This window comes from Terrapene carolina, unplaced genomic scaffold, assembly GCF_002925995.2.
Source record: "Terrapene carolina triunguis isolate 2854851 unplaced genomic scaffold, T_m_triunguis-2.0 Scaffold33911, whole genome shotgun sequence".
In the NCBI taxonomy this organism is placed as follows: Eukaryota; Metazoa; Chordata; order Testudines; family Emydidae; genus Terrapene; species Terrapene triunguis.
Genome location: NW_020698262.1, coordinates 6424316 through 6496404, shown reverse-complemented (window position 1 = coordinate 6496404; position 72089 = coordinate 6424316). Strand labels below are relative to the sequence as shown.

Sequence of the window (72089 nt, the reverse complement as noted above, 5' to 3'; positions counted from 1 at the left end):
GGGGGGAGGGGTACGGCCCGAGGCCTCCATTGGTGCTGGGGGGTGGGGAAAAGAGGGGGACGGCAGTAGTTGCTGTGGGGGCAGAGCCTGCAGCTGGAGGCAGCGCGTGGAGCTGCCTGGATGTGCCTCCACCTAGGGGCTGCAGGGACATGCTGGACGCTTCCTGGAAGCCCCCCACTGAGGTAAGCACCGCCCAGAGCCTTCACTTCCTCCCGCACCCCAACCCCCTGCCTCAGCCCTGAGTCATCTCCCACACCCAAACTCCTGCTGCTGCTGGGGGGGGAGGGGCACAGTGGCCCGAGACTGCCCCAGCAGTGGCCAGTGTGGCTGGCCCAGGGGCTGCCCAAGCTGCTCAGGCGGCCCCCAGACCAGCCGCACCAGCCGCTGCAGACATCACGTGGAATCTGTGACTTCCGTGACAGACTCGCAGCCTTAATCATGATCTTAGCATCATAACACACCCTAGTTAGATCACTTCATTGTATGGACTTCACACAGAAACCCTCCTATTAATGAGAGAGTGCTGTTTAGAGGTATCAGATCTAACCAAATGTACAACTGTCTTAAACAGTGTCCTATTTCAGGCCATAATAATGGTTAACCTGAAATCACTTACTTCAGCCCAAATCCAAAAAACAAGAACAGAAAAAAAAAAAAAAAATCTTGAGAACATTGTACTTTTAGGGTATGGGGGATTATGTTTTTGAGAAAAAGTACAAATATAAGAAACCCAGAAATATATATACACCTCTATTCCGATATAACACTGTCCTCGGGAGCCAAAATAAATCTTACCGCGTTATCGGTGAAACCGTATTATATCGAACTTGCTTTGATCCGTCGGAGTGCGCAGCCCCACCCCCCCGGAGCGCTGCTTTACCGCGTTATATTCGAATTCGTGTTGTATCGGGTCGCATTATATCGGGGTAAAGGTGTATATTCAGAACCATGAAAATGCACACTGAAAATACCCCTTTCAATCTTAACTCTACCCCCATATTCTATCCTGAGGACAACTGGAAACAATAAGACCACATTATCTATCCATTAGACAGGTTCACTTCATCAGTGAGCACAAAAATGTTAATACATTAAGATTAAAAGTAAGCTATGTGATAGAGAGATAAAGTGGTCTTGAAATTTCTATTTGTTTTCAGTGTGTGGGAAAAAAAGTAGGTATAGGTATGGAGGTTGGGCTGTGCAGAACTGTGAATTTCTATAATTTAATTTTAAAAGTAAGATTTTGAAATTATTTAAATAGAGATGTTTCAGCCAGTAAGTATACACAGATGGTAGAATAGCAGATACTTAATTACAATTCCCAGGACACTGATTTATTCCGAGTTGCATACCTGCTGCATAGTCACACATATCTAAGGGCTGGTCCACACTAAGCCCCCAGTTCGAACTAAGATACTTTGACTTCAGCTACGTTATTCACGTAGCTGAAGTTGCGTATCTTAGTTCGAACTTAAAGGTACTTACCGCGGGTCCACACGCGACAGGCACGCTCCCCCGTCGACTCCGCCTACTCCTCTCGCGGAGCAGGATTACCGGCGTCGGCAAGCACTTCCAGGATCGATTTATCGCGTCTAGACAAGACGCGATAAATCGATCCCAGAAGATTGACTGCTTGCCGCCGAACCAGCGGCTAAGTATAGACGTACCCTTGGTGACTGGGGAGGCTCACAGTTATTAGCAGCAACCCAGCATGCAGAGATTTACATAATTGCAGTTTGGTTGTTTCATTCTCTAATTTGGGAATAGGCAAAGGTCTTTTCTCTGATTGGCTCCTATACAATACTCCGAATTTTGGAGCTGTTTGGCATCAACAGAGAAGGCTGCTTCAGCTTTTCTTATTTCAGCTTAAGGAAATAGAACACTAAGATTTACATGCAAGGCAACCCCCTTCCCCCCCCCCCCCCCCCCCCCCCCCACCCCACCCCAACATATCAAAACAGCAAAGAAAACATTGTATCAACCAGTAAAAAGGGAATTAGGGTAGGGAAGTCGGGGTGAAGTGGAGTTTTTGTTTGTCCACTTCTCAACTTTGCCCTCCCCTTCCAGGCCATCAAGTTTTTTCCCCCACCAGAATAGCTGCCATATTTGTTATTACATTGTATGTCCTGGGAATAAGTACAGCCTCTTGCTCCAAATTCACCTTTGAAAACAATGTATGCAAAAGTATATTGCTGTTATCCTGGGGAGAAGAGCCCTGCTGACTGGAGTGGAGAGAGAGATTTCTATAAGAGGAAGAGTAGAAGAAAAATAAGGGAGAAAGGTTAAGAGGATTTTTTTAAAACTATTTTCTTAAACCATTTAATTTGCAACAGGTTGACCTCATATTTTATTAGGGTATTTTGAGAATTTGTTTTCCCTACTTTCACTTAAAATTTGAATACAGTGTTTAATTTCTAATATCAGTATAATACCATGAAGTTGCTTCCTATTCATTCAGTAATAATAAATACAAAATGTTGTGTGTGCAATTATATAGAGATACCCATAAATAAATAAAATGATGAAATCCCATCTTCCTGTTAGGAAGCCACAGAGCATGTAGGGTATCTGAAAAAGTGAGCAAAAAAAGGGTGTGATATCAGATGTGCAAATCCAGACTCTGCTCTTCTACATCATTCAAGGAAATGCAATCTTTATTAGTCAGCTTAAAATCCATTGTGTAAGACAATATGAAAAACAGAATGACAGCTGTTTACTAAATATATATAATTCACATACATATAGGAATACTTCAGATGAAAAGAAAAGGCCCATGCTTAAGGACAAAGTCTGAAGTTGACCAGAACCACACATTCACATCCAAGGGCATAAAATGACTTCAGCAGATTCATACCATTTGAAACCAGTAAAACTCAAAGTGACCTTACTCTTGGTCAATGTAAGTTTGAGCCTTCTAGGCACATGTAGAAATAAACATTTTACTTAATGACATATCCACCTTCCATTGTGCTGTGACACTGGGAATACTTTTCCCACACCTAAAGAAGAGTGCTGTGTGGCTCGAAAGCTTTGTCTCGCTCACCAACAGAAGTTGGTCCAATAAAAGATATTACATCAACCACCTTGTGTCCCTAATATCCAACCAAGTCAGACATATTTGTGAAAGGAAAAAAATAATAATAATAATAATATCTATCTATCTATATATATATATATATATATATACACATATATGAATAAAATGCATAGCTTACTTATTGTGAATGAACAATAACAAGATAACAGTATATATTTCTATAGTAGTAACACCAGTTATAATACAGTTTTAACGTTTAGAATGCTGGCATGTTCCTCAATGACAAAAAAACAATGCCTAAGTGGAAGACATATATATTATGTCTGCAAAGCCTCCGCACTCTCAAAAAAGAGATGCAATTTCAGCCTTTTTGAAGAGTACTGCCCTATTCTTGTGTACCTCAATTGGCTACAATAAGGAAGTCTGGGGCTCAGTCTTCATGGCCAGTTATTTTACCTTTGATAGGTTACAATAAGAAATGAATCTTTCGTCTTTGAAACTGAACAGTAACAAATTCTCAACTACTTTATCTCACATTGAAAACCACCCAGCTTCATAAAAATGCCTACAAAGCTGTTGTAGGATGGCAAAAAAACAAAAACAAAAAATAAACACCTACAATTTCTCACTTAAAAAAAAAGAACCTTCCTTCCCGGATTAACACTTTGCACCAGAAAGACTAAGCCATAACTAAACAATAGCTAGACCAGCAAACCCTCCTAGCATAGACACATCTTAGATCAACAAAAGAGATTTTTTTGCTGGTATAGCTTATATCAGTTCCCTGAACAAAATAAACTATACAAGCAAAAGCACATTTTTGTTGGTACACCTCTACCTCGATATAACGCTGTCCTCGGGAACCAAAAAATCTTACCGCGTTATAGGTGAAACTGCGTTATATTGAACTTGCTTTGATCCGCCGGAGTGCGCAGCCCTGCCCCCCCGGAGCACTGCTTTACTGCGTTATATCCGAATTCGTGTTATATCGGGTCGCATTATATAGAGGTAGAGGTGTATAACTGAATCTACATTTGGACTTTGGGCAGTTCAGAAGTGTCAAAAAAAGTAATATCCCTTACCAACACTGCTATCCTGACAAGTTTCTAGTGTAGACCTGGTCTAAGGCTAAAACATGTTTGTGGTAGTGACTCAATCCCAAATTAGAAAGTGAGCTCTACTCAATACTAGTTAGAGTGATTTGAACATGTCAAGGCAATACTCCAGCCTCCCCATCAATAATAAGCATTGAAACCTCCTCTGCAGATTTAGGTACAAACCTACTCACGCCAAGACACAATTAAGGCTAACTTGGGCTAGGTCTACACTACGGGGGGGGGGGGGGGGGGGGGGGACGACCTAAGATACGCAACTTCAGCTACGTGAATAGCATAGCTGAAGTTGCGTATTTTAGGTCAACTTACCTGGCTGTGAGGACGGCGGCGAGTCGACCGTTGCCGCGCCGCCGTCGACTCCGCTTCCGCCTCTTGCCGCGGTGGATTTCCGGAGTCGACGGCAGAGCCATCGGGGATCGATTTTATCGCGTCTTCACTAGACGTGATAAGTCGATCCCCAATAGATCGATTGCTACCCGCCGATCCGGTGGGTAGTGAAGATGTGCCCTTGGTCTCCTCCCAATTCAGGTCCCACATATGGGTTTATGAGCCATCAGAGCACCACCTCCCCACATTAACACTAATTAAGTCTTGTTTCATTTTACCATTAAAAAAGCTAGACATTTGATAATGTGTCTGGATTTATAGCTGTAACACTTTCCTCTCATCAAGCTTGAATTTTGCACATGCAAAATTTTTTAGATCACATTATAAAATAGATCAGACATAGCAACATGATGAAGCAGTTTAATGCCACCCACCCCCTCCTCCAAAATACATGTTACAATGAAACAAGTAGGATTTATTTTTCAGGTCACACCCCGGCCCTTTGGCAGCACACATGAAAGATATCTGTCTTCACCACACCCTGTAGAGTGTGCCAGCTTTCCAAATATTTTGCCTACGTACTTGGTTTTTAGGTACTCTGAAAAGAATGAGCAATGTCAGATCCCAAGGCAAAATGATCCAGACAACAGCTCAGTGTAAAAAATAAAAAAAAGGGGGGAGAGGGAAGGAGAATTGTTTTGGTTTTGTTTTGTAAGGAGGAGGAGAAAAAAAGGATTGCATTTAGTTTAAAGCTTTTCAGAGTATAGAAAAAATAAGTTTGGCTAAAAATTAGATAATTACGTTTTTGCATATTATAGGAGGAACAAGACAATTCCGTCAAACAGCAGCCACAGAGACAGTTAAAACATAGCACTCAGCATGTTTTTCTAGCACCATCAGCATTTCCAAGTTAGGGCCCCACTTGTATATGTCACTGGAATTTTTTGCTTCATTTTACTGTGTTTTAAAGGCATTGTGCTGGATCATGATTTCATTTGCCCCACTATAAATCTGATATTATTCTGCTGCAGTCAATGGAGTTAGGATTTACAGCCAGTGTGGAGTAGAATCTCCAGTCAATCCTGAGGCCGTGTCTATAGTTGGGTTTTAGCCATCAGTGGCAAGGTGGATTTATTTAAATCCCCATGTGGAAAGCCTTGATTTAAATAATCATTTTAGTTAACTTTCCATTTGTTCTTCAGTTATTTTCTAAAAAAAGATGCATTCTCATTGGTTGATATAACTACTAAAACATGTTGATTTACAACTAAACAGAGCCTTTATATTAGACTTAGTACATCTTTTTTGCTACCTCGGAGGGTATGTTATAACTATATACATTTATTTAAGCCATTATATATCTTACTATTTTCAAATTCTTATTAGCTGTACATTTTTAGTATGTTAGAAAATGGTGAATGATGGGTGGAATCATAAATATTCATAACTTGAGAACTGAGCTAACCAAAGCTTAGGGAGAGAGAGACTATAAAATAGGCACATGAGATGACTGGGGCGAGCTCAATGGATGATCCCGATGGTGTAGTATCTTGGAGTCTGAGGCTGGCTCCCAATGCCTGTGATGGGTTTTACGGTCTCTTACGCCCAGTAGGACAGCCTCTAGATCCCCCACAGGATCAAGCCCTTAATACAGTACATGACCTATTGTGACATATTTATAAAGCTTGATCTCAAAAGTTAGATGTTTTCCCCTGATTTTTCTTTATAGACTAGAGAAGTAGCCTTTAACTAAAGTTTTTGATAAAGGTTTATGGGGATTCAGCATATTTATTTAAATGTTTTAAGACACAATAAATCAAAGCCTTAACATATTTTGTAATTCAGATTTTAAAAACATTTTTTAAAAAGAAAAATTATAATTTAAATAAAATGAAAAAAATATCCAATGTAAATAAAAAATTTAATTTTGATTTTCCCCCCAAGAAAATCACTTCTTTTTTATCCACCCTTATCAGTGGGCAAAAACTACTGTAGCTATTCCAATGCAAAACCCAAGCATAGACAAAGAAGCTACAATTTGCAACAGTTGAGTTCATCTTGGTTCTAAAGTTAGATAATCTCAACTGGTACAAATTGCAATTTTCCTGGTCTACGTTTGCGGTTTGTACTCATTTAGCTGCACAGGTTGCTGATGGGAGAATCATAACTAATCCCAACTAGAAAACCTTGTCCACCCTACAAAAAAACACAAACATGCTCATTAGTGACAACAGGTGTATCTGAAAGTGTTGATCACAGCTTGTCTTAAACTGTGATCAGAACCAATTCAACTACAGGTATATTCTGCAGCATAGACAAGGCTTAAGGCACATCCTCTTATATAAGAAGCACATTTTAAAAATCCTTAATCTTTTTGTGACAACACATTTGGAAAGTGAACTGAACTATTCTAAAGTAATTAAAAAAAAAATACAAAAACCCATACAATTTTATTCAACAGGTAACAGCTTAACTAGTATAAAAAATACTAGTTGTCATTATCTCTCTCTGGTTAACTTTAACTTAGCATCTCAATTATAAAGCTTCAAGCCACCATTCTGCTGCAGGTGCCACCTAAATTTGGTTGTTATATAACTCATGTTTCCTAACTTCCACTTCATAACAACTTGAAATTGAAAATAGCTGCAGACTCTTACTAAAACATTTCCATATGCATTAGGCATCATTTTGAAACTATGACTTGCCTACTTTGTCATCTCCACTTCCGTTCAAAGGATGCCATTCCTGGAGTTTGGCTCTTAACCAAGAGCTGGGCCTTTGCCTTGCTTAGAAATACAAATTGTCTGCCAATTTGTTAACTCTGCTCTCAAACATATTACCAACAGCTACTAGAAAGGAACAAGACCAACTACAGATTAGGGTTGCTAAATCTACACATTATAAAAAAAAATATTAAAAATATGAGGTGGCAGGTCCCTGCTAATAATTTAGAACTTGTGACTTGATGAGATCATCATAATTGGAAAACCATTAGCCTTAATGAGTTACCAGAGAGAACTATTTTTTCAGGTCTTTATACATTCCCATCACCATGGCACCTGAAAGAAGAAAGCAGCAAAGTTTAGCCAACCTTTATAGTAATTGTAGGATGAAGCAGTGTAAATGAAAATCAATTATTAAAAATACAACAACAGTAAAACAGTGTGAAGATGGCAGCATGATCATGTCACTCCTTTGTAGATGTGAGAAGGCAGCCAGCTGGACCACTGAGATCTTGGGAGGCTATGAGGAAGGAAGATGAGACAATCAAGGAGAAAAGGAGCTCAGATGAGGATTTCAGCAAAGGCAATGATACAGCCAGCATTGCACAGTGCAAACTCACTGGCACGAGATATTGGGTATGTCTGCGAAGCAAAGAAAAACCCGTGCCAGCTGACTTGGGCTCCAGCCCAAGCCCGGAAGTCCACACAGCAATGAAACAGCCCCACAGTCAGTCAGAGTCAGCTGGCACCGGGTTTTTCTTTGTTGTATAGACAGACCCACTGAGGCCACGACTTAGAAGGATTCAAAAAAGGGGTATATATTTGCAAAGATAGCTACAGTCACACTAGATAGGATAAAATTGTAAAAGGTACAAACCCACATGCCTCAGGATTTAAACCTATCAATAACTATTTGGGATTAGGAACAGATTTCCCTCTTATTATTCCATAACTGTACACTACAGAATTTCTTGCATTTTCCTCTACCGCATCTGGTACTTCCGAAGAAAGGATATCAGACACTATAAACCAGTGATCTGATCCAGGATGACAATTCCTGGGTAGTGACAGGCTGATTTACATAAATAGAAGTGTGGTAGAAAGAGAGTTTGAGATCAAGGAGAACGTACAGTGGAGGAAACAATTGGTCTGAACTGAGAAGGGAGCTAGAAGAGAGTTCTATTTGACTCTCAATTGGTTTCTCAAATTTGAATTATCTTGTCCAAATAAAGAAAATAGTCTCTTTGTATGTGTAGAACAGGCCACTGAAAACAAAATCAAGTTTATCAATTCAACCAACTCTGCATCTAGGGCAGGAGTCAGCAACGTTTGGCAAGCGGCTCGCCAGGGTAAGCACCCTAGCGAGCCAGGCCAGTTTATTTGCCTGCTGACGCAGCAGGTTCGGCCGATCGCGGCCCCCACTGGGCGCGGTTCGCCGTCCCAGGCCAATGGGGGCGGCGGGAAGCTGTGGCCAGCACATCCCTCCCCTGCGCTGCTTCTCGCCGCCCCCATTGGCCCGGGACGGCGAACCGCGGCGAGTGGGGGCTGCGATCGGCCGAACCTGCCGCGTCAGCAGGTAAATAAACTGGCCCAGCCCGTCAGGGTGCTTACCCTGGCGAGCCGCGTGCCAAACGTTGCCGACCCCTGATCTAGGGTATTGCACAGACCTTTACCAGTTCCATGGCTCTACATTCTTAAGGACTTGAGCAGTAAATATATATTTTTGGAATTGATTGTGTTTAGTATGAAAGATGACGGATTAGTAGACACTCATATTGTAGCGACCTCTGTCTCTTTAGAATTACAACTTTTTGTGTAAAATCAAAATGAGTTAGAGCCACAAAGGGATTTAGGCACTTAAGTCTAAAATTTAGATTCTTAAAACCCTGCTTAGCTGATGTCCAATAGCCTAGGCACTTAAAGGCCTTTAGGCACCTAAATTTCTGCCAATAAGGCCTTCTTTGTACAGTCCTGCTTTAACAAGCCCCTAATTAACATCTTCCTTATCAACCTTAGCATGAGCACTGTATACTCCATTACAACCTCATTTTATATACATCATTATGCTCCACCATGCTCCCATCCAAATAAACACGCTCTTAAAAAGCACTTCTCAGGAAGACCAGACACATTGAGTTTCTAGGCCAAGCTATTTTTTAGGATATGGTAAACCAAACGAAAGTTTGAAAGGTTTTCAGAAAGTCAACAACTCAGATACTTCTTAAACACCACGCTTGAAAATTTAACTCCATTTAAGTCAATAGGAATTTTTTCACTGACTTCAGTGGGGCCAGGATTTCTCCAAATTACTTTTAAAACTACTTTTGTGATTTATTCCAAACTTCCTAGAAAAATTCTACCCTAAAATGCAGTATGTGCCATTTCAGGGAGATTGGTAAAGAAGATTGAAGCTAAGGTGAAAACTAGCTTCCCACCCCTGGACTACAGAATGGCTTCAATCCCTGCACATTGAAGCATGTGTTACCATTGTACATCATGGTTTGTGGATATTGTGACAGACCCAGACCAGTGGGGTATAGGAGTCTGGTAGAGGGCAAATATACTGGTCACTGGATGAGTAGTTTTCTGTTCCCTGAGTGACCAGAGAAGGGGCTGCACTAGAGTAATCAGGAACCTGCTAGAACCAGTTAAGGCAGGCAGGCTAATTAGGACACCTGGAGCCAATTAAGAAGAAGCTGCTAGAATCAATTAAGGCAGGCTAATCAGGGCACCTGGGTTTTAAAAGGAGCTCACTTCAGTTTGTAGTGTGAGTGTGAGAGGAGCTGGGAGCAAGAGGTGCAAGGAGCTGAGAGTGAGAGGGTGTGCTGCTGGAAGACTGAGGAGCACAAGCGTTATCAGACACCAGGAGGAAGGTCCTGTGGTGAGAATATGGAAGGTGTTTGGAGGAGGCCATGGGGAAGTAGCCCAGGGAGTTGTAGCTGTCATGCAGCTGTTACAGGAGAAACTATAGACAGCTGCAGTCCACAGGGCCCTGGGCTGGAACCCGGAGTAGAGGGCGGGCCCGGGTTCCCCCCAAACCTCCCAATTGACCTGGACTGTGGCTCCTTCCAGAGGGGAAGGACTCTGGGCTGTTCCCCAACCCACATGGTGAATCTCTGAGGCAAGAAAATCCACCAATAAGCGCAGGACCCACCAAGATAGAGGAGGAACTTTGTCACAGTATATAATTAAAAAGTAGCTGAGCTGAAAGGAAGGGTGGGAGTTCAACTTTGGACTGAGAGTAAGCACAGGAAATTTCAATCCCTAAAGTTAGTTTTATCAGTACATGTCAGAAAAAACAAGGCCTTGTATCAAGAGTGCTTCCGCAACTTTAACTACAGCAGCATTTTGCATTAAATTACTTCATTGTTAATGTCACAGTCTCATTCAGTTAAAGTGGTGGTTCTCAAACTTTTGTACTGGTGACCCCTTTCACATAGCAGGCCTCTGAGTGCGACCCCCCCCCTTATAAATTAAAAACATGTTTTTATATATTTAACACCATTATAAATGCTGGAGGCAAAGCAGGGTTTGGGGTGAAGACTGACCGCTCGTGACCCCCCATGTAATAACTCATGACCCCCTGAGGGGTCCCTATCCCTGGTTTGAGAACCCCTGAGTTAAGGAGACTGTTTTCAAATAGAAATGTTTATGAAACATCTATAGAAACTTTTTGTAATTGCAGAGAGAAACTGAACAAATGGAAATGTAAACAAATAAAAGCAGAGAGAAGATTCCAGCACTCATAAGGAAAAAAGACAACACTTCTATTAGCCAATAAATGCTGTAAGACAAATAATGCTGTGGCTGCTATATTATTTTCCTAATTAAAATCTTACATAAATTCTAGGACTGATTTTGAAGAGCACTTGATTATTAAGTCCAGTGTTAAGCAATGCTTAGAACTAAATGTATACAGTGAGTAAGACATTTTAGTCATCTGTCTTCTCACAGACTCCACAACAACAAATCAAAACGCTGTAAATCAATAGTACTTAGGATAGAAGGAAACATGGGATTAATAATGTGACACAAAGCCTTTCACAGTTGGTCTCCAATTCAAATCCAGTCCAGTTAAATGTTGACAGAGAGAGGTTAACATCCTAAGGTTGTTTATTGTTAATAATGTGTATTACAGTAGTGCCTATGGGCCCCATTGTACTAGGCACTGCACACACAGAATAGTAATCAGTCCCTGCCCCTCAGAGTTTACAGTCTAAATAGACAAGACTGACACAGGAGAAGGGAAGGAGTACAACACAGGCAGCAAACATCTTGTAAGTTTCAAGGCTTGTTTTATTTAAGAGCCTCCATGAGATGAGCTGGTCTCAAGTTTTGAATGGAGAAGTTTGCACATGACCAAAAATATATAAATAAACTACAGTATTTGTTTGCCTGAAAGCTATTTCCATGAGTATGGGGTTAGAGTTAATTTCAAATACGTTGAAAAATACTGTGTGCTTATTTTTACATATACCAGATTATAGTACTGGAGACAAACCAAATTAGATTACTAGAGAAAAAGTAAGATGTGGTAATAGATACATTACTAAATTAGGAGATTACTTAGTAATAGCACCATGTGCATACGTCTGCTGCAGCTAAGCACAGCAACAGTTTTTGTCCTTCGTTTTCAAACACATCCATATAGCTGAAAGTCTAAATTTAATTTCAAATACAATACTTAACCCTTCAAAGCACTGACTGTATAATAAAGCTTATTTTATCTATAAATATGACCTCAGAAAAATTTTCTTCGTTAACAATAATCCGCACAGGCATAAACACAGCAAGGTCTACCATAAAATAAATGAACTATTTGATCCTAAGAGAGGATCATTTTAAGTCTCCTAGGCTATGTCTTCACTGCAGTCAATTCAGGTGCTTGGCACCCAGGTCAGCCTAGATCAGTTGTTAGCAGCCATAAGGCACATCCCAAATCAAGTTACTGCATCCTCAGTGCTGCAATCACATGTGTGTTGCTAGGTTTCTGGGTCACATCCCATGTGCTGCATGCAGTAAGCTGAGCTGCTGTATAATTTCCCCAATGAATTGTGGAAGAACTTGTCTGTCCTTCTGGGTACATGGGAGCAATTGTGGGAAGGCACTGGAGGACTATCAGCACTTGAGTGATTTATTCTTTGTCCTCAGTGCAAAGTGGGCCAGTTACTAACCTGAGTGAAAGTGGCACCTGAGCACTAACCTACATCCCCAGTCAGACCAGCTAACCCAGAATTTAAAGCATCACTAAACTCAGATGAGAGGGTTGTGTGTGTGGACAAGTGGGGGCCAAGGGGCAGCACCCAAGTAACAGCCTGAGTTAACTGCAGTGAAGATGTATCCAACTGTCTAGCCCAGTGCAAATAGTGTTCTCTTTAATACGCTATTACACAGGTTAGGACAGCTAATCTTTGCATGTTACCTACTGAATGTCACTTTTTTAAAAAAAGGCAAAAGCGTTCACACCACTCAAGGACAGAAATAACTTTGTAAAGTGCTTTAAGATCCTATGAGGAAAGATACAATATAAGTGCAAATATTAATTTAAACAGCCCCAACAGTATTGTGAAATAGAAAAGCATTATTATTGCAATTATACAGATGGAGAAAATGAGGCCCAGAGGGGGTAAGGGTTACGTTTTCAATGAGTCTCATGCAAGCACACAGCACTGTTTGTAGGCCTTTGCAGGCCCTTGTTGTTCTGCACATGTAAGACAGTTACAATTTTCAAAGATTTAGGTATGCACATTGAAAATTATGGTAAAACTACCAGCCAAGAATCTTAGTACAGATGCAGCTTATTCCAGTAAAAGAATGCTCTTGCTGGTATAGCTTATACCAGTTCCCTGACGGGAGGCAGGGGATCCTAGTGGTTAGAGCAGGAGTCTCAAACTCCCAGCCCGCGGGCCATCTGCAGCCCGCGAGCCTCCCCAATGTGGCCCGCAGGGCTCCAGCAGTTTTGGGGCCGGGTCTCTCCCTTGGCCCCACCTGCTGCCCCTGAGCGCTCCCCCCTCAGGGGCCCCGGCAGCGCAGTGGAGCTGAGCGGCGTCTGCCTGCTCGCTCCAGTGGCTGCCGGCCTCTCCCTGCGGCCCAGGGGCGGGGCAGGGTTGTGCCTCCAAGCGCTGCCCCCGGCCCGAGCGCCCCTGCGGCCAATGGGACGCTGCGGGGGCAGTGCATGGGGGCAGAAGCACGCGGAAGCCCCCCGGCCCGCCCTGCCTTGGAGCCCCAGGTAAGCGCCGCACCCCTGACCCCCTCCCAGAGCCTGCACCCCCTTCCCCTTCACCCCCTCCCGCCCCCAAACTCCCTCCCAGAGACTGCACCCGGTCCCCACATCCCCTCCTGCCCCCAAACTCGCTCCCTGAGCCTATACCCGGTCCCACACACCCCCTCCCGCCCCCGAACTCCCTCCCAGAGCCTGCACCCTAGACCCCCTCCTCCACTCAAACTCCCTCCCAGAGCCCAACCTCTCACCCCTTCTGCACCCAAACTCCCTCCCAGAGCCTGCACCCCAATCCCCTACCCCAGACCTCCTCCCCCACCCAAACTCCGTCCCAGAGCCTTAGGCAGGTGGGGGGTGGAGTTTTTTGGGGGGCAGGTTCTGGGCGGCATGAGTGACATTGGTCCACTGGGAGGATTTGAGGACTGGCACTGGCCCTAAGGTAAATTGAGTTTGACACCCTGGGTTAGAGTATTGATTGGGACTCAGGAGACCTGGAGTCTATTTCTGGCTCTGCCACTGGCCTACTGGGTGACCTTGGGCAAGTCACTTCACCTCCTTGTGCTTCAGTTTCCCCCATATGTAAAATGGAGATAATGATACTGATTCATTTGGTACAGCACTTTGAGAACTAATGACGAAAAACTCTATGAAAGGGGTAGGTATTATTATTACACTAGAGCTTTTGCCAGTATAAAAATGTTATAAGAAGCCATCACATCCCTAACCAGCAGTATAGACCTAGGTCTATTCACTTTCCCTGGGTTGTGTAACAGAGTCCCTTTCGACAAGTCAAGATATCAAAAGGACCACTTCTAGAGGGTGCAAAATGGTATGCTGTAATTCTCCTCTGCTCAAGCCTAGTGATGTGGCACCAGATAAATATGTGCATGTATAAAGTGCCTTTGGAAGCACTCACCCAGCCTCCCTGGATCTCACTGCCCTCATAGTATTACAAACGTGATTTGACGAAAGAGTCATGACAGGCCACCAGGACAGCTCAGCAGTGAAGACCTTACTGCCACTTCAGCCAACAAACATTTATGGATTAAGCAGATTTCTTTTACTTGCATCCCAGCTAATGCAATATGGGTGTCCACAGGGAAGCAAAGGCAGATAGGAACTAACATATGTAGACCTTCTGTATGGTAAGCCTGTGCAGTTTCAGAATTGCTTTGTATTTGCCAGACCCTTCTTTCCTTTCCTTCAGCAGCTGCCATTTTTAACTGCAATGAGTAACCCGTCTGTCAGAGGACCAGTGGGAAACCAACTCATCTGTGTCTCCTGACATACATGTGCCTGAGTCACAACTATCAGTCTAAGCAATCCCCATGCAAATCTAAAAACAGGCCATGCACCTCTCTCTGTAGCCATGTCAGTGCATCAGCATATATACACATGCATGGGATTTTCTGAGGGGGTGGCTGGGCGTGAGCCGAGCCTCTCTCTCTCTCACACACCCTAACCTAAGTATTTACATGCTGATTTGGGCAGATAGTACACAGCTTTGGAAAATCTGACCACCAATGACTTGCCCAAGGTTTCAGTGCATGTGACACAGCAAGAAATAGAAACAAAAACTCCTGTCTGACTCCTGTGCTCTAATGATTATCTCTACTTCCTCCCAATTTGGTTACATTTAAAGTACCACCTCACATACTGGATAAGTACAAATCTGATTTCCCAAGAGTAACCACCCACCCACTTCTTCCTGGCTAAGGTAAGGTTCTAGAATAGTTTCATTAATTCTAAACCTTAAACTGGGACCTATACATGGAAGTGAAGTGAACCCATATTGTTGAGACCTAGGAGATGGTGTCTGGTACTGAGTTCTCAAGACAGACAAACAAGGCCTCATTTAGAATCCTTAGTCTAGGCTTAAGTTGGATGACTTCAAGCTCCAGAATATCTTGCAGTGACACCAAATTTAGCAAACAACAAGTAGATCTCAGAAATGCAGTACCATTTAAAAATTAATATGGTTTGCACAACAATAAATGGGACTAATGTTCACAGCACCTAGATAAAAGTTAAAGATGACCTACAGAGTAAAGTAATAAAATCGCTTTAACTTTACCACTCCTTTTATGATGCATAAAGATGACCTCACATTATTTTTAAGCTGTTTTTTGCCTTGCTTTTAAACATTCTACATTTCACACATACACACAGTCCCATAACATCTCAGTCACAGGCTACTTCCTAAATTTTACCTTTAGATTCAAAGAGGTAATTCCCTTAGTTGCCATGACCTATTTCATCTGAAAGGAAAAACTACTGAACTGTCAAGTTCTGCTGGACACTTCTGTTCTCCAATGCCAGTTCCCTGCCTTACCAGTTTTGCTCAACTAAAGACCCTGAGAAGTCAGGGAGTCAGGCTAGACAGCTGGGATAAGAAAAGGAGAAGAGTATAGGAGGCAGGGAGAAGGGTGGAAATAGGGAGATGAGCAGCATGGGTAAAAAGTGGATGGGGGGGGGTAGGGGCAAAATTACAGTGGTGTCTCAGAGTTTGGTTTGGAGGAACCTGGTAACTGTATTATGGTTGGTTATATGTTGGAAGCCCAAGGGAATTCACTGAAGAGAACAGGAAGCTGAGAGAAACAGGATATTGGAGTGTTAAGATATGTCAATGAAAGTTACTTTTAATTAGCAAGTTCCTTGTGAAGGTGGGATTTGTGCTTGAGTAACCTTAACTCTTCTAGCACATATCCATGGGTGCAGTTCATGTGCTCTCAAAATGCAGAATATTAAATTTTTTCTTCCATAGAGAGCATCTCAAATTGATCTTAAGGTATCAATCAATAACTCTAATCTTTTAGTTAAAAAGAAGTATGGGCTTTTCAATTGCAAAAGTAGCCTACTTAATGTAAATAGATACACTGTTACCCTAGTTAAACCAGCCCTGCAAGAATATGATCTCTCTAAACCCCTCTTGGCAGCCTAATAACCTCAGTAAGGCATTAACTTCAAATCCAACTGGGAACTATCTAAAATACTAACAAAAATGAGTAATTCTAAGAAATATTCAGTTGGCAACAAGGCATTTAAAATATTGGGCCAAATCCTACCCACATTACTCACACTGATTTCAAACTCATTTCTATGATTAGCCTTTGCGTAGAGACTGTCAATGTACCGGACAGTCTCTACGCAAAAGAATTAATGGACACAACTCTGACATCAGGAATCATAATACTCAAAAACCAGTGGGAGAACACTTTAACCACATCTGGTCATTCAATGACAGACCTGCGGGTGGCTATCTTACAACAGAAAAACTTCAAAAACAGATTCCAACGAGAGACTGCTGAGCTGGAATTGATATGCAAACTAGATACAATCAATTTAGGATTGAATAAGGACTGGGAATGGCTGAGCCATTACAAACATTGAATCTATCTCCCCTTGTAAGTATTCTCACACTTCTTATCAAACTGTCTGTACTGGGCTATCTTGATTATCACTTCAAAAGTTTTTTTTCCACTTACTTAATTGGCCTCTCAGAGTTGGTAAGACAACTCCCACCTGTTCATGCTCTCTGTATGTGTGTGTATATATATATCTCCTTACTATGTTCCATTCTATATGCATCCGAAGAAGTGGGCTGTAGCCCACGAAAGCTTATGCTCTAATAAATTTGTTAGTCTCTAAGGTGCCACAAGTACTCCTGTTCTTTTTGCGGATACAGACTCACACGGCTGCTACTCTGAAACCTGTCAATTTCTAGAATGCATTTTTCCTTAACCCAAATAAAACAATGTATTTTAAGGCATGTCTACACTGCCCCACAGTTTGGTCTACAGGGGTGTAAATAGCAGTCAGCACCAAAGTGCTGCACTGTAACTCCCCCATGTGGATGCAGCAGGCACACATCAAAAGGTTCCTAGTTCACATTAACATAGCCCTGTTTGAATAGGACTATGTTAACATGCAGCACATTGGTGCACATTGCTATTCACATCTCTATAGTCCGAACTGTGGGGCAGCAAAGACATGCCCTTAATTCCGAGGGCTGATGCACGTAGTCTCCCTTAGGCATTTAGTAAAGTTCTGACATGTACAATATGTGATGCACAGCATTGTTCCAAGATGCTCATCTTCAGTGAGTGTGGGTTCATTTATGTGTAACGACTTCAAACAGTTTGTAAACTTGGACTAAATTAAACTGAAGCCTAGAACCAAGTAGTATTGCCTGATTGATTACGTTCAAGCAACCATCACGCATGTACTTCCCAGAAAGTACTCAACTGCACATGTCATCTACATCTAGCCCAATCTATGCAGATGTTCATAGCATCTTTTATAGGCAAATACAACTGGAGTGGATCTGAGCAAGTACCCAAATATTAAAAGAGGCCTGCCATCATTTGGGATTTACTTTAATAATACTCGGCCATATACTGCCTCTTCAGGTACAAGGAGAGAATTAAACATTTGCCACCTGCTAACAGTGGAACAATCCTTTAAAATGTTTAAAAAATAATCATTTTTAGTTCATGTACTCTCAGTCACACACTGCCATGTACTGTAAATATCCTGCCATCAAAGGCAAAATTGTCACATCATTGGATTCTTAAGCTTTGACTACACTAGGAAAGTTTCCCATTGCTAGCAATGGCTGCACCTGAACCCAGTGTAATTATGGTTTAATTGTGAGCACATTCGAGAACAAACTGTTCAGCACCAATTCAGAAACCAGGATTGTGTTGACTATTGTCTGTCCTGTCCTACACTGCAGTTAAACTGTGTTCACCACAGTTTTGGTTGTACCTGTTGCTGACACCCATTGCCAACAACAGCCAGTTTTCCCAGTGCAGACTAGGCTATGGTATATCTGGTGAGATCCAAAGAACATTCCATTATATTGTTAGGATAAGAGAACTGCAAAATTTTGTACAAAGAAAGAAGCAGCCCATTTATACTGTGTTTAAGTTTTAAAGTTAAAATAGGTGTATTTCAGATCCAATAAGTGTCTGCTGGAAGCTTACATATTGCCAGAAATAAAACATCTGACATCATCTGTGACACAGGCAATACATTTAATACTGAATCAAGCTTTTAAAAAAAAAATCTTTAAATCAAGAGTGAAGCAGGATAATGACTAGTTTACAAACTCTGGAAGAGCCAAACTGTCACATGAATTTACAAAAAGCAAATAACCAATCCTAGAGTGCTGACTTTGTTTAGGGCATCTGACAGACAATAAACCCATCATTTATAAAGATGAAATTACTCAACATATGTGCATTGCTCTGAGAGCACTATACAAAGTACATACTATTGAGAACAACAAACCATACTGAAACAGTGTCCTCTAGTTTCATAATCTCCCTACCACTCAGTATTAACTTCTGTTTTCCTGGCTTGTTGGTTTAAATCATGCCCTTAATATTGCCTAAGTAGTTTGGAAGAGACAAAGTGGATGAGGTACTATCTTTTATTGGACCAATTTCTGTTGATATGAGACAAGATCTACAGCTTACACAGAGCTCTTTTTCAGGTCTGGGAAATGTATTCAGAGTGTAATAGTTTGGGACATTTTCTGTTTAACAAACAAATAACCTCATAATAAAGGCATAAGTTAATGCAAGAGAATATCATTTTTCCTCCACAGGCATTTCAGATCATTCTACAAACACTCAGTTACATAATTTTAATCAGCTTGAATTGCAGAATTGGTAAAGTTAAACTTTTCTTTTATAAAGCATATTTTTGTGTGTTTTGATCGCTAGACTGTAGCAGCTCTTTCTTTGGAAGGGTAGAAGTACACACTCGGGAAAGTATTAAAAGCCTTAGATGTCACTGACAGCATATCTATACAGCAGATTGTGAAACTTCCATCTCAGCTGTTTACAACTTGTCTCCAAAATACCAAGGGCAATTAGATTTCCTCCTTAAAAACAAAAGCTTTTTTGTTTTAAGTTATATGACCACAAGTACACACACACACAAAAACCCTACCGTCTAATTATTTCCTCTTGGGAAAAAGCTAAACGCATGATGTTTCTCCCCTTAATTTTCAAAAATAAACATTTCTCTCCCCAGCTGAGATCCTGTTTGCCAGCTTGTAATGGAAACAAGTTGATAGGCACTTAAATAAATAATGTTGGTAAACAAAACAAAACCCAGGCTTCCTGTATCCATGTACTGGCGGCTTCCTAGGACTAGATGGGCTGGGCGGGGAACTGGCAGAGCCATCACACTCACAGCAAGTGCCCAGGCACGGCAAGGCTGGCGCACTGGGCTGAACTTACTTTCCGGGGAGAAGAACCTGAGCTTTGCACGGCCCCTGGTGCCTGCCGCCCTTCCCGCAGGGCAACGGGCTCACCGGCCTCCGCCGATGGGGGCCGTGGGCAGGTGCCTCTAGGGAGCTGAGGGTCTTGACGCGGAGTCAGGGCGTGAGCGCCCATGTTCTGCAGCCGCCTCGGCGCTGCCCCTTTCCCTCCCCAACACGCCAGGGCCCCGCGCCCCGGGACCCCGCTCCCGGCCTTGTCAACGCGCCCCGCACCCCGGCCCGCCCCGGGAGCCCCCTCACCTGATGTAGGGGCTGGCGGCCGCCAGGATGTTCTTCTGCACGGGGATCTCCTCGCCCTCCAGCACCAGGTGCGCGTCGCAGAAGCGGCTCTCCTCGCGGAAGGAGCTGAGGGCCCGCAGCAGGCGGGCGGCGTGCTGGGGGTCGCTCACCGCGCTCTGGCCCGACATGCCGCCGCCGCCGCCGCCGCCGCCCGGGGTCGAGTCCCCGCCGCCCGCCAGGGCCACCGCGGAGACCGGGGCCGGCTCCGTCTCGCTGCGGGCTCGCCCGCCTGCCGCGTCCCCCTGCTCGGTCCCCTGACTGCTCGGCGACCGGCTTCCTCCCTCACTGCCCCGGCACCATCGCTCCCGGCCCGGCTCGGAGCTGACATCATCTCCCTGCGCTCCCCGGCCCCGCCTGGCGGGGAGGAGCCGGAGACCCGCGCGGGGCGGCGGGGGAAGCGAGGACGGCTCCGGCCTCGGGGCTGGGGAGAGGCCGCCGCCCGGTCCTCCCAGTACACCGCCCTGCCGCACCGCCCGCGGGGCTTCCCGGCCGCCAGTCGCTTCCCTCCCGCAGCCCATTGCTCCCGGCCCTCTCCTCACCCGCCCAACTCCTCTCCTCCCTCCTGGGTCTGTCCACACTGCGCCCCTCTGCCCAGGGCTGAGCCCAAGCCGCCTTCCGTTGGGGCACACCTCAGTCTGACTCGGGTCAGCCAGCACTCAGGCCCTGGCTGCCGCGGGGGTGGGTCAGGGCCCCAGGCTTGTTGTGATTTAGGTGTACCAGCCCTGTTGTTTTGCTGTGTGGATGCCGCTCAAGCTACAGGCTCGAGTTAGAAGGGCTGCATAGTGCCGTGTGGATGTGTTAGCACATCAGACTCAGGGGTAAACACAGGTTTACAGGGTAGTGTGGGTGCTCAAGCCCGGGCTTGGAAATAGTGAGTCTGCAAGCCCAGGTCCCATAGACCTGGAATTACAATGTAGTGTAGTGTAGACATACCCTCTAAGGCCTCCCCTGAGCCCCACTGTAGGGCCTAGGAAGCAGGGACCTTGCTGCTGGCACCAGTCATTGTAACTGCTCTGACATGGGAAGGAAAGTGATTCCCAAGGCTAGGGACTGACCGCCTTATAGTTCTCTGCCAAGGGCAGTTCTGAATTCATGCAGCTGGTCACATGGCCTTCGGGATGTTTGGTGCCTTGGCCTGGACAAACTGGAGAAATGTTTATTTTTGAAAATTTAGGGGAGAAACATCATCCATTTAGCTTTTTTTTACATTATCCTCGGGATGGGAGGAGACTGGATGCAAAGCATTATCCATGTGGGCTTGGTCTAAATGAAAAGCTGTACTTGTTTAACTAAAGGTGTGATGTTGCACTGATTGGCGAGACCAGGGGAAGCCTACGTACCAAACTGTGGCCCCAATGTAAGGTGTGGGAGGGATATAGATGACTATCTCACTGCCTTTGAGAAGGCTTGCAGTTTGAACTAGGTTGATCCCATGGACCGGCACCACTGTCGTCACCCCCTTACTCGGTCCCAAGGTAATAGAGGCATATAGCCAGATGGATGGAGTTGATGATACTGGGGACTATGAACAGTTCAAAAAGGCTCTACTGATTAAGCTTGAATTGACACCTGAGGCTCATAGGAAAAGGTTTCTGGTCCGCAAAACACCAAATGTGTGACACCCCTCAGAGATCAGTTCTGGGTCTGGTTCTGTTCAATATCTTCATCAGGGTCTTAGATAATGGCTTAGAGAGTATACTTATAAAGTTTGCAGATGATACCAAGCTGGGAGGGATTGTAAGTGCTTTGGAGGATAGGTGATAGTTATTGGGGACATATTCATCCAGTGGAGAGATTCTGGGGCAGAGAACTCTTGTCAAACCCTGTGTGGTAAAACTCCATCAAGCGCTGTATGGATGTACAACTTGTGTTAAGGTTCCAAATGTGAAGCCATGTGCCCTGCCTACAGCTTGCATCCCTGTACAGACACAGATTGGCAGCAGGGTTCTTCATGATCTCGCCTTTGACATCCTCCTTAGGAATGACTGTATCACTTTAAGACAAAACCCAGTGACTCTTCTTGTAACAGCCAAGGGCTTGAACCAGGTGGTAACAGGGAGCCAGAGGGCTGTGACAGGTGTTAGCCAAAATGCAAATACAGTGGCTGGCAGGGAGCAGGAGGGGTTTTCTCCCTTTGCAGTAACACAAGGAAAAGGCTGTTAAGCTCAGGGCACCTTCCTGTCTGTAAGCACACACCTAAAACTGAGTGGGGTGGTGGGAGGAAGAGCCCTCACCCATCTCCACACAGGAGGTATGAGTCACACTAGCTAAGGAGTAACCCCCCCCCCCCCCGAGCCCAGTGCTATGACCAAAGGCACAAGCTCACTGCCTATCCTTACAGGGAAGCAGAGGCAGAGCGGAGCACAAGGAGACACGTGCAGAGAAGGAGGACATGCCCTGTCATGGCATGAGAGAAGCCCCCGAGAAAAGTAAAGCAGCCAGAATACCGCTGCTAGTAAAAGAAGCATCTTGTCATGTGGTGGCCATAGACATGGTGGGTTCTCTTAACCAAGAGATCCCCAAATCACTGCCCACAAGGAGTGGGGAGGAGGCAACAGGTTGATCCCAAAAGGGGAAATGTGTTCCTCCCATATGCACAGTCCTGGGGTGAAGACCCAACTCCAGTGGCGGGGTCTGTCAGTGCTGGGGAGCACTGTGTTACCCTGCCTCTCCAGAGCTCCAGAAGTATGGCTGGGTTAAGATGAGCTTTTGAGGTGAATACCTACCTGGATCCCCCCAAATGCTCAAGGGGGGGGTCACTTCCCCAGCCTAGAGGTAAGGACACCCCAGGCTGCAGCCAAGATGGCTGACACATGGAGGAATGTGGGATCACTGCCCTCCTCACCCCCTGGAAGGTGAGTGGGAGGAGGTGATGGCAGGATCCCATTCCAGTTTCAAAGCTAAAGGTTTTGGGATGGCAAAAGAGCAGATGGATGCATAAAACTCCCCATGTGCACCCTGCTAGTGTCATCTATCAGACAAGTCCTAAGGGGAGGATGTGAAACTGCTCTGTACTGTGCTATGGAAACTGTGCTGTCCGTAAGAATCTGGAAAGTGCCCCGTAGGAGAGCTACCAAGTGGATGGGATCTATGCTGTAACACAGGGGTTGGCAACGTTTGGCACGCGGCTCGCCAGGGTAAGCACCCTGGCGGGCCCGGCCAGTTTATTTATCTGCTGACGCGTCAGGTTCGGCCAATTGCGGCCCCCACTCGCCGCGGTTCGCCGTCCCGGGCCAATGGGGGCGGCGGGAAACGGCGCAGGCAAGGGATGTGCTGGCTGCGGCTTCCCGCCGCCCCCATTGGCCCGGGACGGCGAACCGCGGCCAGTGGGGGCCGTGATCGGCCAAACCTGCCACGTCAGCTGGTAAATAAACTGGCCCGGCCCGCTAGGGTGCTTACCCTGGCAAGCCGCGTGCCAAACGTTGCCGACCCCTGCTGTAACATCTATGAATAATGATTGTGGGTTCAAACTTCCCTAGGTCACTGGCTAAAGTGACCCCACTCAGTTTGCTCTCAAAGGGGGAAGAGATGTGACGCAGTGGGAATTTTTAATAATATTTTAATGAATAATATGCCTGCCAGTAGTAACTTGAATAGAGATTGCTATCCATTGGGTGCCAAAGGGTTAAAAAGCTGCTCTTGGGCAGAGCTGGAGACCTGAGGGGCGAGAGTGTGCGTCACAGAACCATCTGGAGTGATATGAATGGGTCATTAGAGGACTGGCTGAAACTGACCCATATCAATGGAGGATCAGGAAAGACAATGGAGCCCCAAGGACTGAACAGTTTACACCTAACAATGGGAAACTCCGTCAAGCAGGTGGAGCACATGAACCCACTGTGGCCCTGTAGAATGAAGTGGGCTGAAAGGCATCAGGTGGCTGGGTTAAGAGCTGGCTTTTGGAGCAACTCAGCAGCTCTCACTTGGGACTGACAAAGAGCAATAGGGAGAGAGTCAAAATGGATTGTATAGCACCTTGGCTGGGTGGAACGCTGGCTTGGCCAGGATGAACTATGTGTTGACCTTTGCTCAGGAGCGGTTCTGGGGAGGGGTGGGGGCAGGGGCTATAGCTACCCCAAAATTTGTCTTAGCACACCTCCCCCCCATAGCCACCCTGTAGCAGCTGTTGCTCTCCAGCTGTCCAGCTCTGAAGGCAGAGTGGAGAGAGCAGTGGCTGCTGGTCGGGTGCCCAGCTCCAGCAGCAGCGGAAAAATAAGCCTGGCCGGGGGGCCCAAGAGCAGCCCCCAGCCCATGTCCCCGTCCATCAGGTTATGCCGCGAAAGGCAGGGGGAGGGTCTGGGACTCCTCACAGCAGCCTGGACTGACCTGCTCCAGCCTGGACTCCTGGGTCCTGTCCCTACGGGTGCTGCTCCCTGAGGACTCTGCTGGCCCTGGAGCTGGGTCCCCCTGCCCGGGCAGCTCTGATTGGCTGTGAGGACTTTTCGCTGCTGTGTTCCAATTGACTAACAAATTCTATTCTGTTTTGAAAAGGCTGCCTGGTATCACTGCAGATACTCACTGAGGTGCATTGGTCCCTGAAGAGTGTAGAAGTCTCTGTCCAGAAGTCTGTTTCAGTTGGACACTCTGGGCAGAGCTCACAGTGTAAAACAGGAGTGCTGGAGCCCAGATGCTCAGTCTTGGTAGCTTTGAGGCCACCTGCCCTACCCTTAAGGAAGAGTATGACCCCTGGGTGTCTGCACACTGAAGGGTTCCTCCAACAGACTGTTTAAAAGTGGGAGCGTAGCACAGATCCTGTGGATCTGTGACTGGTGAACACGTTTACTGACATTTACTGATAAAAATCTAATCCTTTCAAGTCCATTTATAGTGGTATACCTCATTCCCCTTCTCTTATGGGAATACATTATACCAGTTATAAGCACTTTCATATTGGTATAACTACCTTCACACTAGGGGCAGTTATACCACTTTAACCATACTTACAGTCTAGGCCTTACATTGGTTTAGCTTGCCCCAGGGCACTATCACACCTCTAGCTAAAGCATCCCCCAGGACATGTATACCTTCAGTAATAGAATGTAGGGTTTGAAAGATATGCACTCAGCCCCTTCCAAACCTTACATTCTGTTATTGAAGGTATACATGTCCTGGGGGATGCTTTAGCTAGCTAGAAGCACACCATTTCTGTATATGGCTCTGGCGTGCAATGCCATGAAGGCAGATTCTATAGATCACAAACACTGCTTTAAAGGGTCATGGCATTATCAGGTCACTTTCAGCCCAATGTTCAATTTGGGGAGTTGTGGAGGGAAGGGTTGTGTATGTGTCTTCTTGTGTTTTGTTTTCCAGATATACAAACATTTCTGTTGGTCTTTAGAGTTGTAAAAGTTGTAAAAACAAAGTTAAAATGGTCAAAGTTCTCCTCACAGCATCTCCAGCCAAACAATGCCACATCCTATCTAGTGCACGAGACCCAGAGAAGAAACTGACTCACTTATCTTGCTGAAGCTGAAAAAAGTGGAAAGCAGAGTGAAGAAAATTTAGATTTAAATATTCTTCCAGGTCTAATCAAAGTGTTGTTTGTAACACAGGTGAGGAAATAGTTTTGTAAAATAAAAATAATTTTGGCCTGTATTCCTTTAAAGTGAATTTGGCTTTGAAAAAAGGTGACCGTCTGTTTGACCATAGTTGAAAGACACAGGAGAAAGGTGGCAGCATGACTGTGTTAGAGATTGAAGAATTCCGCTTCAAAACAGCTACAGCACAGGCACTGCTGGGCAAGCTTCACTAAATTTTCCTGCCAATGTGCCTCAACTTTGACCTGGATCTGACTGTTCTCTCTCTTTGCTCATACCATTCAATTCTTGCTCTTAATGCTGAAATTTGCCAAAAATGGGGAAGGGATGAAGGGTTATGGTAGTTTTTGTGCTGAGGGCAAAGTCTTAAACCACCAATGTATTTCACGTTATCCAATGCCCAAGGTGAAATATATTGGTGGTTTTAGTCTAGCTCCATTTTTATTTGGGAAATGAAATGGTGGGTTTTGTCCAGCTTCGATGGACTTGTGTTCTCAGCTCAAAAGTTAAAATATAATTCCACCTCTTCCTCCTCATTGATAGTCTGAGGAGGAGCCCAAGGACTGAATGGGTTTGATGTCAATGAGAATTTATGGCAACATGTGAGATTGGATCTTCAATTCTTATCTATCAGAGCTATTGGGTAGGGGGAATCCCTGGAGGCAGTATTGCTAGTATTGCTTTTAAAATGGAGAGGCAAAAATAAAATAAGGCTGGTGGGTCAGTTTTTCTTTTTGGAGGGTTCTGGAAATCAGTCGCCCGAATTCAGGTTCACATCTTCAATCTTTTTTATTCTGCTTTTTACAATATTTATATTTTTTCCTATAAAATCTGATGCTTTTGTTGGAAAGACATCTTTTCACATTAGGAGAAACTAAAGACTTTAGGCATTAACAAGAAAAAAATTAAGAAAATAAGAAATAAATAAAGCGAGATTCATTCATTCTTTTCAGAGCCGCAGCTGGCAGCTAAAGTAACATTCCCAGAAGGGAACCAGAGGCTGGCCCTTTTCCAGTTATAGAGACTTTATTTAAAAGGACTGTACACAAGATTTTTAGGCCACATTAGGAAATGGCCTGATTCCAGCTGATTCTCCTTTCCTTAATAGCAGTCAGTATTTAAATGATATCGAAATTACAATTTGGCACTGAATAAAAATGCCTTAAAAACTGTGATGCTACTCTATCAAAGTTACATTGTGTCTGATCCCCTTCTATAACAGCTCAGATGCATATTCTTGTTACTCACTTTTCTTTAAAGCAGAGATATCAGAAGTTATTTTTAAAACAAAAATGTACTTGAAATCAGGAGGACAAAAATTAATACTATCTTTTAAAATATGTTAAGTGTATGGCTTAAACAGCTTGATGGCATCTTGTTCAATAGTTCTACCGGAAGAATCAAAATGTAATAGTCTTAAATAAAATTTTAACATGAGAAGATGAAATAATGAGTGGTTTTGCAAAGGCAACTTTCTCCTCTCTGAGTCACACAGTATCCCTAGACTATGATATTTTGTTCTTCATGAAGGCACAGATCTAGTGATGGCACTGGGAGATCTGCACCATAGGCCCTGATACAGCAAGGCACTGAAGCAAGCACTTAGCTTTTAAATATGTGAATAGGCTCATTGAAGCCAAAACTTACAGTTAAACACTTGTTGATGTGCTTTGCTGAATGGGTGTCACAGAACAAGAATATCATGCTCCAGGTTTGTTGTGCACATCTGAAAAAAAAAATGTTGACAGAAATTGTATGTGCTTAATGTCCTGGTACAACATAAAAGAAAGCAAGCACAAAAATAGAGGGGACTACATGACTTAGAACCCCAGTAGTGAAATACTTTCCAGTACATGGTCAGTGTGATATAAAACATGGATAAATATATATTTTTAAATATCATCAGGCTAAATCTTCCGGTTTGGGTGCAAGGTACTGAGTAGGGTTGGGCTGGGGAGACCCAAGGAGGTTCCAAGGCCCCTCAACTGTTGAGGTGGGTGGGAGTTGCAAGCACTCTGCACCTTGCAGTATATATATATATATATATATATATATATATATATGAATGAAAGGGACATTATTACTCATACTTTGGGGCTTGCACAACCAAGGGAGTAGTGCTTTGAATAAATTAGTTTGAAAGCTGTCATTAAGTGGCCTGGTTTATTTAAAAACAAATAAGTTGTTATGTTTCTACTGCCACCTGCGTGGGTTATTATGTAGGGAAAATATGGTTGTGTGTCTGGTTTTCCTTCAAATTAGTAAACCATGACTTGGCTTCCTCATATAGCATATGTAGGTCAATAAGGGAAGGTGTAACAAATAATACACAGCTTTAGTAGGACAAAATAATTGTCCTGCTTTGCTATTTTTGCCGTTTAATGAAACCTTTGGGTTAGTTGATAAAGATCACTTGAGTACTGGTACCATTTAGAGGGCCAATGGTCACATCTTTGGAGTAATTATATCCCTACTGGCCTGATTCTGCTGCACAATAATTTCTTGTTTTCTAAATTCAATTGGGGCCAGTTAATCTATATTACTACAGTTTGAAGGCACTAGGCCAGATTCTCCTGGTAGTCTCTTGATCTATATTGGTGCAAGAGGGGAATCAAGCCCTTCAGTTTTGTTCAAGGTGAAGAATGGCAGGGGTCCAAGTCATTGTGATATACATCTGATTACCACATATCCTTTCCACAGGCATAGATTTATGCCAAGTTGCCACACCAGAGTAATCAGTGAGCCCTGTACCAGTCTGCAAAAACACACACCCCTTGATATTTTCAGCCTACAAGTGACAGTATGTCATAATCAGCCACAAATTACATATTAAAAGAAGAAACTTCTTCCACAATTCTGCTGGAGCAACTTTTTGGGTGATTTTATTCTTGATCAGGGATCAATTTGGATGGGTAGGTTGGGATTTTAAAGAGTTATGACCCAAGCCATCTTGCTTTCAAGTCAATGGGAGCTGGAGTAAGCGGGTTGGTAAGTGGTTTTTGTTGAATCGGAAAATTTTCTTCATTTGTACTGCTTCTCTCTCTCGTTTTAAGCAGACAGTAGAAATCATGTTAACACACCCTGCATTACATAGCCCAACTATGTATGGAGCAGCTCAGGAATAATAAAGCGATGAATAAAGAAAATAAGTCTTACAATGACTTTTGACCATTTTTCTACCTTCAACATAAATCCCAAATACTTCTTTAAAAATTAGTAGACCAATCTGAATTACTCTTCTGAAAGATTGTCCTGTACCACATTTTATATCTACCAGTGTCAGAAAGTCCCAAAGCTGACTAGGTTAAAGAAGTTGACTTGGTTAAGAATCACATTTGCTGTATATTGACTACCAAGTCTATGGTAATTAACACGAACAATGAGTTTTCTACTACAGATGGAGTCCAAACCCCACATCGTCATTAAAGGGAAGCCTGCAGTGGTGGTTAAACACCTGTTTTATGACTTGAAGCCCAACAAATTTTAAAGATGAGAGTTATTTTACATGAGTGTTTGCAGATAAAGGACAGTAAGTTGGCTTTCTTTAAAATGGCACTCTCCAAAGAATGGAAGTAATCACTCTTATTTTAAGTGTAGTTTTCCACACTGGTGGTGTTATTGTGTTACTTATAAAATGGTAATCAATCCGTTCCTTAGTGGGTGAAGTTCTAGGGCACTGGGAGTGGAGTGGTGTATGTGTGTCTTGAAAACCTCAAAGACTACTATTTGTGCATGTGCATCACATTGTGAAATGGCTCGTTAAATTTTAGGGTGGAAAGCTATTCGAGTGCATGCAAATAGTTGGATGCCAAAAACTGCATGATTAACTTAGAGTCTGGCTTCAAGCCATTTTGATATTGTGGGCCTCTGCACATCTGAACCGCAGCTCCATGCCAGGTGTCTGAATGCCTACGCCCCAAAGTGGTGCACAAACTAGGGGAAAGTAGGCGTTCCTCTACCTACATTGCCTACAGGCCGGATCCCATAAGTGTGCTCATAGCTCACTTACTGAAGCAGGCCCTTATAGGGAAGCTTGCACAAAATGGAAGGAGGAAGAGGCCGAGCTCCCTCATCATTTTTAGCCCAGTGGTTAGGGTACTCAGCTGGGATGTGGGAGACCCCCAGTTCAAGTCCCCCTCCACCTGGTGGGGAGAAGGGCTTTGAAAAGGGATCTGCCACGTGAGTGCCCCAACGCTGGGCTGTGGGGCTCCCTCAGTCCTGGTGCAGATGCTCCACTGTGGCTTGAAGGAAGGATTGGGCCAGAGGGAGAGAGCACACGATGAGTATGAGAATGACTCTATCGCCTGGTAGTTAGCACAGTCATGTGGGAGACCCAGGATCCAATTTCCCTACTCTAATGACTTTTTAAAATTATTTATCCACAATGGAATAGCTTCAACATGTGAGACTGAGGGAGCGCCCTCCTCAGAATATCCTACAGCCCAGTGATTAGAGCACTCACCTAAGAGGTGGCAGAGCTCTGTTCAGATCATCCTCAGGTGGAAGGGGGACTTGAACTGCAGGTCTTCCACATCGCAGGTGAATATCCTAACCCCTGGGCTAAAAGTTATGAGGGAGGCCCTCCTCTACCTCTTTGCTAAAATATCATAGGTGCCTTATGCCAAGTGAGGGTTTGGAGCAGAGACTCCCAAGCAGAGGGAAGCACCTCCCTGCAGCCTGGATTTAGGTCTCTATTGCCAAGACAGGGGCAGGGCTTAGCGCATACTCTCAATTTCACACCTCCCATTGGCTGGCTTTTGTGAATCCCATTCTGAGGCACCTGTCTCTCTCCATTCATTGTATAGGGAGCCTAGACACCGAACTCAGGCCTTGTGGAGCCCAATTATTTTCTAGGCACCTCACCATGCCTAAATTTCTTTGTGAATCTAGCCCTGTGACTCTGTACATCTTCGTTAAACACATGCTCTATGTTCTTTGTACTTAGAAAGTAAATTGCTAATTACAAATAGGTAGATAGTTTTCCTTCCACTTTAAGCATAATGTGTAAGTTTAAAAATAAATATGTAAAAGATAAATCTGCAGTACTAAAAAACTATTGAGCAAAGAACAAAGACAAATAAAAAATCCTCCCCCAACATTAGAGAAATTTGCACCTTAAGTGCCCAGTTACAGTACAAAAATAGTCATGTACTACCATGCTTGTCTGCAGTGCTTTAGCACCTCTGGGCTCTAACAATTTTTTAAACTGCAAGTATAGGGGAAGACAAAAGAGTTTTATAATCACAGTAGGGAATATTTGTCCTGTCCACTGCAACAACAGCATACCCATATTACAACACAGATGCTCCAAATTGATCATGGTGCAAATGCCTTGCCAGAGTAATGATAGACAGCACATGTGAGTGCACAGTTATACTTGCACTGCAGATAGGCCCTCAGTGATCTCTCTTGAAAGGAGGGGGTAAGGTAGGAGCAGTGGAAATGTACCAGATGTAGAACAAAGGAGGCCAGGTGATGAGGAGGGGTTTAAAATAAAGAAACAGAGAGGAACAGGGGTCATATGGGAAGAGGAAACATAGAGCAGGAGAGAGCAAGGTCAAAGAGCTGGGTAAGGGGCACCAGGAGGTAGAGGTCACATAGCATATAGAAACTGCATGGGGCCAGGAGTCCCTGCCTGCTTTCCTGAGTTCAGATGGCCCCAAGGACTCTGGACAACCCAAGGGATTCAGACTCCACCCAAAGAATGGCCTGGGGTAGTGAGGAAACTGAAGCACGGACATGCATTTGTTTTGTACGATCTGTACTTTTCTGTGCTTTGTATGATTAAGTAAAGAAGAGCATAAAGGTGTTAGACTGTGCAAGGTGTGTGATCATAATTGCTGCATCCCCCTGAGAGAGTTAAACCATCACCCGAAGCTTCACCCCTTTTGAGTGGAGTTCTGGGTGCGTTTAAGTAACTGGGATAGCTTGAGGGTCAGTGCTGGTTCTGAGAACCTGGGGCAGGTAAGCTGAGCTGCCTCATTTCCAAGAAGAAGGCCCATTGCTTGAGAGTCAATGCCCAAGAAATGTGCCAGAGGGGCCAAGGGAGGAACCAGTGAGGCAGTCAGCTGAAGCTTCAGAAGCTTAACCCACCCCAGGGATCCCCAGCAGCGGAAGGTTGGATTCCTCTGAGAGCAGTCCCAGTGTGTGGCCAGGAAGGGGCACTCATTAGGTTCTGTAACATTAATGGAAGCAATTCATTAAACGTAAGTATCTGAACTCTGCTAGTAATACATGCATAACAATGAGAGGTTACAACAACATTAGAGGTAAAGAGACAAATCACCATTTATCTTTGAGACAATGCAGTTAAATGCCATTATCAGATATTCCTAAGGGAAAACAATTACAGTGCAAAGGTAAAGATTAATTTAAATATCATTAAAATATAATTAAGTGTTAATAAAAGCATATGTTCCATTTGAAATTGTTATTTAAGCTTCAGTTTCTTCCACAAAGGACACCACCCGCTCCCTTTTTTTAATGCCACAAAATGATTCATACTGCAGAAGTTTTCTAGGCTCCTGATCAAAAAGCTGCAACACTTTAGACATTTCGCTTTGGTCTTAGTGGAGCTTTAGAAATCAAGCACCAAAGAAACAGATTTCTATGAATCATTACTGCCGTAGCTCATACTTAAAAATATCAGGATTTCTGACAGGCGAGAGAGAGAGAATTTTGATCATATGCTGTCTTGAAACAATCCATGAAAGTTATACAAACTGGGCAAGCCTGACTCATGCTGTATGCCATATTGTAAATACAGTACCTCCCCTTTCTCAGTATAGTCAGTGACATATGGAATAAAACACAGCTCACTGCAAATAGTGTATACAACTTGTAATGTGTAAGAGAGAGGAGTGTTCAGAATTTAACCTTTTTTTGTATTCTGTTAAATGTTGCTTTTTTGCAATAGTTACTTGCCTGTTGTGCATATCACTATTATTTGTAATGAAAAGTAACTTTATAGATGTAGTATTTGGTTATTCTTTGCCATGACATAAGGTGGTTCGCAAATGACAAAAGGGGTATTTCCTTAGGGTCAGTTAGGTGGGTTGTCACATTTTAATGTTCACATAGTAAGATGAAGAGACTTCTATTCACGCTCTGTGTTCAAATCCTTCTCTGGTATGAAGACTCCATGCAGGTCCAGATGCAAGTCTACATTAACTGAGGCCCGAGCCATCTCTGTGAATGTTTTAGCATCCAAGACGAGCAGGAAAGGTGCTTTCCTGGGATCTGATGTCACAATGGAGGATAAAATAAGACCTAAAAAAGTATAAATAAGGAATGTATTTCAAAAAGAGAGAGACAAACAGACTTGCTTTCCCAAATAGAAAAGGCAACATCATCAACTGATAAGTCTGTATAACCAAGGACAGCAATGAAAACTGCTTTGTGGATCAAAGAGTCTAACTAAGAATGCTAAAAAACTAATGAATGCCTCCATCCTGTTGCTGGTCTGCCTGGTGTATACCACAAAGAAAAGATGCTGAAGCAGTAGTCTCAATTAAGTATTTAATTGTGTCTCCACATCACAACATTGTTGGGCATCTCAGCTGTGAGGCTAGGGACTTGAATGGGTCCTAAAGACTGCACTCCTCACCCACCACTGCAGGTGGTTCCTCCAGAATAGCACTGGCAGGAGATGACATGGGAGCTTGCAATAGTACTGTATCTGCTGGCCCTGGTCTGTAGTTAGATGGCTTCAGGACATTCAGTCTAGCAGTTTTGAAGAATTCTTTGATGCCAACCTGATAAAAGATGGCTCCAGTGGGCTACATGAAAAATCCAATTATTTTTAAAGTCTAGCTTGGGAGCACACACGTGAGCTGAATTTGGCCCATTGTTCCTTTGCAGGAGTGGAAGGAGGCAGTCATATGCCCAACTTTGAAGAAGGGTGACACAATGAAATGTAAGAACTAGCATGTCATCTCCCTCCTCCTATAAAATCTTATTTTGGATACTCTTACATAGATTTATTGCTTCGATAGAGGAAATAATAAGAGATTATCAGTGTGGATTTTGGAAAAATAGGTTAACTGTGGATCAAGTATTTTCAATTCATACACTACTCGAGAAAAAATAGGAATATGATCAAAATACATACATAGTTTTTATAGACTTTATAAGAAAGCATATGATAGTATATCACAAGATAGCCTCTGGGCCTCAGGGTTTTTTTCACTGACAAAATTATTAGGATGGTACAGCTGGTACTAGAATGATCCTCGAAATGGAAAACCTACCTTATGAGAGGAGACTCAAAGAGCTTGGCTTGTTTAGCCTAACCAAAAGAAGGCTGAGGGGAGATATGATTGCTCTCTATACATATATCAGAGGGATAAATACCAGGGAGGGAGAGGAGTTATTTAAGTTAAGCACCAATGTGGATCCTAGAACAAATGGATATAACTGGCCATCAACAAGTTTAGGCTTGAAATTAGGTGAAAATTTCTAACCATCAGAGGAGTGAAGTTCTGGAGCAGCCTCCCCAGGGGAGCAGTGGTGGGCAAAAAACCTAATTGGCTTCAGGACTGAGTTTGATAAGTTTATGGAGAGGATGGTATGACAGGACTGCCTATAATGGCATGTAGCCAATCTGCAACTGCTAACAGCAAATATCTCCAATGGCTGGTAATGGGACACTAGATGAGGAGGGTCCTGAGCTAATCATATCTTGGAAGGACAACCTTATGGTCTTTGACCTCATGGCTCACCAAGGAGAAGATGAAGGAATAATACTGAGAAAGATCTAAGAGCGCTTAATGTGAATTACCGTTAACAGAAAAAATTACCATTAATGGGGAAAATATGCCATTGAGAGAAAGAGGTTAGGGCAGATGGTGAAAGAAGTTAAGGACCTCCATCTCCATGGTCTACAGAGCTAGGGAGAAGTAGTAGCAGACATCTTTGTTTGCAGGACCACAATGGCTGAGGCTAATTTTACTTACCCCATGGCACTGTTGCTCAGTGGAATAGATTTCATATTAAAGGTCATTGACAATAAAACTGTTAAAATTTCTGATTCTTCATTGCAAGTCATCTTGACAGTGAAGGGCTCTGCATACTTATATATATTTTTATCCCCAATTTCTTACAAGAGCAGTCTGCTTACCATCATCCTCTTCTTTTAAATCAGGACTGGGAACAAAGACAGGCTCGGCTGGCCAGCAGTGCTCCTCCTCCCAGCTGAGCTTTTTCTTTGTCAGAACATCAACTTTTGCTATCTAAATTATTAAGACAAAAATAATTCTTCAGTCTCCATTCTAGCTCTTAATTTCAAAATCATTCTGTGTACCGTACAACAGAGTGGCTGGGTAAAATGACAGGATCAGTACTGCAAGTCAGGAAGCAATGAGACATAATTACTCCAGCATGCCACAGATGAAATATTTGGAAAACTTTAGGCTCCTCAGTCATGTTTAGTGGCTGTATAGCCACAGAATCTTGTTTGTATTTAATAGGAGACAATTTCACTTTAGAGACTTGAGAGCAGAAATTGATACTGTTTTACTACATTACAACTATACCTGGCAACCAAGGATCTCAAAGCATTTCACAAACGTTAGTTAATTATTTAAGCCAGATGACATCTCTGTGTCAGGTGAGTCAATAATATTATTCCTCCATTTTACAGAACAGGAGCCTGACACACAAAGTTTAAGTGACCTGCGCAAGGTCGCACAGGACCCTTATAGCAAAGCAAGGAATAAAATTCAGAACCTCCTGATCCTTAGTCCTGTGGTTCAATCATTTTCTTTGTGTGTGACCTCAGTCTTTACAGAAGTAAAAACCTTAAGTAGTTAAACAGGACAAATATTAAAACAAAATCAAAGAGACAAGGCGAGTGAGGTAATATCTTTTATTGGACCAATGTCTGTTGGTGAAAGAGACAAGTCTTTGAGTTTACACAGAGCAGAAGAACTCATTGTCAGCTTGAAAGCTTGTCTCTTCCGTCACCCGAGATTGGTCCAATGAAAGATATTACCTCACCCACCTTGTCTCTCTAATGTCCTGTGACCAACACAACTACAACCACACTGCAAAAAGCAAAATCAGTTCATTGTGATGGTTTAAGTAGCTAATAAACCAATGGGGCCAGGATTTCACCCATGTACTGTAAATATAGCAGTAAATATCTCCACATCTCAGCAATGGGCTAAGTGCCTGAGCAACCCAACGCCCAGTATGACAGAGTTACTATTTCACATTCAGCTCCATTATCTTCTGTATGAATCTGCACTGCTAAAGGTAAATCACTGTTCCCATTCTGAACCCAAAATCTGAAGAGATCCCTGATTTAGAATTTAAAGGTGTTAAATGAATTATAAGATACAATATACAAAACAATATCAGATGTCTTCATTGCACCTACTGCATATCACAGATGCCCAATGTAAAAAACAAACAAAAAAAACCCCACCTCTTAACAACTATGGTTTTATTTAAGTCATTTGTAAAGGAGGATTATCTTTGTTAGAAATCACAAACTTGCTGATTTGTTTGAGCTAGTGTCAGATACGCTGACAAACATTTTATTGCATCATTGACTATATAATATTACAGATCCAACTTTATTTTGTAATCAGCTGGGATAATTAAAAACAGGAACAATTAGTGAACTCTATCTACTTGGCCTTATATTCTCTCAGTAGGTTTTAGGATAGATTTTGCTGATTTCTCCTACCCTCAGTTAATAGGACTGTCCAGCTTATAATATCAGAGGGGTAGCCGTGTTAGTCTGGATCTGTAAAAAGCAACAGAGAGTCCTGTGGCACCTTTAAGACTAACAGATGTATTGGAGCATAAGCTTTCGTGGGTGAATGCCCACTTCGTCGGATGCAACTTATAATGAACTTGTGTTCTAAGAAGTATCTCTTTAAAAACTGGTATCATGGAGGAGTGTGGGGCTGGGACTCTTCCAGTCTAGGGCTGGTGCCCCAACACAAGTTTAAGCTTCCTGAAAACATCAGAGGGTCAGAGTGAAGGGTACGTTGTGATGAAATAGGCATCTCTGTATGTGGTAATAACAACAGTCCGTATTCTCAGCTGGTGTTAAGTGGACATTGCTCCATAATGAAACTACACTGATTTATAGCAGCTGAGAATCTGGCCCAATTGGTTTATTTTTGTCATGTGGCAATGTAGGACTTATGTCCTTAACTTTTAATCCTTTTGATTTTAAGTGCCGGAGTTTGTAAATGTGATACGTAAATATATTGTTGTGACTTACTTGTTTAAGAAATGTGGATTTTTTTTATTTTTGGAACATTCACATTACAGAGCAGAACCGCAGGCTAGTAATGTTCCAATTCTGACCTCACAACCAGGCGGTTTCGCTATGGTTGTATGGATGTAGGTCAGGGCATAATTTGGACCATGTAGGTTAGCTAGTGAAATAAACTGCCTTCACTATTTGCACACTGTTTAATTTGATTTGGGTTATACGAATACAGTCATGCAATATGCAATCAGTGTTATATTATACCTTTGTGGGAACTGGACTCCACCGAACTTCTGTTGCATAGATATATCTGTATTTTTTGCCATTATAATCATAGTTGATGCGAGGCAGCTCTATTCCTACAGGTAAAGTGAAACATACATACCGGTAACAAGGAAGGAAAATAGCACAACTGTACATCTAAGACATGTTAAAAAAAATGAAGCACATATAGTCAAGATCTTCAGAAAAGATCTTCAGTTAACTTCTGCAATATATATTCCTTGGCAGGGACTAAGTTAAATTTGCTTAGACTTTATGTACAGATATATGGATATATTTTTAAAAAAATGAAAGCTGAACAAGTATATAGGTGATACAAATTCATAAACCACTGACATTTCACTCTCATGGTTTAGCCACAGCCTCATAATCCCCCAATGTATTTATAGTCTTACTGTTCAGTTACCTTTCATTTTTCCATAAATACATAGTAATATAGTGTGTTTACCTGTGAGGTGCAACTGGAGATCTCTTCCCCAAATTAAAAATAGATAAAGGTATGCATATAGATAATCTTGCATATTTAGATCCCATGATCTCAGATCTGACCTGAAACCTTAATGTCATGATATTTTGAGCATTCGTAATCTACCTGTTCCTTGGACAGATATTCACATTAGATTTACATTAATTATTCATTTAGCCTGGATCTAGCAGTTAGGTCACTGAGGTGAAACCATGTGGCCATGCGGCACCTCACTGTTTACCTCCAGGACCTGACTGCTAGATCAGGGCTAGATTATATAGGAGTATTTAAGAGATATTAGCAGGGATGCTGTAACAATTTGTATAGTGGGGGTGCTGAAAGCCATTGAACCAAACCGTAATCCCTGTATATGATGGAAACCATTTCAAGCCAGGGGGTGCTGTCACACTTCCAGCACCCCCACTTTGAGCACCCCCGATATACTAGTCTCTGTTATTATAATGCACCTACATTTAAGAAAATACAATGGAGGATTTTTAATGAACACATCTCACCTTCACATAACATTTCAGGCTGACAATAGATGTTTCCATCTTTTTCTTTCAGAGCAGTTGCAGTAGTTGATGGAAGTTTGACTAAATTAGTACCTACTTCTGCATCCTTAAAAAAAAAAAAAAAAAAAGTAATATATGGAGATATACCTATCTCATAGAACTGGAAAAGACCTTGAAAGGTCATTGAGTCCAGTCCCCTGCCTTCAGTAGTAGGCCCAAGTACTGTCCCTGACAGGGTTGGTTTTTTTAGTTTTTTTTTGTTTTGCCCCAGATCCCTAATTGGCCCCCTCAAGGATTGAGCTCATGACCCTGGGTTTAGCAGGCCAATGCTCAAATCACTGAGCTATCTCTCCTTCCTGCAAGAGAGCACTGCTAAAAACAACAAGACATTTTAAAGGACATATTTCTAATTTAGGACTTCCATCAAGGTTGATTTTACTGTATGTAAATTGCTATTAGGTTCCATTTTGCATAAGCCAGATGATCCAACTTCAAAAGGCTGCTTTCTCAGAGGCATTTCTCTTGCATTATTAGACTATGAGCATTTCCATTTAAAAGCCCTTAATTTGCAGGGGATTCTAATAAATCAGCTATAGGTCAAACGCGATAAAGATGTCAGCCAGATGGTATTTTTGCTTTATCACAGAAGCAGTGTAAATTCATCATGTTATTTGGGAGTTAGGGCTAAAGGCTGGGATTTTCAGAGTCATTTAAGGGAGTGAGGCACCTACGTCAATAGGGCTTGGACTCTCACATCCCTTCAACTCCTTTGAAAAGCCCAGTGTATAAAAAAAATAATGTAATGGCTTCTCATTTTAAGTGTGTGTGTGTGTGTGTGTGTGTGTGTGTGTGTGCGCGCGCGCGTGCATGGGAAGGGTGTTATCTACCTCACATATTATCCTCAACAGACAATGCTAAACAGACACGATGTACATCGGGGTCGGCAACCTTTCAGAAGTGGTGTGCCGAGTCTTCATTTATTCACTCTAATTTAAGGTTTTGCGTGCCAGTAATACATTGTAACGTTTTTAGAAGGTCTCTTTCTAGAAGTCTATAATATATAACTAAACTATTGTATGTAAAGTAAATAAGGTTTTTAAAATGTTTAAGAAGCTTCATTTAAAATTAAATTAAAATGCAGAGCCCCCTGGACCAATGGCCAGGACCCGGGCAGTGTGAGTGCCACTGAAAATCAGCTCGCGTGCCACCTTCGGCACGCGTGCCATAGGTTGCCTACCCCTGATGTACATTGATGCCATTTGGTGCTTTTTAAAAAGCTTAACACTGATATTTACTTTAATGAAAATGCCCCTGAGTGTTCACATTAGTAGTTCAATGAGATTTTTCAGTATAGTGTCTTTCTGTACAACATTGCTGAATTCTTAGACTGCAAGATAGGAAGGCAGGACAATTTGAACGGATCCATCATAAGAATGCAAGAACGGCCATACTGGGTCAGAACAAGAGTCCATCTAGCCCAGTATCCTGTCTTCTGACAGTGGCCACTGCCACATGCTTCAGAGAAAATTAACAGAACAGGGCAATTTGAAGTTATTCATCCCCTGTCGTGCTTCCCAGCTTCTGGCACTGGGAGGTTAGGAACACCCAAAGCATGGGGTTTCATCCTTGACCATCTTGGCTATTAGCCATTTTTCTTCTCCATGCATCAAATGTATCCTCCTGCATTGCTGCAGGACTGTTTTCATGGCATTAACAAGACCCAGTTTCCAGGGCGTAACAAGGCAGACAGTATCAGCCATTCCAAACTGAATCAGGCTGAAACTTGCCTGGCAAGTTGCTGAGCAGTAAATCAGATTTTCCTACAAAACAATGATGTAAAACATTTAAGCTGTTTCAAAGCTACAGAAAGGTTTGATCCTTTCCCCCACTTTAGTAAAGCTCTCATTGAAATAAAAATCCCATCATCTTCATAAAATTACTATTGCAAAGCAGCTAAGGGTTTTTTTGCAGGGAGAGGTTGGTGGGTAAGTTGCGGGGCTGGGGTGAGGGATGATTTTTCACAGGCTTCCATTAATGGGCATCAGATTGTATGTGCAAAAACCCATGCTTGCACCTGCCAATCAAGAGCCATATTGATACATTTATTCATGTGGGGTAGCATCTTGCCCCACAAACAGTTCCATTGACTTTGAAGAGACTAGTCAAGTTGAACAGGACCTTTCTCCATGAAGAAAGGAATCAGAAGCTGGCACCAAGTAACTGCCCATTGCTTGTGCAAATATAAATCGCCCTGCGCACACAAACAAACAATTACATACCCCCCAAATTTTGTGGATATCATTTAAAAAAATCAGGAATTTGGACGTGGCCTGGCAAACCAATGCTTCATACGCTTTTTCTTTTAGTGAGTTATTCAAAATTACTGCTCAAATACAATACATTAAATGTTACCTTGTCAAACCCCAGAGGAACCACAAATCGCTTGCAGGCTGGTATGGAAGTGAGTTTGGTGTTTTTCTCCAAGTCTTCATTCAGGTTTTTTAAATAGAACATTTGATATAGACTATTGTCCGGATAGGAAATTACATCAATAACAACATGGCCGTCCTCCTCATAAGCATTCACATGGTGAAAAAGGACCATGGCATCTGTATAAATCTTGGTGGATATATCCTTTTTGGTCTTTTTGTCTATGAGGTGAATCCAAGTCTGAAAGACGTCAAACACGCTAATGTTTAGTAAGCAGCAAATACTTATTTTTTTTTTTAAATGTTATTTCATTGCAAACCAGTGTTTCCAACTCGATGATGGCACATTTGATTTGTTTATAATGACGTATTTGGAGTACTCCGGTTGTGCCATTAAGCGGCGAGATTCCGGATAAGAGGCACAGCACAGAGCATGCAAGCTGGAGGTGGGGTGAGGCAGCAGCTTTCACCCCACCTTTACACCTTCCCAATTCAGGGCTGCTCTGGGAGCTGAAGTGGCCCCCATAAAAATTTAGGACCCCTGGGAGGTGTCTAAATTACAGTCACCTGTCTCACCTGACCGGAATCTCCACAGTGCTACATGCAGAGGTCCAACATGCCCTCTCCCACATGGTTCCAACTCTGGCATACCAGGGGCATCCTCAGAAGACAGCCTGCAGTTGCCTTCTTCTGTTTCTGCATTAGGAGAATTCTCCCTCAGGCGAATCCAGGGTTTTTAGAGTGCCTTTATGCCAATCTGGCCCTCTTGCCTCATGTAAAGGAGCCAGAATGGGGATTAGAATCTCACCTAAAGTCTTTACACTTATAGACCTAAATGTGTATACTATTATATAGTACGTTGTTTAAACTAGAGGTGATTGTACATGGTTACTTGACATGACAGATGAGCAGAATCTCTCTGCTGGTGTGGGATATTTCTAATAGTACCCAATACTATCCTTTTTCTCAGGTACCTCAACACCAGAGATTTACTTATGGGAATTTTAGGTGGGGTGGGATAGGATTCTTAAGGAAAGATCCTGCTATTTACTGAAAATATATATAGGAAGAGAGGGGGAAACACATTCCTCCAATGGGAAGTGACTGAAATTTTGCAGCAAGGGAAAATATAGTATAGAGTGGGAATGGTTATTGGCCTGGCTACCCTCACTGCTTGGCACATAGTAGGAAAGGTACCTTATCTTCTTTATGGAAAGAAAGGCAGGACGCCCAGTTGACACCTCTGAAGTAGGCAGTTGCCAACTTGAGAATGTCCAGTTTGAATGGCTGCTCTATGAAGATGATATAATTTTCTGTAACTCCAAAACTGTGATAGTAGCTTGGGTGAAGGAGAGACTGGGAAGGGATAGAGCACAACACTTCCAGGTGTTTGAGACAGGATTTCTTCTTTTCTTTCTCTAAACATAAATTAGAAAGATAAACTGTAATTATGTAAATAATAGTTGCCACTCAGTGAGATTCCTTTACATTCTCCTCTTAGGGGCAGAGTTCTTTCCCTTCTCCAGGATTAGCAGGGGAATTGGCCCCCTAGCTGACAACCACACAGATAAGACCAGGGCCATCCATGCAGAGGACCTGAGCCTTTTCAGTTACTCCCAGCCCCTGGGGAGTTACTCACAGGCCACTGCCCCTGAAGTTCCAACATGAAGGGGGACAGAAGTTAAGTACTGTACGTACTGACAGCTGTACAGAAGGGACTGTATGGCCCCAAGCTAGTGTAACCTCCTGGTGAGCTTGTGCTTCTGGTCACCCTCTGTGCCACAGATTATGTGAGTCTATTACAACCCTACCTATAGTGCCTGGCTCTTAAATTGTAGCCGTTCATTCTTTTCCCTCTGGAGGGCACAAGTTCAATCCTGGGGTGTTGGCCATAGAGTAACAGCTACGTTAGCAGCCGGGCCCTGCCCCATTGCTACGTTTAACAGAAATGCACAGAAAGTAGATCACCATGAAGAAGAAAAGGTGAGTGACTGTACAAGCTGCGACGCGAGTGCAAAGAAACCAATGAACAGCCTTTGCTTTGGTGAGGGCTAACATTGGCAAAGCTGGTGAGGAATGGGACCTACATACAGTTTCATGTATTATGCCTGGCTCTAACCAAACACTGTCTGTCCCCACTTTTATAAGCATTTTCACTCACTGTCCTTTTCCCTGAAAATATATTTATAAAGAAAGACACATTTTACAAATTCAAACACCAAATACTACATGCTGGATACATTTTTTTTCTGTGCATCATTTCTTAACATATCTCACAACACAGAGAATGGCAAGCTAGGAGTAGGGACCAATCCTTCTGAAACAACAACATTCTTCTGTACTGAAATATGAACAGGAAAAAGTGATAAAGATGAACCTTTTCAAACACCAAATACCCAACCAGGCCGAGCAGCTAGTTCAGGAGTCCCATCAGTCTTTTTCAAAATAACTTTAAGGAATGTACTTATAAATTTATACATACATATGTACTTAAAAATTTATAAATATTATAATTTAAATGGAATGTAATTTACATGCAGTTTCTCACTACCTGTCACGTTAACAGTGAAATGTCAAATGTCTTTGTACAAAGAAGTGATGTTAAAAAACAAACAGTGATTCAGTTGGTTTCTAGACCATTTGTGGCACAGCCCTCCACCTTCAGAAGAAAACAACAACAACAAACTAACAAGGAACTCAGAGACACTAGCAGAAGCCATCTCTTACCTGGCACTGAGGAAGGAATCTTAAAAATAACATATTTTGTCTTCCCCTTGTCAACTATAGAGGTGCCCATATTGAGAACATTTCCAGCGCTGTCATAATGGGGATGAGAAGTCGCCAGGTTCACCGCTACATATTTATTGTAGTCAACCTAACAAAGTGACAGCATAAGGATTTATAAAGAGTATGTGAAATTACTTAGCCTACATCACAAAAACTATCATCACCTTTGGCACTAGTGGCATTCCCATTGGCAACCCCAGCACAAAGGCCAAAGACTCAGGCCCTGTTTCAGGAAAGCCTCCCAATTCAGGAAACAACTTGCTTAACTTTTAAGTCTGTAAGTTAAAAACATTGAATTCAGTGGGACTTAAGCATGTGCTTAAATTATTTCCTTATTTGGGGCTTGAATGGGTCATGGATGCTGAGCTTTTGAACCTGAAGGTCACCTCCGGGATGAGGCACACGGGAAGAGGTTTGTGTAAGCAAAGGTAATTGCCATTGCCAATCCCTTACTGAATGGGCTTCACATAGCAAGGCTGTTAAACCAGCATGATTTATTTAAAGTTGATAAACAGTATTATAGGAGGGGAAAGGGACTGGGAAGTTATACATAGTAGAAAAGGTTAACTAAAAACCATGTCTTAATGCATTTAGACCCACTTTTTTAGAAAATTAAAGAAATGTCTTGCATAAGGAAATTCAGATGGTATAATGACTGAGAAAGTTGTGATATAACTGGTCTAGAGAATTAATTACACATTATATAAATTGTTGCATAATAGGGCGAGCTTGTAGGACCATTAATCAAAAGGAATAATCCAAATAATCAGATGCCATAAGCACAAGACCTGACATTATGCCTACAGCCAAGTAGGATTATGCGCAAGTTAAAACTGCAAAAGCCAATACTTACCCTAAGACACCGGGGATTTTGTAGTTTGAAAGAAATGAAGAATAAAATATTGTAAGTTAAAATAACTGACATTATAAATTGGCATCTACAGCAACTACCCCAGTCTCCATGGCTCCCAAATGGCCTGTTCTGACACAGGAAGCACAGGATAAAAAAACATTTGATCTTTCTACATTTACTTATATCAAATTTGGCCGCCTTTAACCTGACACCCCGGGCTGTAAAGGTCAGCATGACACCGTATTCATTAGCAGATAAAGCATCCATGTTGGATACCATGTTTTACCTTCTCTAATGTCTCCAGAGTGTGAGGATTAATTTTCCTAATGAAGTTAGTCTCGCTTGTAGCATAATAATCCTCACCAGTTTTCATAATATTGATCAGGCAGTTGTCTGTGAACTCAGGAATAGTGTGGGACAAGTAGCAGAATGCCCTGTGTGGATGAAAATTTCATATACATACATTAATCTTTGAGAAGATCAGCTATTTTATAGTTGCTTTCACTTTCAAATAGAATAGAAATGATCATGGCTCTGTTTGTTACTTGTTTTGTGTTATCCTCCCCTTGAGCCACTCATAGAACTGAAAGTTGTGCCTGCTATTGGAGAGCAGGATGTGACCTGTATGCAGCACAATCATTGGAAGTGGGTTTATTATTTAATTTGTACTATCTCTGCTGGCTGGTCCTACAGCAACACAGTACAACATGTTTTGGGCCAAATTTTCAACCACTCTTAACCCAATCTGGAAGTGTGAACACACACAACTGCTGCTTTTGCATGCACAAACAGTTCATCTAATATCTGGCCAATCTTGCTCCTATTGGAGTCAATGGCAAAACAACCATTGACTTGAATGGGAGTAGACGTGTGTGTGTGTGTGTGCGCGCGCGCATGCTTCTCCATGCAGTTAGAGATCACATTTTGAAAGTCTGGCCCAGTAGGTCATAGAGATTGGTACCTTTTTCAATAGGCTTTGGTAAGAACGTGGTGGATTAATACTCCTTCTGACAATACATTTTTATTCCCAAGAATATTCCCTATCATATTACAACAGCGTTAAAATAAAGACTTTGGGCATAAACTGCTTCATAGTTTTCTGTAATACTTGCTTAAAGAAATCAAAAGATTTATTGGCACACTGCAAGTAATAACTCCAGCACACACAGGCAGGACTTAACTTTGTAGTTGTTACTTGCAATGTGCCAATAAATCCTTTGATTTCTATAAGCGAGTATTAAATTTTTAAAACTGTATACAGAGACTGGGAATCAGATCCCTGGCATTGCCAATGGCGTGTCAATTTTAAACTTGCATACAAACAGAGGGGCTTATTTTGTATGTGCAGAGGGGGAATAGAAAAGCAGTTGTGTTGGAGAAATAGAAAGCAGAACCTCGTTGGAAAAACATTGCTTACTTGGCAAATAGGTTTTTGCATGGATCTGGATAAGCCATAGTTCCAAACTCTGACACCACAATTCTGTTTGCTTCTATATTGCAATTATATGTGTCACTGCGGAGGTATTTACTTCTGTAGTAAACTTCGCCTGACAAAGGGCAAACAAAATCTTTGTATTACATGCATACTGAGAAGATATTTATTTTCCTTAGAAAATTAATATAGAACACCTGTCAGATAAAGCAATTACAGTAGACCCTCATCTGGTTGGCCTCCAGTTAAGCAGACTATGGATTGTTTTCAACCCCTCATTTTTCAGAAGGTGTTTTGTGTCTCTGAAAATTTTCAGGGGAAAATGGGGCTGTGCTGTACTTTATTCCCATTGTTTATACTTATAGGCTGTCAACACTGATAGCCCAAATTTTGACTTACCCACTTTCTTTGGTTCACAAAACTTTTAGGCAATATTTTGTGTATGGGGTGTTGAGAAAAAGGTTTTAAACTAAAAATGCCAGCACTCGAAAGCAACTCTATATTGACTTATCTACATGTGCACATGAAGGAGCAGGAAGAATAAATTGTAAATTTCAAGTTCCTAAGGAATTGTTACAACAAACATTGAGGGAGTTCTAAAATTATGAAAGACAACATGACTTTTTCCTTTTTAACAGTCCCACTTTACTAAATTTGACCATTTAAGCTTTTAAAGGCAGTTCCTTTAAACTCACAATGATGCTGTCACTAAAACAGCCCCCAAGAAGAATCTGTAATTTCTCTGATGATGATTACAGAGCAGGAAGAGTCCTATTAGGTCATCTAACCCACCCCTAGTCCAGAATAACCCTTTGTTACATTCATAAAAACCTCCTCTCTAGAGCTGGAATACTTGCAGGCAGCTATTTATGGGCATTTTTATGATACTCATCACTAACATATTTGAACACCTGTCAAACAATGAATTACGCTTCACAGCACCCCTGTGAAGTAGGGAAGGATTATTATTCTCATTTTATAGGAACTGTAACTAGGAACTATCACAGAGAGGTGAAGTGACTTGCCAATCATCACATAAAAAGTCTGAGGGAGAGTCACACATAGAACCCAGATCCCTGAACTCTTATAGCTGTGTTTTAATCACCAGCCCACGGTTCCTCCGTCAGGAGAACAGTATGTATCTCCAGACATAATGGGGGAGGGGTGGCAGAAATCAATTTTCTTGGCAAATTTCAGTCTCCAGTGTTTGTAAAAAATCAGCACTCTTCTAGGTCTGAAGGAATGCCTGTATAGATTAAGCCACTTCAAGCATATAGGCTTGTGTGTCTGAACAAACACAGCTCCCTGTGGTTTAGGTGGTGCAATAAACTGGCAGTTTCAATGTCTGGCCATTTCTGTTTATGCTGTGTTCTTAAGAGGCACTGAACTGGGCAGGCAGACAAGAAACGTGTTTCTGGAATCTCTCATCCCAAAACAGCAATGGAAAATAAAAAACAAACGGGGGCAGGGAACCCAATTCTCCTACAAAGCTTGTATGTTGTGCAGCCAATAAGCACAATGAAAAACAGCCCCCATTATGTTCTAAAGCAGATGAAATAATATTCTATTTCCATATTGTATGGTCAGGTTGAGATTAAAAAGAGATTGGTATGGACAGAGGAAATATTGCTTCTGATCATTTCCAGCATCTTGCCTGAGGGTGGCAAGTAGGATTTGGACAGTCATTTAAGTATTGTTTATATAAGTGCAGTAAATATACCTGAGACCTGACTTGCAAGCTGAGTGGCAAAGTGGCCTAGTTTCACTCTTGGCTGCTGTCATAACTAGGTTCAAATCCTAAGAAGGGTGTTTTAGCCCATAATGTAAATAGGCTGTTTGCCCATGTCAAACAAACCTCTGTGCATGATGGAACTATTAAATATATGGAGATACACCTATCTCATAGAACTGGAAGGGACCCTGAAATGTCACTGAGTCCAGCCCCCTGCCTTCACTAGCAGGACCAAATACTGATTTTTGCCCCAGATCCCTAAGGGCCCCCTCAAGGATTGAGCTCACAACCCTGGATTTAGCAGGCCAATGCTCAAACCACTGAGCTATCCCTCCCCCAACTAGTAGCTGATTCAGTTTGGAATTGTGCAGGCAGGGCCGGCTCTACCATTTTTGCCACCCCAAGCAAAAAAAAAAGCACAAGCCTGTGCCGCCCGAACTGCCGCTCGGACTGTGCCGCCCCAAGAATGGACGGAATGCCTCCCCGTACCATGTGCCGCCCCAGGCACGTGCTTCCTCTGCTGGGGCCCGGAGCCGGCCCTGCGTGCAGGTTACTGGGGCTCTGGATGGAAGCATAGTAGCAAAGTCTCTATACCTCCTGGATGCACCATGGCTATCTTCAGCTGTGGTGCAGGCAGAAGCTGCTATGTGCTTCCAAACAGCTGCAGAATGGAAATTGTAAATGGAAATGCAACTTCTATTGTGAGCTGTGTTTCTTAATCCTTTACTTTAATATCTACTCAAAACCATGGTATCTAGACCAGTCAACCAGAAATCCTGCCCTAGAGTGAAATCTTGATCCCACTGAAATCGGTGGGAGATTTGTCATTGGCTTCAGTGAAGCCAGGATTTCACCCCTGGTGTAAATATTCTGTGTTGCACAGCTCTATGCATAGTACCTACAGCACAAGCCTGTGAGAGCCTCAGACGCCTCAGCTCCCATTGAAGTCAACCTCAGGAAGGGTTGAAAGACCTGGCCCTTTAATGGGTGCTAACGTCCTTGAGGAAAACATAATTGACTTAAATTTTTTGAAATATTTCCATTAGTTCCTATGAGCCAGCGTTTTCTCTGCATTAGAGCAGATTTGTCTCATGCCACCAGCATAAATCTGACCTAAAGCCAATGTAGCTGACCCAGGGATTGCCACCCCAGTGTAAGGGGGATCATCTTGTGCCACTGAGCCACTACAGCAGCGCCTAGCACCATAGGCGCCGACTCCGTGGGTGCTCCGGGGCTGGAGCACCCACAGAGAAAAATTAGTGGGTGCTGAGCACCCACCGGCAGCTCCCCATGGTCCCGCCCCCCTGCTCCAGCTCACCTCCGCCTCCTCCATGAGCGCGCCACCACGTCCTGCTTCTCCCCCCTCCCTCCCAGCGCTTGCGCCGCGCAACAGCTGTTTTGTGGGGCAGGGAGGGAGGGGCAGGGAAAGAGTAGAGTTGGGGCGGGGGAGGCACGAGCACCCACCGGCACCGGAGAAAGTTGGCGCCTATGCACCATTGGCACCCCTGTTCCCTGCAGCCAGAGAAGGGCTGTAGCTGGAAGAAAAGGGCATGGCTGGGCATTCCTGCTGCCCAGCAATCCTAAGGTTCTTGAATGACTCTTTGGGGCCAATGGCAGCTGGTGCAAATTAGAGCAGCCTTTAGAAAGACTGATCCAGCACAGAAACCTCAGGGTTAGGGGAACATGCAAGGCTGATTTTAAGCTACTTTTGCACATTCCCCTTCTGAGATGAGCACAGCATTTCCACCTCAGAGAAGGAAAGTTGCACTGAGAAGGGCAAGACCACCACCCATTCTCTCTTACCACCATTGGCAGCTGTGTCTGTAAGACTACATTGACTGTCCTGCCCTTCATTTGATGTTCACCTGCTACACAGGCCCTTGTTAGTCTGATGTTTTGCAGGACCCCTAACCAACCACATGTGTAACAGGACCTTTAGCTAAGCATCTGAAACAATTCAATGTATAAGTATTGTAAGCAAACTCCACCCACAGTTATCAAACCTTATGCTTCTGTTTAGAGACCAAGACTTGTTTTGGATGCTCGTGCTTTAATGCAGCAACCTACCGTTTTTAAATGTAAAACTGTGCACCAGAGCCAAGCCATCAAACCAGTGGTTATATTTGGTTTCCCCCACTGTATGCATGCCTGGGCCATTGCGAAGAAGAATCCCCTGCAGCCAGCATGGTAGCTCACCTGTAAAGAAAAAGGAAACAGCTCATTTCCACTCCAAGTCAAAGGTGACCTTGTGCACTAAAGGACAAATTTCCAAAGGTAAGCAGGTGCATGGATGATGCAAGTCAGGATTTTACAATTATGTATTTGCTCATGCCATTTAGGTAGGCCAATGTGGCCCTAATTATATGCAAAACTGAAAACATGAAATGACCTGAACATAACTTACTAATTATAAGAGATTGACGAGGGAGGAGCATTTTCTTCCTGAACTTTCATTTTAAAATTATCCATCTAATCCCAATTTGCTATTACCAGCAAAAGCCAGGGCTTACCAGAAATAAATTATAGGAGTCATTTATAGATCAAATGCCTCTCAGTAGATGCCAATGTAAACTGAAGGCTGGTTGAATTCCAGTAACAATCCCACTAATAAAATTACACAGTGTAATGAAGTGTCATGATGGCAGTGCTTTAGAATACTAATAATGTCAATTCTGAGAGTATAAATAAAGATTATAAATATTGTATTGAGAATACATAAGTGCTGTCCAGGGTTGAATACAAGATATAGGGATTTGGTGATTTATGACACATGAGGAACAAGAAATCAGCTAAGTTACTACATGTTATTCACAAAAAAATCTTTGCAACCTTAATAATGCTTTTTTAACAAAGTCAAGCACTCACAAGTTAGGAAATGCCAGAATTAAGCTTGCCTGTTTTTTCCTTTGTAGTATGCATGTGCTATTGTCTTTAATTACTTTATCACATTCTATTTTTTTCCACAAGACCCCTGCCTCGGTCAGTGCACAAAATAGATGACACTCATTTAATGAGAACCTCTTCAATATTTTGTGTCTTCCTCATCGTTCAATGGGAGACCCCACTACACACTGTTCAAACCCTGCTCTGAAGACAGAATTATTAATAGAGCTGATCAGAATACTTTCAACGAAATGTTTGTCAAAATATCTGGCTCCATCAAAGCTGAAACATTTTGCAGGGATGTACTGATTTTGACTAAGTTTTCAATAGGAAGATTTTTGAGGTCCAGGATGGTCTCTCTAGTCACTTCCACCGAGAAGCATTCCTGATCTTTTCTATCCAAAAAAATGGCTGTTTGAACATCTGGTTTGTGAAAGTGGTTGAAAGGTTCTGGTTTTGTTCCAATGCAGAATGAAAACAAATTGTGAAACCTTGAAAGCTGTCTTGAAACTGAATGGTCATCCTCTAGTCAGCTCTAATTATTCATTGCCTCATAGGCTCTTTTGTGAAATGTATTGCTCTAGTATCTGACTGCTTCATAAACATCAATTAACGTATTTTCACAACACTCCTTTGAGATGAGGCGCTATTATTATCCCTATTTTACAGATGGGAAATTGAGGCACCGAAATTAAGGTCAAAACTATCCACCAATTTTGGGTGCCCAATTTAAGATACCTATGACCTGATTTTTCAGAGTACTTAGTATTATATAGCACTTTATGTTAAAAGCACAGCTCCCATTGACTTCAATTGCAGCTGAGAGTGGTCACCATTTCTGCAAATCAGATGCTCAAGACAGACACCCAGAAAATGAGGAACACACAGTTCGTGGACACTTGTGAAAAGTTTGGTTTAACTGACTTGTCCAGCATCACACAGGAACTCATTCAGCTGCCTTAACCAGGAGCCCATCCTTTCTCTTTCTGCAATCCCCTGCCTCCTTTGCTACACACCTTCCAACTTCTGCAACAAGTGAAGCACGGGTCCTACAGACAACCGTCTCCTTCACTGTACAGCCCTGCTCTGCCCCAGAACAGGTCCATCCTTTGTAACGAATGAGGCTAGGTCCTGTGGGAAAAATAATAATAGGCCATGTAATTTGTGAGGGATATTGGTCCATGTGACTGAAGCCTGGTGTGTAAAAACTTTACTTTTCTTTAGGTATAAACTTTAATTCTTTGTAGTTTAAGTAAGATTTGTTATTAACAGGCTCTAAGGCCGCTCTGTCTCTCAGCCTTGATGCAAAGAGGAAGGTGACCCTTCACCTAATTAAGCCATGAACAACTGGTTCCCTAATTTTTTGCTGGTGCAAAGGGCAGTTGAAAAGGGACCTCTAGGAGTATTTTAAGAAAGGCTGAGTGGGAATATGAGTGGGTGAAAAGCAATGGCAATCACCACTAGGCCATAAGTCACATATAAGAATCTATCAAGGCCATGTGCACTCCCAACTGTTACTCCCACCAGGGGAGCAGAGGGGACTGAGATACTTCCATGAAGCAATCTCCTGCTTATCACATTTTTGGAGTAGCCTACGCTTGTGGTCTAGTCTTACGCCGGTTATTAGAAGAGAACTTCCAGTGAAAGGAGGGACTTTCCAAACTGACCAAGAGCCAAGCCTGCCCTTCCGTGACTGGGAGAGGACCATGTTTCTGGGTTATTAGATTTGTGGTCCCCTGATTTGCTCCAGGGAGGTGCCATAAGGTCGAACAAGCTAAAAATCACCACCATAAGGATCCAGGTAGATGTGGAGAATGGCATGTTCCACCTAGTCCACCCCAATGACAGCAAGGGCTGACACCTTTGCTTTCTGTAGGCTAGCTCTAAGGAAGAGGAGACCAAGACCACCACTGGCTATGCCAGCCTGACCAGAGGAAGCCCACCAGTCAGCATGAGGTGCCAACCAGAGATATCATCTGTTCCCCTGACCTGCAGTTCTGTGCTGATGCTCTGAAGGCCACGCAAGCTGAAGAACAAAGCTTTTTCTTTTATTAAGTAACTTTCTTCTCTTTTTCCCCATTACCCTATTTTGTTATTGCATGGAGATGCCTGCCAATATTACTGATTTTACTCTAACCCTTTTAAAGCGTGTATGGGTGTGTGTGTGTGTGTGTGTACATACTGTGCACATGTAAGCAAAAGCGTAACTAACAGTACATGCCATTAATCATTTCCCATGTGCTAAGTGGTTTCCCTTAAACCATTTTGTTAGCTGGTTTGTATTTGTATGCACCACTCTGCACTAAGAGGGGAATGGAGAGTTGCAGATCTTTGATGTATCAAAAAGTGGGGAAATTAGCCTGGAACTGAGCAAAAAGAGGATCCTCATTGCCTGAGCTAGGGTTTAAATTAATGAAAGGGGAGGTGAGGGACCAGCCAGTTCCCTTCATCCTAAACTAGCCCATAAGTGCTTACAGACTCTAAAGGGGAGGGGCATATGTTCTCCTCCCCCGTTCAGCTGGGGCCAGCCCCATTGCCGCTGGTGGCACTTCAAGGACTGAGAAGGAAACAACACTTAAGTATTTAGTATTTGAAAGAACTGACTTGTTGTCTTAATTTCATGATTTGATTACTGGCTGTGTTCACCTGCTGATATAATCAGTTGGTGATTCCATTCCACATCATTGTAAGGTGCTTCATTCCAACTGTGATCTTGATGTGATCATTTGTATTGTATGGTCTCACTTAGTTTAGTAAAAGTTTAAGTCAGGGGTTGGCAACCTTTCAGAAGTGGTGTGCCGAGTCTTCATTTATTCACTCTAATTTAAGGTTTTGCGTGCCAGTAATACATTTTAACGTTTTTAGAAGGTCTCTTTCTAGAAGTCTGTAATATATAAAGAAACTATTGTTGTATGTAAAGTAAATAAGGTTTTTAAAATGTTTAAGAAGCTTCATTTAAAATTAAATTAAAATGCAGAGCCCCCCAGATCAGTGGCCAGGACCCGGGCAGTGTCCTGAAAATCAGCTCGCGTGCCGCCTTTGGCACGCATGCCATAGGTTGCCTACCTCTGGTTTAAGTAATTGCCCATAGTGAGAAGTTAATTGACTTTAAGTTTGCTTGTTTATTAATTTGAAGAAGGGGTGTGTGTGTTTTCCTCCCCTTCAAAGTTGCAACAAGGGCCAAACAACCTGAAGGGCAAAAGTAATTTAGTAGAGTATTTGAGGGCCATTTGGCTCTGTTTCCAAATAAATATCTATCTTCCTCACAAATTAAAGACTGCATCATAATGCATATTCATAAAGGGTCCAAATTAAGGTTGTAAACAAACCAAAAGTAAAGCTATTCCATCATGTGACATCATTTTGACACCCTCACGGTCATCATGAGGGATGGAACCTTTAGAGCCACCACTCACACCTCGGTCACTTCAAAAGTCATTGATAGTACAAGTAGGTTGTTATCCTCTGTGGCCCAGCACTAGAGGGGGATGAGACAAACACTTTCACAATGTGTTTCACAGATATTTTCTAACAGCAGAGGAATGGTGAGACTCAGGAGTTATGAGTTCCATTCCAAGCTCTGGAGGAGAAGGTTATCTAATAGGCACAGACCTCTGCCTGTTCTCTTTCTGCCACACCCGTTCCAGCCTATCTTTGTCTCCAGTCCTGTCTCTTCTGCACATCTGGATCATCATCCCTGTCCCATTCTCCTTGCCTACTCACTTCCAGTCAGCACTGCTCAGGCTTCTTGTTTCAGTTCCAGTTTCTTTGCCCAGCAAGTCTTAGTGTCACCCCTCTGGAATCCCTGTCCCAGCCTTCTCCCCACCCCAGCTCTCAGTCCCAGTCTCTTTAACCAGACATTCCCAGTCCCCATCCCACTCCTGGCTCCTCAAGTAATCTCTCTCTCTTCCCTACCTTGGCCTCCAGTCACACCCCTCCCTACATTCTCCATCCCCACTTGCTCCCATTCATCCTCCCAGGAACTTTGTCCAATGTCAATGTGACCCCCCCAACTCCTTGTCCCAATCTCTTTGCCTAGCCAGTCCCAGTTCTCCTTTGCCCCAGCTCCTTGTGCGATCTGTTTTCCTTTCCCTCTGACCTCTTTCCTCCTGCCCTACTCATTCTCAGTTCCCATCTTTGTGCCAACCAGTCCCGGTCTCCCCCTGGCTCATCTGATTTCACTCTCCCTGCACTTATTGACTCTCAGCCCCCTCCCCCTGATTCCCAGTCCCTCTCTCCTTCCCCCACCCGTTCAAGTCCCCCATGGTCTCCATCCCAGTCTCTGCCTCAGTTCCAATCTCCTTGCTCAGCTAGTCCCAATCTTTCTGCCGCACCTCGACTCCCAGTTCCCCTCTACCCGTCCCACCACCAGCCAGCCGCCATGCCCTTTCTCCCAATCTATTCTCCTCTCCCAGGTCTTGTACTCACTACCTTTGAATCATGCAATTTCCTCTTCCATGTTGCCTCAGCCCAGCAGGGGGCATTGACTCTCCTGGCCTCTCAATCCACCTACTTTCAGTTCTGGTGCTTGGATCTGGACCTGGCACAGCTCACAGCAGCCCAGAGCTGCAACTACAGGGACAGTCCTGCTCAGCCCAAACTGGAACCTGCTCAGAATGGAGGGAATCTTCAGGGAATCTGAATGCTAAAATCCAAGTCTCTACTGAGCATGTGTGAACTCAGATTTTTCAAAGGCTTATAAATTGGCCAAATGTGGGTGGATTTTCACAAGGATAGCAAAAGGCACGTCCCTGACACAAAGGCCAACCCCCTGTTAAATTTCAAGTCCTTGCTCCAAAGCATGGGGACAGGGAGCAGACAGGCCTAATACCGTTAAAAAAAATCACCAACATTTTTGAAAATATGAAGAACGTGGTCTTGTCCTGCCAGCCTCGTTCTCAAAACTGGCTGAACAATTCTGGCTGACATTTTTCAAAAAACATTCCGTCTGAGGCAGACACCCGGCATGGAAAATTTCAGTTTCGCAAAGTTCTAAGCAACTGAAAACAGGGTAGTATAATGGAAAGAATCAGGCAACCTTAATAAAAGGCGATTTTATCAGGCCTGCCTTTAATACATTCCAAGAACGTTTATTTAACTAATACTGTATACACATTACTACTATTTATATTGTAATTGGTCCAGTCCTGGACCAGAATCCCATTGTGCTAGGCACAGTACAAACATACACACCTTCATATGGTATTAGGTTTGAAATTCTGTGCGGGGAAGAGAATAAACGGATGAAGATAGATGCACATTTGACTGTTCTAACAAGGGCTACAGAAGAGTCTAGGCTCTCTGAAGGGTTAAAATCCATGTGCATTTGGCTCTGGTATATGGATTGTGCCAGCTCTTTTCCAGACCCAAAGTCCAGAGTTTGGTCTGGAGACCAAAGGCCTAGCAAGTAGTGATCATTTAAGAGAAAGTTGGGGTAAACAAGATAACATTGCCTTTGATAAAATATGCTTGGTCAGTAGAAATGCCAGATGTTGAAGCAATAACTGAATAATTATGTTTCATCCAATGTTTCAAATTGAACAAAGGATCCCTGTTCCTATTGTGTTTCTCCTGAAGGGAAACAATCTTCTCACAGATCCAACCTTGAGTTTATGAAAAGTTGGCACGTCAGTATAAAGATATGGCATCCTTCCACCTCCCTTCCCAGGGACCAATGCCCTCCTTAAGACACACAGAAGACAATCTGTATTATCATATCCTTTCACTGTTTCTTTGCTTTAACCCCTAGGAATGTACCTGTTGGACAATCAAAGTCTAGTCTTCTTATGTACCTCCCTTTAGTCTGTAAGAGTTAGCCATACGAAGAAAGTGGCTCTCTTCAGTATTGCCACTAGAGGGCTGAGAGTAGATAAATAATGTAAGTTTAATATATTCCGGGGGGGTTTCAGATTGCAAAAGCTTTATTTCTTGTTAGACGTATAACAGAACTGGAGGGGAAAAACCATAAGAATTCACTCTAATGCTCTCTCCCCTTCCACCTCATTCCCCCCAAAAAGGATACATATCTGGATGGGGGAAAAAAACACTCTAAACACTTTCCCTGCTCCCCCCCTACAAAGAGTACATAAGATGCATCAGTGCAGAGTTTCCCAAGGCACGGGGCAAAGGACTAGGCCAGGTGTGGGCAAACTTTTTGGCCCGAGGGCCACATTGGGGTTGCAAAATTGTATGGAGGGCCAGGTAGGGAAGGCTGTGTCTCCCCAAACAGCCTGGCCCATGCCCCCTATCTGCACCCTCCCACTTCCTGCCCCCTAACTGCCCCTCTCAGAACCCCTGACCCATCCAAGCCTCCCTGCTCCTTGTCCCTTAACTGCCCACTCCCAGGACCCACTACCCCTAACCGCCCCCTGGAATCCCACCCACCCCACTCCCTGTCCCCTGACTGCCCTGACCCCTATCCACACCCCCGCCCCCTGACAGGCCCCCTGGGACTCCCTCGCTTATCCAACACCCCCCCATTCCCCATCCCCTGACCACCACCCCGAACCTCAGCCCCTTATCCAACCCCCCGGCACCGGCCCCCTTACCATGCCGCTCAGAGCAGCATGTCTGGCATCCGCGCCGCCCGGCCGGAACCAGACACGCTGCCACGCTGCTCTGCAGGAGCGTGCAACCCCACCGCCCAGAGTGCTGCCCGCGCGGCTGTGTAGCTGGGGGGGACAGGGGGACAGCCTCCCTGGCCGAGAGCTCAGGGGCCGGGCAGGACAGTCCCGCAGGCTGTAGTTTGCCCACCTCTGGACTAGGCAGACACAGAAAATTTATCAATTAAATTAAGTAGGTCTCTAACACCACATGGTGGGATTGCTTTCATTCTTCATTAAGTGGGGCTCAGCTGGAAGACATTGTTACTGTATGTACACAATAGAAGTATTACTTTGCACACAGTAAAAAGACTATTTCTAACACTGATCTTGTATGTATTATTTTCATTCTCTTGGCGAAAACAGCTAGTATCCTAATTAAAATATATCATCATCATCACCACTCCCATAACCGCATTGGTTGTTGGGACACCATCATTGATGAGCAATCAACCAATTGTCTCCATCCCTGACGATTGTGTGTCAGTGCTTGAGTCTCCGCGAAGTTCATTCCTATCCACTCTTTTATGTTGTCAGTCCATCTCTTCTTCTGTCTACCTCTTCTTCTCTTCCCCTGTACTGTCCCTTGGAGGATGATCTTGGATAGGCCAGATGATCTTGTTACATGGCCATACCACTTCAGCTTGCGCTTCTTCACAGTCCTCAGGAGGTCTTCAGATGACCCAGCGCGTTGAGTGATGATGTTGCAGACCCCTTCATTAGTGACATGGTTGAAGTAGGAGATGCCCAGGATTTTACGGAAGTATCTCATCTCTACTACCTGTATTTTCCATTCAAGTTCTGCCATAGGGTCCATGTCTTGCACGCATACAGAAAAATGGAGATGACCAATGCTTGCAGCAGTTTCAGTTTGGATTCCAGGGAAGATGTTCTTATTCCTCCAAATTGGCTTTCGCTTTGCCACTGCTGCTGTTTGCGCAATTCTTGCCAGAATTTCTGCTTTGGATCCTTCATCAGTGATGATTTCCCCCAAATATTTGAAATGTTTCACTGTCTCCAGTTCTTGTCCACTGACAGTGATATGTGAGCTAATCCCATCACGTTTGTTTGTCATCAGCTTGGTTTTCTCTGCTGTATTTTGCGGAGGTTTCATCCAATTGTTTAACAAGGTTGGCAAGTTCATCTTCGCTGCCCACCAGGCCGTCAATGTCATCAGCGAACCGAAGATTTGAGACTGTTCACCCCCCAGTGCTGACTGTGCATATGTGATCTTCTAGGGCATCAGTCATTATGTGCTCCAAGTAGATGTTGAACAGTGTGGGCGAAAGAAGGCAGCCATGCCAGATTCCAACAGTGGTGCGAAACCACACTCCTATTGTGCCACTGATGAGAACTGCACTGCTGGCCTTGGCATATAGTTGTTTAATGGTAAGAATAAGGTTACAACCAACATTGTACTTCTTCATGGTTGCCCAGAGAGCTTCGGTGCCATACTCTGTCAAATGCCTTCTTGAAGTCAACAAAGACATGGTAGATGTCCTGCTGGTGTTGTAAGGACTTCTCACATAGAACACGAAGGTTGAAAATCTGTTCTGTGGTACTTCTTCCAGCATGAAAGCTAGCCTGTTCTTCAGCAATGATGTTCTCCACTTGTGGCTTCAGTCTGTTCAATATGACTTTCAACATCACTTTGCTGAATTTGCAATTAAGCTTATGGTCTGGTAATTTTGACACAATTGCAGGTGGCCTTTCTTTGGCAGAGAGATGATTAGTGACTGTGTCAACGTGAGGACCACTCACAGGTCTGCCAGATCTTGTTGCAGATCTTGGTGAGTACGTCTATTACTATTTCTCCTCCGAATTTCATCAATCATCAAGACAAAGAAGGGAACAGTCTTACAGAAGAAAGGGACATCATCAATAGGTGGACAAACCTAAAGTTCTGAGCACACCTAACATCTGTTTCCTACCAGCATCATGCAACAGAAGGAAGCCACTGATGCATGGAGGTGCAGCAAAGCATCTGCACAAAAGGCAGCCCAGTGCACCGGGAAACATAGGTGAGACAGACAGCCACTGTTTCAGCTACTAGTGCATGGGCTGCATAAGCAGATGACCTGTCTTAGGCACCTAGCTCCAGGAGAGGATTCATAGCTGAGGCTCCCAAGCAGAGTCAGCCACTTAGGTGCCTAAGCCCCTCTCTTCTCTCTGCCCCTCACCTCAGCAGATCATTCCAGGCTAGTTTAGGCAGCTTCCTGCTCAGCCGTCCGGCTTCTGAAAATCCCTTCCGCACACAAAACTCTTTCCTCGTGCATTATACTGGGAAGGACGGAGACTAACTCACGGCTGAAGATTCCGCTGAGCAGCGGCCCACCTCGAGGTCAAACATTGCAATGCTGAGCAGAGTAATGCCTAAAGTACCTCTAAGGATCTGGGTCCTAGGGAGATTTTTTTCCCTCCATCTGCCAAGCGGAGATAATGATATTTTCCTCTGTCCCCTGAGGGATGTGAACATGAATCCATAAATGTTTGAAAAGTGATCAGATATTACAGTGATGAAGTCATGTTAAATGAGCATGTTATTAGACAGAATAGCACAGTGAGTTGCCAGTGAAGTTCCTAGAAACAAGGAAAGCCAATAAAGTCCTCATAAATGCAGACTGAGATCAGTACATAGAGTGAGTGATAATACAAGCCACTGAAAAATACACAGAGAAGGGGAGGTGTGCGTAGCTGACTGAAAAAATATTGAATGTTTAAAGATTCTCTTTCTTTCCACAACCAATAAGTAACTGGACCAGCATCTGTTTTAAGTGTGTTCTATTCTGAAAAGTGACTTTAAAAATTGGCATTGTGGGATTCTGTGTTTATTGTCTCTGCACCATGACCTAAACCTGGAATCTGAGAGTCAAGTTGGGTCCTCTGAGGCACTGCATCTCTACCCATAAAGATTTTGCAGGTGAGATTTTAAGTAATTCTGGTTGAGGATTGCAAGCCAGAATACATAGAATCCAGTTCACCCCTTATCTGTGTTAGCCACGATTACAGGAGTGAAAGCAATACAATCTTGTTTTTGTCTCTATCAGCAGCAGATGTTACTCTGAATTCATACCGGGGCAGATTGTTTGATTAAGAAGGTGCCACTTTTGCCTACTTGCTGTTCCGACAACCACTCTTTATAAATCATTCTTTATCTCGCTGCATCACAAAACTCTTTAGAATGAAATAAAATGTGGCAATCAAATCAAGGCAAAAATACTAACCATGGTCACAGTATCTACTGAAATGACTTCACCCAAAATGCATTAAAAAAAATTGATTTTCATTAAATCACCAACTTAAATCATCTGACTTTAAATTATCCTGACTCAGGAGAACCGTTCCTTTTTCTCTGGCTTATCCTGCCCTCTTTGTAATAAAGCCACTTGGCATTAGTTATGTCTGCCTTTCTATTTGTCTTTAGAAACAGCTCTACAAGGAGTTACAGTCCCTCTCTCCGTCGCCAGGAAGTGAAAAAGACAATGTCAGCCACTCCTCTGAACTGAACATGAAGAAAGTGACTAGAGGCTAGTGACTGACTACGGAAAGAGGGAGAAACTGAAAGGACAAAGAGGAAGGGAGGGAATTGGGGTGGCACCAGATTTGAATCCACCTGACTTTGCCGGCAACCACCAGTTTCAGTGACTCCTTTTCAGACTTACTTGCAGGAAATGTACACTTGGAAATGTACACCCAAAAATGTCCATAAAGTGAGAAAAGTCCTGCAATTAGGGGGTAGAAATAAGATCTGATCTCAATCTTCTAAACAGCCATTCACCTCTCTCTCATATTCTCCCTTTCATTAGACCCAGCAATTCCCCTTCTCAGTGTTGTCTTGGGGGAAACAAGTGCTAGATTATTAACTCATTTGAAAACATAAAAATACCCACCCAGTTTGGAACAGATTGTCCTTACCTTTCACCTCTGCTTTTATGGGCTCTGGGTGTTCCTCTTTATTTCTACCAAAGATCACATCCATGTCTGCTGCACTTAAACAACCTGTATATCCCCTGCACAGCTGGTGTTGCTCTTGTGGTTCCCTCTCTGACTGGGCTGCAAACAGCTCTTTCCTGTTATTTATAGGGCCAAAGTGCGCCTCCCGCCTGCTGCTGGTGGCTGATAGTCTGTCAATTTACAATAGCTGTTCTTTAATCCTTAGCACATATAATACTGTAATTCTCTCCCTCCCTCTCCACACTTAACTCTTTATCTCTACTCCTTTGATAGACAGAGAGAACTAATTCATGTGCCTTTTTGCTCATGATTGAACAAGAGATCAGTTCAGCAGGGGGCTATTGTCTGATCCCACCTGAATCCCAGGGATTCTGAGAAACTTTGGATATTGATTAGATAGGGATCCTTGCCCATATAACAATGCTGAAGGAAAGAGCAAAAAACCTCCACCTGCTACTGTGATCCTGTTTTTTAGGAGCTAATAAAAAAAAAAAGTCTCTAGAGCTGATCACATCCTTCTCTTTGGAATACAAGCTTGTGCCATTCTGAGAAGTAGCAGAAAATGATCAGTGCACAGCTCTGTGCTTTATTTTTTGAACAGACTGTTGAAAAGTAAGCTAAAGGGCACCTCTCTGAATGACAAATGGCTGTCTTCACAAACAAGGGTTGTAACATCACTCAAATCATGTAATGGTGAGTAAGCGGGGTTAGGGACCTTTTTTTTTTTTAAAAGAGTTAACTTCACTGCTTTTGTTTCAAGATTAGGTTCTTAGCTGATTCCAGTGTTGTTCATGTTGAAATCCTCCCGTCAAAGAATTATTTCAATATAAAGCATGTGATTGCAGAGCAAACCAAGGGACTACATTTAACATGAACGATAAGACTCCTTGTACAACTGAATAGTATACAACTTTATGTGAGATTACCTTGGAAGTCAGAGACTTATTTGTTCCCATAATATGTTTAAATCACCTCCTAATAGCTGATTAAGCAATGAAAATATTTACATGCTTATTTTATGTAAAATGGAGCTTTCATTACCTATGACAGCTCTTGCTTGCTTGTGGATATTGCTCCTTTTGTCCTTACTCGCAGTCTTCCCAGAGGTCTGCCTTCACACTGCACAGTTCCTCAAGGCAGTCATCGTGCCTTCTTCTCCATTTGGAAAACACCTCACACACTGTGGGCCCCAAGAGAAATAAAGGATAATACAGTAACACAATACAGCTTCTAAATATGGAAGTATAGGTACTTTGCTGGAGTCTGTAGCATTAGTGAAGAAGCACCAGGATTTTAACAGTGAGGGCCTGAGAGGGGAGGAATCAAAGGTGACCCTCCATCACACAGGCTTAGTAATAGGTTTGTTAGCAGTGATAGAGAATGGAGAGCATTTGGGAGGAAAGATGAGGGGCCTGATTCTCACACTACACCCCTTTTTCCCCCTGTGCACAGAGCCTCACTTGCAACATAAGGTTCTCCACTGGCCCTGGTCCCTGCCCTGATGAAGAGGGCATGGCCAGAGTGGAGGGCATGGCCAGCACTGGGCGAATAAGAGAGCAGCGGAAGCAGAGCACAAAGCAGGCCTGAGTCTCATTTAAATTACATCAGGAGCCAAACAGGTCCCTGCACAGTCCCAGAAAATGGGGAGCACAACGATGGCTTAAAACCACCTTTGCTCCTCACTTCCTTCCTGGCCTTCGGGAGGTAACTGAGAATCAGCCCCAAGGAGTCGGACCCCTTTGCAGTTAAGCTGATGATGGGACAGCCTGTGATGTATAGGAAGATTTGCAAGTCACCAGCGGCAGTTGCAATGGTGAGAATGGCTGAGAATAAACCAGAGAGAAGGTGTAAAGGGAGAAAAGGAGGCGGCCAAGGACAGAGCCATGTGGGAATCTCACAAACAATGGGAAAGAGGAGGACTCACTAAAAGAGATGCTGAAGAAACTGTCAGAGAGGTAAGAGGAGAGTCATGAAGGTCAAAGGAGAAGACAAGACACTGAGGAAAGTTTGATTTTTAAGAACAGGCTGGACAAACACCTGTCAGGGTTGACTTACTTTTACTTGGCCATGCCTCAGCACAGGGGGATGGACTAGATGCCCTCTCGAGGTCCCTTCCAACCCTACATTTCTACCAGTGACAATGTAAAATCAGCATAGAGATCCAGGGGCGGAGCCAGGTTTTGCAATGGGTCATTGGTCATGGGCTGGAGAGCGAGCCCACCCCGCACTCACCCGGCATGCGGGGCTCCAATGCACACAGGGCTGGGCCCAGCTCCCTCTCCACACATTGAAACCTGGCACACAAGGTCACAGTACCTCTCAGGTCTGGCCTGGCTGTCCCTTCGTCATGACTGAGGGGTGGCCAGGCCAAAGTGACCTCATGCACCACGTTGCAATGCCCAGAGCGGGGAGCTAGGCCCAGCCCGCAGGACAGGAGATGCTGCTGCCAAGTGAATGCAGGGCAGGCTCACTCTCCAGGCTCCAAAAGATGCCATCCATACACCTAAAGTCTGCCAGGGGGGCATTCACCCCCTGGAACCCATTAACTCCACCACTGGAAAGACCTAGGATGATGTGGATAGGGTACAGGCCTTGAGATATGTCCAGGAAGAGGTCATTAGAAAACTTGGTGAGAGTAGTTTGAACGGAAGACCATGCAACTGTTCAGCCCCCCTGAAAAATCAACCCTAATGTGTATTTTGCTGCTTAGATTTAGGTTTTGATACTTAAACTTTAAAGAGCCATTTTTGAAAGTTTTGGCAAGTGTATTATAGCATTTAGCTAATACAGTATTTGCAGCCTTACAAAGTTCAATTCTCCCACTTGCCTGGGGTAAGTAAATTTTTCCATGGCAAGCTAAGTGTCTTTAGTTTGCCTTCATCATCATGCTAATGATGGCATTTGCATTTGGGGTGGTGAATTTTCATGGTATTTTTACAGAACTGTATTTTTCCTCCCTTTATGTTCAACCAGTAATATTACATACAGTATTATTACATTTATTTTAAAATAATATTGTTAGCAAAAGAAAAAGGTGGGAATTGGATAAAATTTCTGATTTCCCTATCACTTAATAGAGTTTCTACCTCTGTGGTAGACTGAGTCCTCTGCTTTGGGAGTTTATTTACCCTATAGCAAATGCTTTCTCGGCAGATGTAGACAGTAGATTATTTCTTGGTTGATGGTTTCTTGGCCTAATATGGATGGTGGCGGGCAGTCAGAGCATGGCAGGGGGTGATTTCAGTCTCTCTTGCCTTTCTCTTTTGATTTGCTTTGAAATTCAAAGAGAAGAGTATATAGTTTTACCAATAAGATCCTCCCTGAGATCTAAGGCTGATTGTCAGCACAAAACGGTGCATGCTCAGAGTTAATCTGAGAGCTTGCCCTGGAAGCGTTTACTCTGCTGTACTCTGGTTTTGGATCAAACTCTCTTTATAAAATGGAAGACAAAGAACATAGCACAGGACTACACCTTTGCCTTGCTCTGTGGTAGGGACACCCCGCAGCTCTCAGATCTTGGTTTGCCAGAGGCAGGTGAGGGCACTGAAGTGACATGAGATCAGTACCCAGGACTATAGCTGTCTGCCTCAGCAGACTGTATAAGCCAAGGCAATCGGGTTATCACTGTGTTGCCCAGGTAGACCACGTTCTACAGCGTCCCATTTTAAGTCACCTTATTTGAAGATGGAAGCAGACAGTTCCTGATGCAGGGAACAGAGATAATGAATGGGAATGGAGGAGGACCACAGGAGGAGAAAGTGAGGAAATATAGGTTTCTTTTAACTTCGAGATAAAATAATGAATCAGGCCAATGGTTACATATCAGCCTTACCTCAGTACAGCCTGCCGCTGGCAGCGTGAACAGCCATTTTGCTGTTCCTTGAGTGGAGTGGAAAGAGGCCCATACTGTATGACTACTGAATCTTGAGCTGATGTGCACAGGTTCAACAAAAGAGCCTGAAATCAGGTTGAGTTAAAAAGTTATCCTCTCACAAATTCTTCAGTTCCTCATCTCCCACCCCTTGTCAAATCCATCCTTTACCCCCTCAAGTTTCCGCTCCTTTCCCTCTCCCTGGATTTCCCAACTCACCACCCCACACTGACTCCTGTCAAGTTTTCTCCAAGTCCCCCTTTTAAATTCCTTGCCTGCACCATCTAGAGCCCCCACTTCAAGATTCCCCTCCATCTTTCTGTCTTGTTCTCTCTCTCTGTCTTCCACTTTCCCCATCCCCACTCTGCCTCTTCCCATCCCTGAGCTTCTCTCCCACCTACGGCACAGTCCCAAACTACACACAGTCAAAGAGCGATGCACTACATCGCACGGCCTGGCGTTGCTCTCACCGTATCTCTGTGGCCATGACAGCTGGGAGCTACACTCAAGGGGGAATCTTTAAGGCTAGTCCTGGAGGACTGCCTAGAGCAAGCTATAGCCATAGAAATGCAGTTGAGAGCTCTCCAAATGTAGATGATATTTGGGAGCCAGGTGGAAGCAACTCTTGCACTTCTTTTCTAGCACAGGTGCTAATAACAGTGAAAGACATAGCGCTGACTGAACTCAGGACATTTTGTGCCTTTCTCCTGTCAATACTAGCAATGACACTGTTAATAAAAATAGTGCCACTGCACCAGTGCTAACCAATGGAAACAAAATTTTCCAGGCCAAACAAGACCTAGTCTTGTTCCTTTATTATAAAATAAATATATAATTCAAACTGTAAGCATGTTTGCTTTTGTGTATGGAAAAACAGCAGTGAATGTTTCACACAGATCTACTGATAGCTATGTGATAATATAAACATAATGAAGCAATCTGTTTACCTTTGGACTTGTAGTTTGTCTACTCTAGAAGTAGATTAATACCTTGCTAAGCAGATAGGCAATGATATTATTGCTTATATGTATTTTCAAACACAAGTATTTATCAAAATCACTTTAATTTCAAGGTCCTTCAGTAGTAAAAGTCAAGTTATCACCAATGCTTGTAAGTGAAGGTACAAATTGTTGGATTCAGTTTCTAACCTACCCTGACTACATTTTCCCATCTATTATTACTTTACCAGATATGGACTATAATAGCAGAACTGATATCTTATTGAAATTATATTGACTGATATCTCGTTGTGCCAGGAGATGTAAGCTGTATTTTTTAATCTTTGTCTTGTGAACTTGATCTCCTTTTGTAAAAAAAAAAGAAAAAAAAAAAAAGAAAAAAATTCAGCTTTATCATCATCTATGAATATTTCCTATACCCAGTGTAAACACTTATAAACAATTATTGACATCTACTGATAACATTCTTAACTATACTATCAATAGCTAAAATATTATAATAATTGGACTTGTTTACCAATAATGTTTTGACCAAAATAATTGTTTCTATAAGGAATTTTTTTTTTAAATGATGAGACTTCTCTTTTCCTACATTCATCTTTGTTCATTCTACATATAGAAGATGTTATCAGCGATATTAAATTCATAATTTAAGTAAATACTCCACAAAACCGTTAAGTAAGGGTATGTCGACACAGCAAATAAAAGGTGTGTTCTCAACTCAGATTAACTAAGCAGTCTTAGCTAACCTGGGTTAAAACAGCAGTGAAGACACAGCACCTCCGCTTTTAACTCGTATTAGCAGCTCAAACTAATGCCTACAGGGAGTTGGGGTTGAACTCAAGCTGCTAACCTGATCTAAAGGCCAGGTAGCTGTGTTTTCACTGCTATTTTAACTCAAGTTATTTGCAGCATAGACATACCGAGAGTAAAGGTTGCTCAAGCGGTTGCTCAAGGCTATTACCAATTGAGCCAACATTAATATCCACACCAACCTCAACTCATTCAGTCATCAGAACACCCTAACATTCAAAGATGGCTGATTCCACAACAGCCTCCTCCTCCATTCCAGCGTGTAACCAAGCACAATCCACACCTTCACTTACTCACTATCACACTCAGCCATGTAACGACAACCTCCAACAACGCCAGGCCATTTATGTGTTTTAATGTTCAACCAGCATGTTCTAGAATTTACCGAGACATGTTTCTGTCTGCATGAGTATGGAGAATATATCTAAATCTCACGGAGGCTGGAGTTAGGCTGTGTGAGATTGTGATGGATGGTGGCGGTATGAAGGCATCTACAGTAGGAGAGATCAATGGGATTCCACTGTATTTCCTATTATCTTCTGGTTTACGGTGTTTGGTAGAATTTTAAAAGCCCAAAGTGTTTTTTTCCCTTCATTGCATTTTTAATTTTTCAGTCAACAGACTAATCTGCAGCTGTTTTCAGACACCCTGCTGCCTAGTCCAGTGTGGCCAAGCCGCCAGAACAGTGGACTAGGACTCAGGAGTTTGGTTTCTACTCTGTTCTTTGTCATGGGTCTGCTGTATGACTTTGGGCTCTCTACCTCAGTTTCCTCATCTGTATAATGGAGATAATGATATTTATCTACTTTGTAAAGTTGCCATCTACTGATGAAACGTATTGTAGAAGAGCTTTATTATTATTATTAATGAATCCCACCTGTTGTAATCCTTTTCTCCTGTAGCAACTGACTCCTGGCCTTATGTCAGTTGCTCTTCTCCTCTAAGCTCAGCAGTAGCTCAATAAGCAGAAGATAAACTAAGCACCAGTTTAAACATAAGAAACAACAGGTCTGGTTCTGCTCTCACTTACACCCGAGAGAAGTAGGAGTGACTCCACTCATGTCAGTGGAGTTGCAATGGCTGGAAGTTCTGAATCAAGCCAACCTTTTTCCAGCTCTGTCCATGCTATGGACAACTTTGTGTCCAACCATTCTTGTCCAACACTGCAAAGCTAGTTAATATTTTACCCAGGTCGGGGAAGTTTAGAATGATAAATTCGCAGCCCAGGTCTCTAATTAAGATACCATCTAAATTATACCATTAGTGAGCTGTCAAGACATATCAGCAGATATCCCATACAGCCCTTCCACGTGCTATCTGAGTTCAAGGCTAACCTTGATGCTCAGCGCAGGGGACATATGACCAGCATGATCACGAGACACTCTTTGCACATGTTTCTCCCCCAGTGACCTTGGCAGCAATCAAGTGTAGGAAGGGGCAAGAGATGCAGCAGTCTCAGCTGGGGAGGGAGTAGGAGACTGCAATTGAAGAAACTTGTATTACTAGACCCTAGACAATTTTTAAATTTCCTCTAAAAATATGCCGAGGGCTGAATGGAAGACTGGGAGGCCAATCTGCCCCAGAGAGCTACAAGAGGAATGTTTCATTTAGCACTATGCAGTGTGGTAGCCACAAGGTGGGTGAGGTAATATCTTTTATTCTTTATCTGTGAAGAAGAGCCTGTGTAAGTGCACAAGCTTGTTTCTCTCACCAATAGAAGTTGGTCCGATAAAAGATATTACCTCCCCCACCTAGTCTCTCATTTGGCACTCACCCCACATAGGCCTGTTTTGTTCACTTGTCTGTGATGGTTTTATCACTCACTTGTAGAGATGGGTGAATAATTCCCAACGAGTGATGTATCGAATGCATTGCACCTCTTTCCGTTTGCAAATTGTCCATGAGCAAATCTATTTGCTGTTTGAACTTTTTCACCAGATATGTCATTTTTATTTATGGCAAAGGGGCCGGCAGCTTTTGACTGGTGTGTTTTTTTCTTTAACAAATCAAAACAAATAAATTAATCACTTCAGTGGCTAATTTTTTGTCTGAAGCTCATTCACTCACCTAACAGCGCTGTAGCCACATTGTCCCATCCATGGTATAAACACAAAGGGATGTTAGATCCCTATCAGCTCTGGCCCCGCTAGACTTATAGTGCAGCTAGGCCCTAAAAGATTTTGCTCCAAAAGTACGTAGTCTTCCAAATCCTTCTTTCCATATGAAATGAGAGATTTTCTCACCAAGGCTCTGACACCAGCCTCTCCACGTTTTAGTGTCCAAAACTGGAATGCAAGTTAATTTTTGTACCCAGTAAAGATAAGTTATCAAGCAAGAGTTAATTTGCTAATTAAGATAATATCTCAATTGCCCTATGGCACAGCTCACTGTGTGGAACAGTTCAGAAAACTGAAAAAAACCTGTCAGCCAGCGACCCAATCGGATTCTGTGCTGTGCCTCTCAGGAGGTGCAGAGAAACAGAGGAGCAGGTGGAGAGAAGGGGGCTGCAAACTCTCTTTGCTACTTCCTAATGCTAGGCTGCTCTCTGGGCGGCATGGCCTTTGCACAAATTAAAGCAGCCCTAGATATTACTCTCATATAGGGCAGCCTTACCTGCTTCCCTATGAGCTGTTCTGCAGCCCCCTCATGCTTTCAACATACTCCTATCTCACTCCCAGCCAGCCCCCAGGGGCAGTACCCAAGGGCAGCGTAGGGCTGTCTATGTTGGCCCTGCTCCACTGGAGGCATTCCCCAGAGGGTTGCTGCAGCCCCTTCATGCCACTGAAGCAGAGTAAAGTGGCTGTAGCAGGGCCTAGAATCCGTTTCAAGGCCTTTTCTTCAAGGTTCATTCTTGAGAACGAGAGGGTGGCGTCTACAACAAGAACGAAACATACTTGAAAGCCATAAAATAGACAGAAAATGGCCCAGCATGGGGGTCAACCCAGCCCTGCAACCCATGTGTGTGGAGCCTGTCTTCCCAAAGTCATTCTCCCTTGCAAGCAGCTAGTCTTATAGCCCTTCCCCCTGAGCATATGTGGAAGGGTTGGGGGAAACTGAGCTAGCGTTAAACCCTCAGAGACCAGAGCACCACTATTCCCACCTCAAACTTGGGTTCAAAGTTAACTGGAGCATCCTTACATCAGACTGGCCTGGAGAAAGCCTGGTTTTGTGGGTAAAGCCCCACATGAGGACTCAGGAGTAGAACTGGTTAAAAACTGGGAACATATTTTACAAAAGAATTGGCCCCATTTTATGTTGAAATATTTCAAAATTCAAAAAATTACAACCCAGCTCCACTCAAGAGGAGCTCTGGGTTCAATTCCCTGCTCTGCCACAAACTTGCTGAGTGACCTTGGGAAGGTCACTTCTTCGCTCTGGGCCTCAGATCCCCATCTGTAAAACGAGAGTAACAATGCACTCCTTGTCTGCCCGAGCTCTTTAGATTGTTAAACTCCGTGAGGCCAGGGCTGTTTGTATAGCACCTACCACAATGGAGTTCTGATCTCATTTGAGGCCACTGCTGTAATATTAAACAATCAATGGTGATGTTGCAGTCAGGATGGGGAGAGGCTGCCCAGTGCAGCACTCAGGTAAGCCCATCCTATGGCAGAGGTTAGGACAGCACTGGGTAAATATGTAATAATATGGGCTAGTAACAGTGTGATAGTCTGAGCACAGGGCCAGGATAAGCACCTACAGACTCAGCAGTGGATGGGCCATTACACAAAGTAAAACTATTTCCCCATGCTTATTTCCCCTCCCCCCCCCTACAGTTTCTCACATCTTCTTATCAATTGCTGGAAATGGGCCATTTTCATTACCACTACAAACAGTTCTTTTTCTCTCCTGCTGATAATAGCTCACCTTAACTGATCACTCTCCTTATAGTGTGTATGGTAACACCCATTGTTTCATGTTCTCTGTGTGTATATATATATATCTTTCTACTGTATTTTCCACTGCATGCATCCGATGAAGTGGGCTGTAGCCCACAAAAGCTTATGCTCAAATAAATGTGTTAGTCTGTAAGGTGCCACAAGTACTCCTGTTCTTTTTGCGGATACAGACTAACACGGCTGCTACTCTGAAACCTGAGAATAAAGAGATGATCTGAACAGGGGAAGGCAATGGCCCAGATAGTAGGCTTCCAATTTAAATCAGACCTAACTGCAGGAGTCAGTGCTTTGGGATAATGAATATCGTAGCATTTATCCTAGCAGACGTCATACAGGCTGAGAATGTCAGTGATGTCTAGATGGTTGTTGTGGCTCCTGTTGCATTTGCCTGCTGATTTCACCAGAGATTTTCTATCAGACTCATTGGAATCCTAGGCCTGGTCTACACTAGGCTTTTATGTCGACTTTAGCGCCGTTATATCGAATTAACCCTGCACCCGTCCACACCAGGAAGCCATTTAGTTCGACATAAAGCTCTCTTTAAATCGATTTCTGTAATCCTCCCCAACGAGAGGAGTAGCGCTAAATTCGACATGGCCATATCGAATTAGGCTAGGTGTGGATGGAAATCGACGGTAATAGCTCCGGGAGCTATCCCACAGTGCACCACTCTGTTGACGCTCTGGACAGCAGTCCGAGCTCGGATGCTCTGACCAGCCACACCCCCGGGAAAATTTGAATTCATTTTCATTTTCCTGTCTGGGCAGTTTGAATCTCAGTTCCTCTTTGGACATCGAGGGGAGCTCAGCAGCAGTGGCAACTATGCAGAGCTCTCCAGCAGAGATGGCCGTGCAATCCAATAGAAAGAGGGCCCCAGCATGGACTGATCGGGAAGTCTTGGATCTCATCGCAGTGTGGGGCGATGAGTCCGTGCTTTCAGAGCTGCGCTCCAAAAGAAGGAATGCTAAGATCTACGAGAAGATCTCCAAAGCCATGGCAGAGAGAGGCTACAGCCGGGATGCAACGCAGTGCCGCGTGAAAATCAAGGAGCTGAGACAAGGCTACCAAAAAACCAAAGAGGCTAACGGACGCTCCGGATCCCAGCCCCACACATCCCGTTTCTACGAGGCACTGCATTCCATCCTGGGAGCGGCCGCCACCACTACCCCACCCCTGACCGTGGACTCCGAGGATGGGATCATGTCCGCGGCCGGTTCCTCAGCGGACGGGGAAGAGGAGGAAGGAGATGAGGAGGACGAGGCAGTCGACAGCGCTGGCACCGCTGATTTCCCCGACAGCCAGGAGCTCTTCATCACCCTTACCGAGATCCCCTACCAACCGTCCCCAACCCTTACCCCGGACACAGAATCAGGGGACGGATCAAGCAGTAAGTGCTGTAAACATATAAACATTTATTTAAAACAGAACGGTAATATTTATACTATTAACAATGTATATTTGTAAAAGTGCTGTAAACTAGTAAAAAAATAATCAGGTACAAAACAGGAATATTTACAAAGCTAACAAATGGGTTTTCATGATTTCTCTGTCTTAGGCTATTCTCTATTTAGTCCCAAGTATTTTAAAAAAATTTCACAATGTCCGTTACTACATGATTCCCAGGCCCAAGACGCTCCACTCCAAAGTCCCAGTGCACCTACGCGAAAATCCGGTCAATGTGGCCGGGGATCGACGAGAAATCCTCGTAGGAGAACTCCTCGTAGGTCTCGTGGAGGTAGAGCTCAAGCCTGTTGATCAGGTTCCGGGGTAGGGCGATCTTAGTGGGCCCTCCGTGGTAGCAGACATGTCCCCTCCACGCCACAATCAAGTACTCCGGGATCATCGCACGACATAGCAT

At 43.4% G+C, this 72089-nt stretch overlaps 2 protein-coding genes across 2 annotated transcripts in view; both read right to left on the bottom strand.

The window, feature by feature from the left end:
- The window catches only part of LOC112106854 (gigaxonin), a 42697-nt gene extending 22576 nt beyond the window's left edge, over positions 1-20121 (bottom strand). Inside the window, exon 1 of the mRNA XM_026663793.1 lies at positions 19955-20121. Within this exon, the coding sequence (XP_026519578.1) occupies positions 19955-20121 (167 nt within the window). The remainder of the gene's footprint in view (positions 1-19954) is intronic.
- A 12505-nt stretch (positions 20122-32626) lies between these two features.
- Positions 32627-60717, bottom strand: LOC113409657 (beta,beta-carotene 15,15'-dioxygenase-like). Its single transcript, XM_026663817.1, has 11 exons — positions 60654-60717; positions 49321-49449; positions 45507-45636; positions 44376-44523; positions 43177-43324; positions 41647-41867; positions 40433-40690; positions 38021-38126; positions 37022-37116; positions 34649-34760; positions 32627-32799 (listed from the first exon to the last, which is right to left on the bottom strand). The coding sequence occupies exons 1-11, from the start codon at positions 60715-60717 to the stop codon at positions 32627-32629; spliced, it is 1584 nt and encodes a 527-aa protein (XP_026519602.1).
- Positions 60718-72089: the final 11372 nt, after the last annotated feature.

Coding starts and splice junctions, on each gene's coding strand:
- LOC113409657 (XM_026663817.1), bottom strand. CDS start 60,717: ATGGATGTGATCTTTGGTAGAAATAAAGAGGAACACCCAGAGCCCATA. Junction 41,868..43,176: donor GATTCCTTCCTCAGTGCCAG/GTAAGAGATGGC, acceptor ATTTATGTTTAG/AGAAAGAAAAGAAGAAATCC. Junction 38,127..40,432: donor TTCCTCTGGGGTTTGACAAG/GTAACATTTAAT, acceptor TTTTTTTTTAAG/GATGCAGAAGTAGGTACTAA.